The sequence below is a fragment of the Eubalaena glacialis genome, chromosome 17 (genome assembly GCF_028564815.1).
Source record: "Eubalaena glacialis isolate mEubGla1 chromosome 17, mEubGla1.1.hap2.+ XY, whole genome shotgun sequence".
Taxonomy (NCBI): domain Eukaryota; kingdom Metazoa; phylum Chordata; class Mammalia; order Artiodactyla; family Balaenidae; genus Eubalaena; species Eubalaena glacialis.
The window spans coordinates 18,207,320-18,278,768 of record NC_083732.1 but is presented as its reverse complement, the minus strand read 5'-3'; the positions used below and the strand labels follow the sequence as shown (position 1 = coordinate 18,278,768).

Genomic DNA, 71,449 nt, shown 5'->3' with positions numbered 1-71,449 from the left:
AGAAAAGGGTTCAGTTTTCCCCAAAAGGGTCCTGGGAACAAGCTCAGTTACAAGCCCACTTGTCCTCTCATATTGTCAAAAGTCTCTCTTCCGGGACTTCCCTGGTGGTCCAGGGGGTAAGACTCCGTGCTCCCAATGCAGGAGGCCCGGATTTGATCCCTGGTCAGGGAACTAGATCCCGCAGGCATGCCGCAACTAAGAGTCCACGTGCCGCAACTAAAAGATCCCACACGCTGCAATGAAGAACCCGCAACTGAGACCCGGCGCAGCCAAAATAAATAAATATATATATATATTTTAAAAGATACCTATTAAAAAAAAGTCTGTCTTCCTCTCATAGAACAGCTAATCATGAAAGGAGAGGCAGCATCCAGCATCATGGGACCCAATTCTCACCCCCTCCCCAAGTTCATCAAGGAGCTCTGCCCACCCCATCTTCAAGCAAATTTTCTCCCCCATGCACGGAGATTGGATCACCCTCTACTACTGGTTCTGTGGCTTATCTTTTCCATTTAAACATATTGGACGTCTTTCACTGTCAATTCACATAGATCTGCTCTCATCTTTCAAAAATAGTTTCACTGTATTTCATCACACGACATACCAGACATACCACAATATACTAAATCAGTCTCCCACTCATGGACACAGTTGCTTCCAACTTTTTGCTGTTGCCCGTAGTGCTATGATGAACATTTCTGCATACAGAACAGCCTCGTTTTTGAAAGAGATTCCGTGAACGACTGTGCTTTCTTACCATGGCTTTTACTGAGTCTTAGAAACCCAGCTTGGAGCTGTCCTCCAAGCCATGCCAGGCAGCGGATGAATCATTTCAACAGTGTTGCTGACGAACGTCAATGAGAATCTGGACTCCACAGAATGTCTCCCCTGGCCCGCCTCACGCCTCTCCTTCTGGGCAATGGAGGCACCCCTGAATCATTTTCTGTAATGCCAAACGAAATCCCCAGATAAGACGGACACCCTCATGCCTCACAGAGGCGCTCCCCGACTCCCACGGAGATAAAGGGATGAGTGCTTTCTTAATCAGAGTTCACGGTTGTCCAAGGCCCTTGAGTGCTGCTAAAACACCTCTCTGGGCTCATTGCTGCTGCTTCCGCAGCCAGACTCAGCACTTCCTAGAAAATCGTCATTCCATTTACTCTTTATTCTTGGGATGGATTATTATGTCCCATAAACTCTCGCAGCATTAAAGGTAGTTTTTCAGTAAATCTCATGAGATGTCTACGTGAAGCGGAAAAGATGTTCTTTATTTTATGTTTTCTATTTCTGTGCGGAGACTAAGAATCCATAGCTCCATTTTCAGATAGTGATAAAAGCCAGCAATAGACAATTCCAGCGAACCCCATGCTGCTTTACAATCCTTAGCATTAACTTGCTAAAAAGTCAGTGTCGTGGTGGGGATCCCCAGAGACAGGAGAGCCGTTTGCTCATCACACATTGAAGTGTACACGTTTCTCATACTTGTCATTTACAGTCTTGATTTTTGCCACTTCCGTGAACCCGTTGCAACATTAGTTTCTACTATTTTTTTTTTTTAATTTTTAATTTTTTTGCCTTACTGCATGGCTTACGGGATCTTAGTTCCCCGACCAGGGATCGAATCCGGGACCCCTGCAGTGTAAGCGTGGAGTCCTAACCACTGGCCCGCCAGGGAATTCCCCTTACCTTACTATTTTTAATGACTTTTTAAAACATAGCTTCAACCTAATTAACATCTTAAATAATAGGTTTGGTGTGCTGGTTGTATTTTTTCTAAAGCATATTAAAATTAAAAATATTGGGGGCTTCCCTGGTGGCGCAGTGGTTGAGAGTCTGCCTGCTAATGCAGGGCACACGGGTTCGAGCCCTGGTCTGGGAAGATCCCACATGCCGCGGAGCAACTAAGCCCGTGAGCCACAACTACTGAGCCTGCGCGTCTGGAGCCTGTGCTCCGCAGCAAGAGAGGCCGCGATAGTGAGAGGCCCGCGCACCGCGATGAAGAGTGGCCCCCGCTTGCCGCAACTAGAGAAAGCCCTCGCACAGAAACGAAGACCCAACATAGCAATCAATCAATCAATCAATAAATCTTAAAGTGTACAGTGGTTTTAAAAAAAAAAAAAATTAAAAATATTGAATATCAGCTAAAATGCTCTGGAGTCCTAAACAGTGGCATACTTTGATGAACACTGGGCTGGATGGGGTCCCAAATTCCAGTGTCTTCTAAGGTTAACAAAAGCTTGGGAATTCCCTGGCGGTCCAGTGGTTAGGACTCTGCGCTTTCATTGCTGGGGCCCTGGTTCAATCCCTGGTTGGGGAACTAAGATCTTGCAAGCCAGGGGGCCAAAAAAATAATAATAATAAGGTTAACAGAGGCTGAATACCATTCAGACATCGAAGCACTGCAGTGTCTATTTGCATTTTTATGCATTTTATGTGCCACAGACCTAGAAATTGAGGGTTGGGAAAGATGGAGAGATGACCTACTTTTGACAGGCAAGGCAGCTAATTGGAAAAGGTGTGCTCTTTAGAGTCATGCCTAGTTACAAATCTTGGTGGCATTAGACAAAGTTCTTCATATGTAAAGAGGGCATATTAAAAGCCACTTTATAAAGTGGGGCAAAGATGAAATGAGATAATAAACACAAAGTGCCTGGTTGAGGGAAGGTAGGCATGCCCAATGGTGGCCAGTGTGACCTGCAGTGCAAGTTCAGATGTGGTAATCACCCAGGTGCAGACATATCCAGCCAGTGGTGAGATGTGTCTATCCCAGCAGGACCTTCTCAAGATTAAATGTAAAATCAGCAGGCTTCGAAAGAGGTTTCAAGTAATGGGAGGGGTCAAGCTCCCAAGGCTTAAGATAAGAAAATGGGACACAACCATAAACCCATTAGGAGGTGCTTGGAAGGTATCCCACCATCGAGAGCTTCCTTTGATTACTGGAAAGCAGCAGAAATAGTTCTCTCTAATACCCAGGGTTTTGAGCCTCCTGTGAGAACCCACAGGTGATTCAGGGGCTAGAAAATGAGGTGATATCATTTGACATTACTGGGCATTGCTCCTGCAAAAGGGAAAGATGGGGTCCAACGTGAAAATCTTTAAATGGGAAAATGCAACAGAGCTTCATGGTAAATGATGTGGGCCCTAGACCCGATGCCTGGGTTTGAATCCTGCCTCTACCAGCTACTAGCACTAGAACAGCAAGTGCAAAGGTCCGGTGGCAGATGTGTGGCTGCGTGTCAGGGGAGAGCAAAGAGGCTGACGTGGCTGGAGGGAACTGAGCAAAGGGCGGGGAGCTGCAGGATCTGGAGCCCTGCACACCCCCAGGAGGCGGCGCTTACAGAGACCACGACGGGAAAGGTGTCCCCCACATGTGGCAGGAGCTGGGTGAGGGACATGAGGGCTGGGAGGAGTTCCTGTAGGACCTCGAAATCCATTGTAAGGACCTTGACTAGTGCTCTGAGATGAGAACATATTGAAGATCTGTGAGCAGAGGAGGATCTGACGTACTCTATTTTGCCAGGTTTATCTTAGCCATATCACAGAGCTAGGGTCTATTTCTCCAGGTCTAAAATAGAAGTCAGGGTATGGTGGTTTTAATACTGTAATAGCAATAATTATACAACTTCTTGTTCCTAAAAGGGAAAATATTACAGGTTTTCTAGTCCCAAGTAAAAGAGTTCAGTGCCGAGTTTGGAAAGCAGAAACAGAGGGGAGAAGATGGCCTCAGGACATTGAGGCCTGACCTGAGCCAACCGTGGGATCTTGGGCCAATGACTTAACCTCTAGGGATCCCCAACTTCTCCAGCTGTACAATGGGGATAACAGTATCTGTCCACAGACCTGCTGGAAGGAGCAAACACAACACATGGGCAAGTGCCCCAGGCACGCGGTAGGTCCTTTGAGCTGTGTGCCAGGACTAGCCAGCATCTGAGTGTTATTAAGCTGGGACTTCTTCTTTCCTTGACTTCAGGGATTAGGGGCACAGTGAGGAAGTTGTGACGATAAACAACATTTTTTTTAGAATTAAAAAATATATATTTATTCATTTATTTTGGCTGCGCCAGATCTTTGCGTCACGTGGGATCTTTGTTGCAGCAGGCGGATTCTTAGTTGCGGCATGCATGCAGGATCTAGTTCCCTGCCCAGGGATCGAACCCAGGCCCCCTGCATGGGGAGTTTGGAGTCTTACCCACTAGACCAACAGGGAAGTCCCGATAGACAACATTTCTAGCTGGCAGTAGCAGGGGACCGTGGTAACCATATGAGATGGCCATTCTAGATTCATGAACACTGGTGGAGTGTGGCAGACCTTCAGACTCTTTTTTTTTGTTTGTTTTGTTTTTAATTAATTTATTTATTTATGGCTGTGTTGGGTCTTCGTTTCTGTGCGAGGGCTTTCTCTAGTTGTGGCAAGCGGGGCCCACTCTTCATCGCAGTGCGCGGGCCTCTATCGCGGCCTCTCTTGTTGCGGAGCACAGGCTCCAGACACGCAGGCTCAGTAATTGTGGCTCATGGGCCCAGTTGCTCCGCGGCATGTGGGATCTTCCCAGACCAGGGCTCGAACCCGTGTCCCCTGCATTGGCAGGCGGATTCTCAACCACTGCGCCACCAGGGAAGCCCGCTTCAGACTCTTTCAAGCTGATGTAAGTTTAGGTACAGTGATATTTGTTGTCTCTTTGAGCAGGGGGTGGAAGAAACAAAGAACATTCAGGAAAACCAGGAAGGGTATCAGGCATCCCCGTTGCCCGCCTCTGTTATATTTTGCTCCTCTGTGCTGGTCCTCTGTCATCCTTAACACCTTCCCCGTGGTGTGAGGTCTGCCTTCCCTGACCCACGTGGGCGTGGTGGTACCGGGTGAGGGGATGCGAGGGCTCCACACCAGCTGAGCAACCACAGCTCTCACAGAAGATGCGCTCAGAGGTGGTGCTGAGAAAACAACTCTGCTTCCTGCAGAGACTTCAAAAGCCCACACCCTGTCTACCGCTGCACATTTTTGCAGCTGAAGGAGAAACTGTTGGAAACAGGAGTTTCCCTGATGTCATTGGGATGAAGCCGACTGTTCTCCCAGAGACATCAGGGAGTTGGCTCAGGAAGGGCAGGGTGGGAAGTGATGCAACACTGGACAGAGGCTCTGGGCTCTTTGAAAACGGAGGTCAGGTGGGGCCCCGGGTTCTGAGATGACTGCCTTTCACCTGCACTTAATGGCAATGGAAAGTTCTAGTCCTAAGAATAGAGGGTATGGGGAGCAGAGATTCAGAGAAAGGGATGAGCAGGGCAGGGAGAACTGTGCGAGGGCCTCTGAAATCTTCCTCTCTCCCCTCATCCTACCCTTCTCCATCCCAAAAGAAGAAAACCTTTGTCCTATTTACTCCACTTGGTGCTTTCAATTCCCAATTTTATTCAGTTCTTCTAGGGTATGTTATCATCCCAAGGGGAATCCTTTAAAGATGCTTGGAACACTGAAAGGCACCAGAGCTCCTTGGAAAAATAGCTGATTTCTGATTAGGGCAGGAAATGTCCAAGATGAGCCTCCACAATTGTGCCAGAAAGCAGGGAGGCTATCAAAAGCTGGCCCGGGAGCCAGATGGAGAGTTCTACTGGCCAAAGATGGGAAATTTTTAGCATCAAAAAGAATAATGACTACAAGGTATGGAAAGCTGGAAAATACAGAAAACTCAAAGTTCATAATGATTAAAAAAAAAAAAAAGACTCCTTATTGGTCACTATTAGAGGTTGTTTGGGTACCAACTCAACTCTCTGAAAACTGATAGAAATAAGAATATCCCACCTTTCCTGCATGAACTGTATCTCAGAGTAGCCAAAGAGCTGGTACGGTAAAGTTCATCTTTATGACAAAATTCTCCCTAATAATAAGGAATAATAGAATTAGAAAATCATGACTTTTGCAACCCCTAATAAGATAATGGATTTAGAAATGATTATCAATGGATGCTAAAACTATCTAGTGAAAGGTTGACAGGGAATTTAAAAATAGGAAATCTATGACAACACCTACAAAGTAAACAAGGTTCATACGCTGAATTTGGTTGTTATATCTGTCTTCAGAGAAGTATGAATAACTAGTTATAATAAGACATTTTTGAAACAATCTGGGAAATTTGAATAGTGGGACTGAGTATTAGATCATATTAAGGGTTTATTGTTTATTTTGTTAAAGGTGATAATGACATTATGGTTATGTTTTTTAAAATATGCTTATCTGTTAAGGGCACATACCCAGGTTTTTGTGGGTAAAATCATATGTCCTCTGGTATTTCCTTTAAAAATGCTCAGAGCAAAAACGTGTGGGGGCTGGATGAGACCAGATTGACAAAAATGTTGATTATTGTGGAACTAGATCATGAGGAGGTAGGAGTTCATCATATTCTTCTCTCTGCTTTTTGTATGTTGAAAAGTTCTAGAATTTAATTATAACTAAATAATATTTATTTATAAAATATTTATAAATAATATACAATATTATATTTAATAATACATTTGAAATATATGATATATTTTCTATAATAAAAATGATAATGATTTTTTAATGTTTCAGAAGCTATTTTTATTTTCAATGCCTGGGAAAGGTAACATGTGGATTGGTTTATCAGGTGAAGGTGCATGAAATCTTAGAAGGCAGAGTCCAAAGAAAATGGGAAAGAAGTCTGGCAAGATGCACACCCACCCCTGTGGGTACCAGGTTGTCCCTGGGTTTCCCGTGAAGAGTGCAGCTGGACCAGGGCCAGCTCAAAGGCACCAGATTCCTAAGGTGGGAAGGAGGGCTGGTAGGACCTGTAACCATCTAAGAAGGCCTGAGGCCAGCTAGGGGGTCTGCCTGGGGCCCGCCAGCTCAGCATCCAGACAGACCTCACTGGTGGGCCCCAGGGTCTGGAGTCTGGGCTGTTATTGGTATATCTGGAGGTACTAGGCCCTAAGTTCATGAAATAGAATGAATAATCACAATTTCAGTTTGTTCATTTACAACGAGCTGAACCATCAAGGATCAGATATCTGTGGCCACCGAACAGCATGTTATGGGGAACCAGCACCCAGTGGGAGAAGATGGCGGTGGCTGGTTTCATCGGGCTGGGATACTTTCCGATACATCTGTCTCCACCAGAGGGAAAACTGCCCCAACAGCTGCCCATGACTTCCTTTCTGGTATTAAGAGAACAGGGCCAGAAACATAGACATGTGTGCCCCTGATTTCACCTGTTGTAGGAGTCCCCTCCTGGCCACCTAACCCTCTTCCTTCTTCCGTATCTTTAATCAGGTCATGGTTGAGCCATTCCATCTCCTTAGAGGAACTTTCCCTTGTTATTTTATTTTATATCAGGTCTGAGAGGGCAAACCCATTTCCCCTTCCTGAGTTCTGTTAGGATTACTCATGTTGCCCCTTCCGGGTCTAGACAAGGATGGTACTAAAAATTAACTTTACCCATGATTTCTGTAGCCTAACAGTAAAGAAAATGGGTTCTGGAGCCGCACAGAGACTGCGTTGGCACCCCTACCTCAGATGTCGACCAATTGTGTGACCTTGAGCAAACAGCCCCTCTAAGACTTGGTTTCTTAAAAATGCAGCACCCTCGACATTACTGTGAAAAATGGATTAAATAGAGCATCTGGTAAAGTGCCTGCCACCTAGTAGGTGCTTGATAAATGATAGCTGTAGTTGTTGTACTATAATTATGACTGCAGTTTAGAGTCAACCCTGACATTACTTTTGTTCACAGAGGCTAAATTGAATGCCAAAACTAGGAAGCTTAGACATGCTTCCATACTCCAAATGCAAACCTGGGTTGTTTCTCGATGGAATTAAAAGTGGGACCGAGCTGTGGAATACAGGCTAATCCCATAAACAAGGTATATTTGACATGTCCACTCTGCTTGTTTCTCTGATCTAGCAACTCCAGAGTGCTGCAGGTGAGGTGGAGGGGACACGGAGAGGGCTAACCTTGACCACGGTGGTCACTCGCTACGCTTGGAGTTAGCTTGTAGGCTCCCACCTCTTCTGGTTCCCCAGCAACTTGCATCCCTACCTGTCCTAAGACCCCACCATGCAGCTGTCTCCTGCCCCAGCAGCCTCCTTGGCAGGATGGTATTAATGACTGATAACGCTTAGTAGATCACCCTCGAAGGGACATGTGCTTTTGAGCTCAGCATAAAGCCCTCACTTAGCTCAAAATAGCAAACGTGTAACGATTCGTGTCCGAATCCCCAAGTGCCTGGCACCTAGTAGGTGCTCAGTAAATATTTGTTAAGTGATTAACGGAGGGAATTTCAGGCACTGTAGTGAATGGCTGAGGGACATGCTTTAGGCCTGGGGACTTTCCTGGGACCATTCCAATCACTCTACAGAGGGTGGTTTCCTGTTCCAGATACTCAGAAGGCCAGCCCTTAGGAAGGGCACCAGACCAGTATTTCTTTAAGGGTTGAGGCAGATTCCAGCCTGAGCTGTAGGAGATTTCCTGCTTCACAGTGCTTTAGATCCATTAAAGCTGCTTTGGTGGATGGGTTCCCAGTGGGAGTGATAGAAAGCTCACCATTTAAGTCATTTAGGCTTTGGCTGCCCAGGCCTGAAAAAAATGCCCTTGGGACTGATCCTGAAATGCCTGAGGGTAAGTTAAATGGCTTAATAGATCCTGGCAGCTTCAGAAAGGACTAATGGTCCCGCATTAATTGGGTACATACAGTGAAGATGAATCTCTGAAAAGGTATTTCAGATTTGCCTGTTCAGCTCTCACTGGCTTCAGAGCATCACATCAGTCAACCCGCAAACTGATGCTGATTATTAATGAAGTATGAATGCTTGATATTCGCATCGACCTCCATACTCCTCATCCTCTTGCTCGTCCCCTCTGCAAACATGGAGTGAATGCCTACACGTGCCAGGCATTGGGCCAGGGCCTAGAGACAGATGACGTCACTATCCCTGTCCCCATGAACCTCGATTCTAGAAGGCAGAGGGTGAGGATGAGAAACAAGGAGACGAGTGCCTTGTTAGGGGCAGATCCGAGAAAGGCGCAAAGGAAGGAGGCGTGGTCCTGCCTGGGGTGGCAGGTGGCAGCGACGTTACCGGTTGCTTGGGGCCTGGAGGAACGTTTCGGGCCTCTGAGGTGGGCAGGCAGGAGAGGGGTCCTGGGTGGGGGAGCAGCGCGCCCACAGAGCCTGAGCGCATGACTCACTAGGGCTTGGGAGTTGCAGGGGGCACACACGAGCTGAGGGAGGGAGTGCGGGCTGGCAAGGAGGACAGGCGGGCTGCGGAGGAGTCTCTGCTGGGACTGAGTCCCTGGAGAACTGGGAGCCAGACGTGCCAAGCGCAGCTTTGCGCGGTGAAAAAGACGCAGACCAGAGTGCGCAGGACGCACGCGGGAGGGGGCGAGATCAGAAGCAGGGAAACCCCTTTTAAGGGTCAAGGATGCGAAGCACGGTTTAAATTCTTGCTGCTCTCTCTGGGTCTACTCACTTAACCTCTCTGGGCTCCTTCCTCAAGTTGGAGAACAAATGATAAGATATCTAAAAACGCGTATCTCAGACGCTTTGGTTGTAAGTGACCGAACGCCAACTTGAACTGGCTCAGGCAAAAGAAGGATCGATAGGAAATCTCATGTTTCGGGGGAATCCTCAGGACGGTGGGAATGCTTGCTGCTGGGAGGCTGCCTCCCCATCTCACTCATTTCTGCTCCCATTCCTCCACGTGGCACGGAAGCATGGCCATCTGCTACTGCCACATCGGATCTCAGCGCTTCCCCACCGGAAATGCCTGCAGCTCTGCTTTTAGTTCCACTTGGACAAACCCTGGAACTTTTGGCCAGGCTGGTGCAGGGTACTATTCCACTGAGGAACAAGGGATGAGATACTGGAAAACAGTGGTACCTCCCATTCAAAACTCAGAGTTGTAGCTTGAGGAGCATTTCGTAAAAGTATGTGTGCAAGGGGGTACAATTCCTAGAAAAAGAGGAGAGATGCTGGGCAGAAAATCCATTAGGGCAGCATTACAAAAATACTTGGTAGATAGAAGACACCATGCAAATATAAGACATTGTTCACACTCTGAGAGTGGGACTTCTTTGGGTTCATCTCTAGATTCAGTGTTTAGAGTAGGTACTGACACATAATAAGGACTTCATAAAAAATGGTATGGAGTTATTAATAGATACCAGCTATTGAGTTAGGAGAATTAGCAGATAGCATAGATGCAGGGGAGTCAAACTTCATCAGGGATTAGGTCTAAAGTCTACATGTACTGTGGAAATGACATGTAATCAATATAACCCTTAAAACCCTCCCCCCCCCCCCCCCCCCCCGCCCAGGGAGACACCATATTGAAAAACCACAGACCATCTCTCAGTAAGTTTAACAGAATTGTTTGCCCTCCAAGTTGGAACAGATCACTGTTTCCTTTGGTTAAACACCAGATGGTTTTTATTTAAGAGTGAAGCTTTATGAAAAAACTACATGAACCTCAGAGTCCCATTCAGCATGGTGAGATGCTCAGGACAGGACAGCAGATTTCCTTCTTCCATCTCATGCTTTCTCTGGATGTGGACTCACTGAATGCAATGGCAGGTGGAATTGCTTGCCTTATGTCATTGTTATTTTTATTATTCTCAGTGTTACTGAGAATTGCTGAACACATGTAGTTAGAATTATGTAAATCAAATAAGTGTTTAAGTGTCCTATTCTCTCATTTATTTATTTGTATACGGTCTGGTGTTCATCTACTAGAATGTGTATTCAATGAGTTTGAAAGCCTGTCTGCCCTGTTCACTACAGACTCTCCAGCAGCGTTTGGCACAGACTAGGACCTCAGTAAGTACGTGTTGAAGGAATGCTCCTATTGCACGAGGCGCCATGCTTGGTACTGAAGAGGTAGGGGGCGGGGAGATAAAAAGACCAGTGAAACTAGCCCTTCCTTCGGGGCATAGTCAATCTAATAAAGGAGATAAGCTATGAAGTGCCTGAAAAGACAATAGTACCAAGCAGGAAGTGTTCAATGTCAATGAATAATAGAAGGAAAAGTTCTGGGGGACTCTTAGAGGAAGTAGGACCTATCTCTAGGGACCATCTTCCTGCTTTTCTTCTCAACTCCATCCTGTTTGCTTCTCTATTCACCCAGAGAGGTCTCAGCTTCCTGCAGCCTGGAGCAAGTTCAAGCCCAGGGATTTACTTCAAACATATTCTGGTGCCTGGAGCCAGCTTCCTGGGGACCCCTCTGCTCAGAGATGTGTCTAGAGTGGGGAGAAATTCTCACACTGCCTGGCAATCAGTTAATATCAAATATCAGATTTCTCTTATCTGAGCTTGGAGAAACCTGACATTGTAATGACTGGCTATGACAATGAGGTCTTGATTTGGTGACCTCCTGGGGAAGAGGGTCTTACTTTCCTTCCCCACGATGGCACACCCCTGCTTTGTAGGGTAGGACCTTGGGCTGTCCGACTGCCCATGTGAGTTTGCAACCCCTAATTCCAGAGCACAGTTGCTGGGGGCAGCCCCACATCTGTCCTCACAAATCTGTTCATCTGCCAAAAGACTCCCCCTTCTGCTTTCATGGGCAAGACAGTCTGACCTGCTCTGGTCTGGGAAGAGTTTCTCTGCTGGTGGCTTAAACTCATGTCCTGATGGGGACCAAGTACCTGGGATCTCGGGTGCAGTGAACACCAAGGTGGCCAGGTGTTCACCGTACAGGAGGAGGCTACCTGCTTTACCTGAGGGCCAGGTCACTTATAGCCCACATAGAATGCAAAATTTATTTTATTTAATTGCAGAAAAATTAGAAAGTATGTGTATGTGACCACTGTACACAGGAGAGTTTTTAAATTCTCTCTCTCTCTCTCTCTCTATGTATATAAATATACAAATACAAAAATAGGATATTATCATTTTGTAACCTGCTTTTTAAACTTTTACCGTATCATGAAATCTTTCAATGTTAAGAAATACAGATTTGCCACATTATTTTTAACAGCTACATAATATTGTGCCATAATTTATTTAATAGCATCCTATTGTTGGGTATTTCATTGTTTGCCGTTTTTTTGCTGTTATTATAGGCAATGCTGTAGTAAAACCTTTTTGTATTGAATATGTACTATCACACTCTTTTTTTCTGACATTGCTCCTTTTTAAAAAAAATATTTATTTATTTATTTGGCTGCAATGGGTCTTAGTTGTGGCACGCAGGATCTTCCTTCCAGCACGTAGTCTCTCTAGTTGTGGCACGTGGGCTCTAGAGCACGTGGGCTTAGTTGCCCCGCGGTGTGTGGGATCTTAGTTCCCCCACCAGGGATCAAACCCACGTCCCCTGCATTGGAAGGCGGATTCTTAACCACTCGACCATGAGGGAAGTCCATCACACTCTTTTTTGATAATTTCCTTAAGAGAAGTTCGCAGAAGTAAGATTATAGAACTAAAGGGTATGCACACTTTAATGCTGGATCAGTTTACATCCTGCCGGGGATGGATGAGAGGGTCACTAGTGGGACACATAGTTTCTGTCTCTACCGCTCTGAGCTCTTGTGTCTTGTATTAATTTTCATTTTTTTACTTCTAGTGAGTTTGGCCATTTTTTCATATGATGAATGTAAATCTCTTCTTTTGGGGATTGCCTATTTGTGGAAACTTTTTTAATGTGAAGCTTTTTAATGTCCATTTTATAAGGTCAGACAATTCAAAGTATTCTAGTTTTATTAATGTCCACTTTCTCTTTCCTGTATTTTCCACCATTTCTGGATCTGACCTATGTTGTTCCCACCCCCTTCCCCCCTCATTGCACATTCAACATTGGGTCCCTGTCCTCTGGCCTGTCCCTGCTGTGGCCCATGGTCAGAATGACACCCCCAATTGCCCCAGACATCCCTCAGGACAGGATCTGGTCCATATTTCAATCTTATAAACACTGGTGATAAGACTGGGCTGAGCTGAGCACTGAGGGGTTAAAAATGAATGAAACACAACTGTTATTCTCAGAGCTGAGCATCTATTAGGAGAGTCAGACACGCCCTACGTCACTAATGCAAGGCAGACTCTGAGATGTGCGCTAAGAGCAGTGAAATGGGTCTGGAAGAGGAAATAACTAATTTTAACTCTTGGATCTCAGATGATTTCTTAAAGAAATTGAGGTTTGAGGGGAAAGGTATTTCAGGCAGAACAAACAGTCTACTATCAGGCGCAACCACTTATTAAATAACTGCCATGTGCCAGGTGGGGACATATGTTATTGTTAATTCTTCCAATAGCTACACACAGTAGGTATTATTCTATTTCACAGCTGAGGAAAGGAAGGCTTAGCAAGATTAAACAACCCACTTAAGGCTGTTGGGTTGTGTCAGAATGGGGATTTGAACACAGGTCTGTTAACATTTCTTTGTACTCTTCCAATGACTGTTTGAGCAAGGCTCAATTCAGGTATCACCTCCTCCAGGAAGCCTTCCCTGACTTCCTCAGGTTACCTAGATGTCCACCCTTATCCCCCGCTCCCCTACACTTGTAGGCATGACCCTGTGCCTTCCTTTCCCATGGACTTATTCACCGTATATGAATTGTCTACTCATCGGTTTCTCCCTGCTTGACAGTAAGCTCCTTGAGGGTGGGGCTATGTCTGGTCATCTTTGCATTCCCAATTTGTGAGTGACAGAGTGACAGAGTCACAGGCACTGGGTGTGGAGAAGAGGGAATGAGCAGGTTCAAGGCAGCCTGGTAAGATTTGATGATAGGCAGGGAGGGAAGAAAGCTCTGAGGATGTAGGGTGACTGGGAAGAGGGGTGTGGGAGGAGAAGTAGGGTGGCTGGATGGCCCTCAGCCCTCCCTCAGGGGTAGGAGTCCAGGAGGGGGGAGGCAATGCCATTTGAAGTTCATGGATCTAATGCCATCAGGGACCCATGATAAAAGTAACATCGGTCTGTGGGTAAACTCCTTGCCTCTGGTCTGAAACTGTCTGGGTCCAAGTTCCAGCTCTGCCGCCTGACCCCCTTAGCACACGTGGCAATGTAAAGACCTGTCTGTGTCTCATTTTTCCTCACTGCTAAACTCAGGCTTTACTCCTACCAAGCTCCAAGGCTGGGGGTGGATGGAGCTGAGATAGTGTGGGCTCAGGGCTAACGTCACCATCTTACTTTCTCTCTGGTCATCTCCTAGCCTCTCAAGTTCTGCCTCAAATGCAGTGTGTAGGCAGAGCGTGTGCAATTCTACCGGGGGCTTGAACTAGCTCAGCCTGAGGCTGAGCTTGTGTTATTAAAAGATCTGTAGGTGAGGTTTTCGTTTATTTAAGGTTTTGGGCTCTGGGATCACGGGACCTGAGTCAAATCCCAGCTCCAGACTTAGTGGCTGTGGAATCTTGAATTTGTTACCTAACCACTCTGAGCTTCAGATTCTTTCCCTAAAAAACAGGGATGATGATTATTATTATAATAATAGTACGTGCCTCGTAGGGTTGTTTGTGAGAGTTCATTGAGACAGTATATGACTTCTCATTAGACACAATAACTTTCACGTTTCTCTTTGAGTCCCCTTGTGCTCTGACTTCTGTGCAGGAATCTGATGACTACTCTCCTCCTCCCCACTACTGCCCATCCCTCCATCCCAGACACACAGGCCTCCCTGCTGCCCCTCAAGCTGGCTTTCATCTTGGGGTCTGTGCACTTGCTGTTTCCTTGGCCGAGCTTTTCTTCCCTGAGGTCTTTGCCAATCTTTCTCCCTCACTTCATCACATCTGCTCAATGTCACCTCCTCAGAGCAGTCTCCCCGGATCTCCCCACTGAACTTGTTTCCCTCCAGCCCACATGTCACTCCCTATCCCCTACCTTCTTTTTCTTGATTAGCCCTCACCTGGTGTAAGATTCACATTTATTCTTGTGTTGTCTCTCCCTCCTAAAACGTAAGCTGCCCGACCACAGGGACTTGGTCTGTCACCTAGAAAAGCAACCGGCCCAGAGTAGGTGCTCGATAAATATTGGTGGAATGAACATGTGAACAAACAAACTTCTTAGCACCTACTAAGAGCACATCCTATTAAGTGTTGGCTATTGTGCCTCTCACCATTGTCACTATTACTACAGAAAAGCAGAGTGATTTGGGTTAGGCCATGAACTCTAGAGTGCCTGGGTTCAAATCCCAGCTCTGCCTTTTTCTACCTGTACAGCCAACTGTATGTTCCCTGGACCTCGCCTTCAGGGTGTTGTGACGGAGGAGATGGGTCAATGGTGTGAGGCCCTAGGGCAGCGCGTGGGCAGAGGAGGTACGTCATCATTATCATGAAGTCCATGTTTCACACTCAGCCACACTCACCAAAACACTCAGGTTTTCAGAAAAATGGGTGCCAAACTACATTGCTCCCCTCTTCTACACTTTATGTTTTATTTTTGCTTTTTTTAAAAAATGGAGGTAAATTCAAACAACCTAAAGTTAACCATTTTGACGTGAACGTTTCAGTGGCATTTGGTACATTCACAATGTTGTGCGGCCATCAACTCTATAGTTTCAAAACATTTTCATCATTCTAAAAGGAAACCTTGTATCTATTAAGTAATCACTCCCCAGACCTCTCTCCTTCCAGACCTTGGAAGGAGACAACTAATCTATTTTCTGTTCCTATGGGCTTACCTCTTCTGGATAAGATTTCATATAAATGGAATCATAGAATAGATGACCTTTTGTATCTGGCTTCTTTCACTTAGCATAATGTTTCTGAGGTTCATCCACATTGTAGCATGTACTGATATACTTTATTCCTTTTTATGGCTGAATAATATTCCATTGAAAGGATATACCACATTTTGTTTTTGCCCTTCATCCGTTGATGGACATTTGGGTTGTTTCTACCTTTTGGCTATCTATGAACATTTGTGTACAACAGTCTGTTTGAATCCCTGTTTTCAATTCTTTGAGGACTATATCTAGGAGTGGAATTGCTAGGTCATATGGTAACTCTATATTTAACTTTTTGAGAGACTGCAAGACCATTTTCCAATGCGGCTGTACCATTTTACGTTCCCACCGGCAATGTATGAGGGTTCCAATTTCTCTACATCCTCACCAACTCTTATTTTCTGACTTTTTGATGATAGCCATCCTACTGGGTATGAAGTGGTATCCCTCTGTGGTTTTGATTTGCATCTTCCTAATGATTAATGATATTGAGCATCTTTTCCTTTACTGTGTGTTGTTGAACCAGAGGCAGGACTTGGCTCAGTTGCCGTGCGTGAGGTTGTGCTTCACAGGCAAATGCATCTGGAGAATGCGATTCTTCCCCTTGGTTTTCCCTTCATCATCAGGGTGTGGGATTGGCTTTCTGGGTCCTGTTTCACTTCCATGTGTGGTGGAGGAATTGGAGCCCAACCTCCTTTGTTAAGCAGGGACGTCAGCCGCTGACTTAAAGTGAGGGCAAGTGAGAAAGAGGAGTAGCTGGGTGCAGACTCCGAAACCAGATTACGGGTTTTCTAAGCCTGGCTCTGCATCATCTATATGACCTTGGGCTGAATGAGTCAATGTCTGTCTCTGTGCCTCTGTTTTTTCTGTAACTGAGCTTAATAATAGTAACTGCCTCACGGGGTTGTTGTGAAGATTAGATGAGTTACTATATGAAAGCCAGCACTCAGTCAGAGTCTGCTATTATTATCCCCGGCATTCTGTATTTCGGCTTCAGCTGGACACGGCCCATCAAGTTCATGTTTGTTCTGCTCTGTTCCCCAGCCAGGTCCTCCGAGTTCTTTATGGACCGTTTTCCATTTGAACTACATAAAGACTCTCTTATCTGTTGTTTGTCTGTCTTCAAAGCGAAAAGAGTGTGGTTTCAGTTAATAGCTCCTCTTGTGTCTAAGCAAGACTTTGATGAAACTCTTTTAAGAAATGTGCATCTCTGATCATCAGACACGGGGCCAGGAACACAGAATGGAAGAATTAGAATGTGAAAGGCCAGTTTAGTCCAGACCACAGCTGCATGGGCACTACAGACAGAAAGGAAAACCTGCTTCTCCTTCCGACTTGGGCCTCCCGACACCGTCTCTGGATCCTGCCTTGTCCTGCGCTAGACTTCAGTCCCCTTGGCATGAGACTTGGCCAACCTAAACCCAACGTTGTAGAAAATCCTTCTGGGGAACTCCACCTGGAACCTTTCCTGAGAATGGCTTCCTCTGCCTCATCTGCGTTTCCTTCAGCTACCCTGATTCTCTCACGCCCTCACTTCAAGTCTTGAAAATCTTAGGCAGGAAATCTCTTACTTTGGGGATGAGAAGAAAGTCACTTTGAATGTTTCCTTTAACTATTCATTGCACAGCCTGTTTTCCAGCCCCAGTGAGCAGAAACCGTTTTAGATGGTGGGAAACATTCTGGCCAGGGCGGGGGAGCTGGGTACTGAATAGAGTGTGAGCATGAGGGCAGAAGTGCTGCCCATGGCAGCATCACCAGTTCTGGGCTAAAGGGTGCATCTGGGGTGCTTGGTTGGAGCAACCACTTCGGGATAATCCTTTCATCCAGCGGCAGGAACTCTAGGGCTCTGGTCCAAATCCCGGCTGCATACGTGTAGCCATGTCTTCATCTGCATAGTGGGTGAATGAATGCATTCTGTGATCAGCACGGTACCACGCCGGTTCTGATCAGCTTCAAGAGCTCTTCGAGCTCAGACTTTTCCAACAACTGACCCAAGAGAGTGCAGCCCGGGCTCTTAACTCGATGGGTACCCGTGAAGATCCATCTTGGCCTTCCCAGGGCAGGCCCAAGACTGACACGTGGTTCCCTACCCTACTCTCTGCGGTACTCCAGAACTTCTTCCCGGGATGCGCAGCTGTGTCCACCCGTCTCGTTTGGTAAATCAGGGGTGGGGCTGCAGAAATCTGGAAACCCAAGTTTTCCACAGCTTCAAATTCAAGTTCCTCTACTAGGCCTCACCTCAAATTACATATTGATTTAGATTCATGGATTGTTTGTCCCGTCAGTCACCGCTCTTCTCGCGTTGTCTGCAATAGTGACCTATAAGAGGCTGAGGGCTAATGCGGGTGAAAGCCTCAGATAGAGGCCATTGGCCCCAAAGCTATGACCTTTCAACCTCCAAAGCTGTGCCCATCTCCTTTGCCCTGCTGTCACATGGTGTGAGCTTCCTTCCTTTCCTCTTTGATCATCCTGTGGGAGAATCACACGGTGATTGGGCCTGGTGGTAGAGGGTAGGGGTGAGCAGGTTGGCAAGAGGGACACAGAAATGCATCTGCAGGTACTTGAGGGGGGACTCAGACACCGACTATTACAGAAGCAAAGGAATATGTCCACATGTCTACATATCTGTGCACTGAACAGCTGTAATGGGACACCTATGCTGGATAGGCTCAGGGTTGGGTACAGGAGGGTCTATTCTCCATATTCCTCAAATATACCTGCCCTCCCTGCTTCTGCCTCAGCGCCTTCTCCTGGCCGTTTCCTTTGCTTAGAGCTCTCTCCTCCAAGATTTCTACATGGCTCACCCTCTGACCTCCTGTAAGTCTTTGCTCAAAATTCGCCTTCTCAGTGAGACCCACCCCATTCCCCTGAGGCTCCTTTATTTTCCTCCAAATCATGTAACATCTTCTATAATTTTACTTATTGTTTATGTTTACTGCCCATCTCACACCACTACAATGTAAGCTCCCTGTGGACTTGTTTTATCACTGATGTATCCCCTGTGCCTGAGACAGGGCCTGCACATCTCATAGTAAGCTTGCACCACTTATTTGCCGAATGATCTAATAAGTGACTGAATGACTTGTAAGGTACCTTTTAGCTCTAAGAAGCTGGGAATTGCATCATGAAGGGAGAGAAGACTGCATTTGGAATCAGAGGGCCTGGGATTGAGTACTAGCTTTGTCACTCATAAGCTAGGTTACCTGAAGAAAGTTCGCTGAAAACATAGGAGTCTCAGTTTCCTCATCTATAAAATGGGGTTAATAATGGACAATATTTGTTTTGTGTTTGCCGTGTTCCAGTACTTACCAAGCACACTGCCATCTTAACCAAGTTATAGTGGGACAATCTAATATTATGAGTCTCCTGATATGATACAATATTCAGTACACAGTATCATCTATGAAGCATTCTTGCCAAAAATATTTAACTTGAACCTAAACGAGCCTTTTGGCCTAACTTCCAGTTTACAGGAAAACCAGAGATAGAGAAACAGATTAAATACTGTCATGAAAAAAAAAAAAGACAAATTCAGAATTTGGGACATTTTTCAAGACAACTGACTCTGGAAGAACATTCCTTCATGAAATTAATGATAAAGATGAAGGATTGTTCCAGATTAAAATAATATAAAGAGACATGCAATGCATGATTCTTGCTTGGAGTGTAGTTTAAGAAAGCATCATTTGGATAGGCAAAAACTGGAAAAGATAACACTTATAACCGGTTGAATGGATATATAAACATATATATATATTATAATGGTATATGTTGTAACAGTACAATACATCGTACAATATTCTGTTTAAGTATATATTAATGTACTACTGCATCACACTACATAAATGTATCTCAAAAACATAATGTGAATTAATAAATCAGACCCAAAAGAAAAAAAAATCAGTTGGACATACGTTTGAGAACATTTGAATATGGCCTGAGAATTTAAATGACATTAGGAAATCCTTGGGGTTTTTTTGTGGTTTTCTGTTTTGTTTTGTTTTTTAAATTTGGCTGTGCTAACTGGCTTGAGCCCCGACCAGGGACTGAACCTGCACCCTCGGCAGTGAAATCTTGGAGTCCTAACCACTGTTCACATTGTCAGGTGTCATATGGTATTATGGTTCTGTAAAAGAATAGCCTCACTTTTAGGAGATTTCTACTGAAGCATTTTGAGATAAAGTGTCATGATATCAGCAAATTGCTTTATAATGGTTCTGTAAGATAGCTAGCTAGCTAAATGATAGATGTAAATAAAATCAGTATGACAAAGTTTACAACTGTTGAATCTAGGGGGTAGGTGTATGGGTGTCCATTGTACTGTATGTTTTTCAATTTTTTGTATGTTTGAAAATTTTCATAATAAAAAGGTGGAAAAAAGATTCCATGGAGCTTCTTTGTTTACGCAGTGGCAGGGATCAGGGAGAGGAACATCTGGCCCCAGACATCAGCCTGTAGTGGTTCCCCTGCCTGTCCTCCCTTCCCACACGTGGGTCCCTGGGCAGCCCCTCTGCCGCTTCTGTAAAGTGCGATGGCCAGTGACTTGTGTAATGTCCTGGAGGGGAGCTCTGTGTGTAGAAGAGACACTATTTGTGGTTACTTAAAAAAAAAAATTCTACTCAATTTATTTAAATAATACTTTGAGGAAAAACCCCTAATTTTCCTTAAGTTTTTTAAGTTCAACTGACAACTCTCATTATTTTATTTATAAATCCAGTAAATTTTAATAATCATTCTTAAAGGGGCTTTTTACATTTTGTTAATTAAATCCCCTTATATATTTTAAATCAGATTTATAAATGTAGCCTATTTGGTTTTATTTATAAACACTTCAAATACCTAAAAATCAGAACATTCCCCAATACTAAAACAATCCTATTAAGTATAATAAATTAAACTTAAAAATCCAGTGCATCTCAAGTTCTCATAAACATTCCAATATTGTTTATAAACCTAGTAAAATCACAAATCTAAACAATTACTCAGTTATACATTTTAAATTGGAATCATGAAGATAATATACTAGATTCCTTAATGCCAACTCCTCTTAAACATTACAAACACTCAAAATGCCCAATATACACAAATCATTGCAAAATCTAATCGAAAAGTATTAATACTTAATTTGAACCCTTTCCAAGGTCAAAAGACACTTACTCATGGAGGAAACAGTAAAGTTGAACCAAGCAAGTTGTAGTTTCCATCACAGCGGACTGAGGTGTTACAGCAAACAGAGATTTTGCTGTGGACACAGGATCCAGTTTTCCTCATGACTCACAGATGCGTTGAGTTGAACTCTTGCCTTATAGAGGGGTTTGGAATCTCTGGGGTTGAAGGTACACATCGCCCAAGTCTCCCATCTGGTCTGAGTCTGCAACTCTCTGCACCAAGGTTGCTTTATCTTATTTATTTATTGCCCGATTCTCTTCAGAATCCCCCCACTCCCATATATTCTTCCTGTCTAGTAGGACCACAACTCTCCTGGCTATTTAATGATACACATTTGGATTCTGTTTCCCTAGTGGCTTTGTGTAGCTCCACACGCGGGATCACAAAAGTCATATTGGGGCTCTGAACCTACTTACCGTACCGTCTCTGTGACACACTAAGGTAGCAGCTTGCCCAACAATGTCCCTGGGATAGGGCACAGGTCTTTTCTAACTCAAATCCCCCAAAACTGTCTTGGGTCTTGTCACCTCCTCACGGCTCTGTATGAGGGAGGGGCGGAAGGCTCTTTATCCGTGGACCACCGAATCTATATTCTCTTTCATGGCCTCTTGACCATTTTTCCCCTGTGAGTCCCTCAGCCCCAGGAGTATTTCCATGGTGTAAGGGTGAGTGGGGGACTTCCCTGGCCATCCAGTGGTTAAGACTCCACAGCTTCCACTGCAGGGGGCATGGGTTCGACCCCTGGTTGGGGAACTAAAATCCTGCCTGCCCCATGGCACGGCCAAAAAAAAGGTGAGTGGGATCACTTAACTCTTCTTAAACCCCCTGATCCCAAATACCTTGTGTACATCTCTTCTTTCCTCTAGGGAATGTTTTAAATTCCTAAATTTTTAGAAGACCAATGCAGAAAGAGATTCCCGGATTTCTTTTCTTTATCTTTTGACTTTTAGGTAACTATGAAGTATTTCAAGCATGCAAAAAAAGAATAAAAGTTAATATAAAGAATACTAGCATAGGGCTTCCCTGGTGGCGCAGTGGTTAAGAATCCGCCTGCCAATGCAGGGGACAGGGGTTCGAGCCCTGGTCCGGGAAGATCCCACATGCCGCAGAGCAACTAAGCCCGTGCGCCACGACTACTGAGCCTGCGCTCTGGAGCCCACGAGCCACAACTACTGAGCCCGCGCGCCTAGAGCCCGTGCTCCGCAACAAGAGAAGCCACCACAATGAGAAGCCCGCGCACGGCAACGAAGAGTAGCCCCCGCTCGCCACAACTAGAGAAAGCCCGTGTGCAGCAACGAAGACCCAACGTAGCCAAAAAAAAAAAAAGAAGAATACCAGCATACGCATTTACTACCCAGTATGTTAGAGTTTAGCGTTTTCCCATATTTCCTTCAGAGATACATATATATGTATGTATATATATAGGAAAAATATGAAAAACATTGTACAGTTGAAGCCCTTGCATACTCAGCCCTCATCTCATCCTCTTCTTTTCTCTCCCCTGAGGATAACACTATCTGGAATTTGGTGCTTAGCATTTTGTGTATACTTTTATACTTATATTTAATATATGCATTCATAACTAAGCATAAAATAGTTTTGCCAGGTGCCACAGCTGCAGAGCCTGTGTGCTCTGGAGCCCGCGTGCCACAATGAGAGATCTCGTGTGCCGCAACTAAGACCCGATGCAGCCAAATAAATAAATAAATAAAATATTTTAAAAATTGGTAGGATGTGAAAAATCCTGCTATTTAAAAAAAATAAAATAGTTTTACATATTTTTGAACTGTAAATAAATAACATAGTGCATCTTTCTGTAATGTACTTCTTGTATTCAACAACACATTTTGAGACTTATGCATGTTGATGCATATAGCAATAGTTCATTCCTTTTTTCACTGCTTTACAATAATCCATTGAATGAACATATCACAATGTATCCGTTCTTCTCCTGGTGGACCTTTTGGTCATTTTCAGTCTGTTTATACAAACGTAATACATTGGTCATCCTTACTCACATCCTCTTGTGCGTGTGTGTGTGTGTGAGGATTTCTCTAGACTTTTTATCTAGGGTGGGGTTGTAGGGTCCTGCTGTCTGTGCCACTTGAATTTTGCTGGAGATGTCAAAGCTTGTACACTCTCTCCAGCAATTATGAGTTCCTGTTGCTCCACACCCTGGACAACGTATTTTAGACTTGTTTCTCTTTTGCCAATAGTGATAGGCACGAAATGATATCTCTTTGTGGTTTAAAATCCCATTTCCCTGATTAACAGTGAGATCTGATTACAGATCCTTTACTGTGAGGTTTTCTTCTCCTGTGGCCAAGAGCAGGGAATAGCCCAGCTGTTTTAAGGTGGGGGACAGACACAAGGGTGGGAAGGAACTAATAGCTTCAACAACCATACAAAGGATGAATTTTGTTTTGTTATTCTGTAAATATACAGTGGTTACCTCGGCTGGAGGAGGATCCAGCCGCCACGGCCACCCTGTTGCCTGCCTATCTTTTTTTTATCGCCCCTGCACTTCCCCCTCCAGCAAAGCTTCTCTCTCCTAATTGTCCATAACTGACCCGGAGTCGTAGATGAGGTTCACTGGGGTATCCTTGGCTCTGAAGGCATGGTACCTGTATGCAAAGGTCTTCATCTCTAGCCAGTGAGTTTTGTTTGGTTATCAATTCCAGGTTGGAGCCACCTGTGTGGAATAAGCACTGCAAATCTGGACACACTGCCTCCAGATTTGTGGTAGCTTCCTCCCCTCTCTAAAATCCAGGATTCTAAACACACTAGACGCTCAATGTTTCCTGGGGAAATGCAAAGACTTTCATGGAATTCTGATCAGCGAACAACATCACTTTTTTAAAAATTTTATTTATTTATTTATTTATGGCTCTGTTGGGTCTTCGTTTCTGTGCGACGGCTTTCTCTAGTTGGCGGCAAGTGGGGGCCACTCTTCATCGTGATGCGCGGGCCTCTCACTATCGCGGCCTCTCTTGTTGCGGAGCACAGGCTCCAGACGCGCAGGCTCAGTAATTGTGGCTCACGGGCCTAGTTGCTCCGCGGCATGTGGGATCTTCCCAGACCAGGGCTCGAACCCGTGTCCCCTGCATTGGCAGGCAGATTCTCAACCACTGCGCCACCAGGGAAGCCCTACAACATCACTTTTTTATACCTATTGGTTTTATGACTCCCCTCCTCACTGACTGGGGCCATTTTTTTTTTTTTTTCCACAAAGAAACAAAGTGGTATTAGAATTTCAATCACTTCTCTTCTATCTTAATGTACAAAAGCCATTAACGCTGGCATCTGGTCTCCTCCCTTGGCCCAAGAACTCCCTCAAGAATGTTAGCTTCTCGACTTGTGGAATTCAAATTGGGCCCCGGCAAATTTTAAATGATGGCATGTCGTCTTCAGTATATGGCATGAGTATTCAAAGACACGAATGCGGAAACTTGAATGGTAAAATTTTATTAAATACATTCATTTATTCTTTTTAAAAAAAGAGCTTCATTGAAATATAATTTAAGTACCATACAATTCACTCACTTAAAGTGTACAATTCAGGGAATTCCCTGGCAGTGCAGTGGTTAGGACTTGGCACCTTCGCTGCCATGGCCCTGGTTCAATCCCTGGTTGAGGAATTAAGAGCGCGCAAAGCTGCGAGGCAGGGCCAAAATAAATAAATAAAGTGTACAATTCAATGGTTTTGGGTCTATACACAGAGTTGTGCAACCATCATCACAGTCTCTTTTAGAGTATTTTGATCGCCCCAAAGAAAAACCCCATACATTTCAGCCATCCCTCCCCAACCCCCATCTCCATTCCAGTTGTAAGCAACCACCGATCTACTTCCTGCCCCTACAGATTTGCCTGTTCTGGACATTTCATACAATGGAGTGACACAGTAATGTGTCATCTTTTGTGACCGGTTTCTTTCACTTAGCGTAATGTTTTCAAGGCTCATTCATGTCGTAACACGTATAGCACATTCATCTGTTGATCGAAATTTATATTGTTTCCGCCTTGTGACTGTTGTGAACAGTGCTGCGATGAACATTCATGTGTAAGCTTTTGTTTAAATACCTATTTCGAATTCTTGGTGTTATATACCTAGGAGTGGAATTGCTGGGTCATATGGTAGTTCTGTGTTTAACTTTTTGAGGATCTACCAAACTGTTTTCCACAGCAGCTGCACGATTTTACATTCCCACCAGCAATGTACGTGTGTACCAGTTTTCCCACATCCTCGCCAACATTCATTTTCTGTTGTTGTTGTTGTTTTTTAATTATTATGATAGTCATTCTAGGGGATGTGGAGTGGTATCTTCTTACAGTTTTGATTGGCGTTTCTCTAATGACTAATGACATTGAACATCTTCTCATGTGCTTGTTTGGCCATTTGTAGATCTTTGGAGAAATGTCTATTCAAGTTCTTTGCTCATGTTTTAATTGGGCTGTTTGGTTTTTTACTATTGAGTTGCATGTATTCTTTCCAAAATTTTTTTTTTGGCTGTGCCGTGTGGCATGCGGGATTTCTTTCCCCGATCAGGGATCGAACCCATTCCGCCTGCAGTAGAAGCGTGGAGTCTTAACCACTGGACTGCCAGGGAAGCCCTTCCATAAACATTTTCTGAGCACAAACTGTGTACGACGCATGGGTAATGGCACTTGGGAAGAGAAATGCAAAGATGAACATGGTAAGATCCCTGCCTTTTAATTGCTTTCAGCAGAGATGCGAACAGTGAGTTCCCCTAGCACAGACCTGGCACTCTGAGAGTTCAGCAGAGGGAGGGAGACTGTACTTCTGGTGGAGCAATTTTGGGGCCCCGTGGAAGGAGTAAGCCTGGGACCCCATGTTGGAAGTGGGAAAATAGTAGGAATGGCCTGGCCAAAGCTTAAAGAGCCCCAGGGAGATGGTAAATCCAGGAGAATGTTGGGAATGGAGGCGGGGGGAAAACAGGTGTGGGGCGGATGCATGAATGAGATGATACACAATTAAAAATTGATGAGATAAAGCTGCAGAATAACAACAGCAACGACGTGAATGGGAAGTTTCATCTGAGGATTTTAAGGGCCCAGAACCTCAGTAGCGACCTGCCAGGAACTGTCCCCTAGATGCAGCAACAGAGCAGTTGTACCAGTTTGTGGTGTGGCCTCTATCACTCAGGTGTGTGAGTGTGGCTGAGAAAAGTTGGCCTGAAGACCTTGGAGCCCAGAGGTGTCCTGTTTCCTACTAGGTGACATCTACGTTAGCACCTGGACCACTCTGCAGAGCCTGGGACAACTGGTGGCCTGCCCCCTGCCCTTGGGGTCCTCACTCGGTTTGTCTGAGCCCACGGCTGGCTCTGCAGGCTGCCTGCGGGCTGTCGGTTCCCCGCCAGGGCCTTAGCCTCGTGGTTTCTGGTCACGCCTCAGGTCATTTCCAACTGAGGTGAACTCTTGGGAAAAGTCATTGTGGCTCCCATTACTTTCCACCCCAGGCCAGTCAAAGAGCTGGCTCCCAACTGGGTAAACTCTTTCCTCAGTTTGGGAAGGAAAACAAGTGTGCAAAGCAGTAGCTCATGTGCCCTGAAGGCCTACTGGGTGCCAAACACTCGGAGGAAACCAAGATTCAACCCTGATTCACAGAGAGCACTGGTCCAGCCACGATCAAACACACAGAGGTGTAAACAGCAGCCGAATTCCCAGGGTTGCTCGGAAGCGGCTACCCCTCAGGACTGAGGGGTGTTCATGGTGAGCTGGGAACAGTCTCCGGCAGCGGAGCGCTTTTCTAGGAGCATCTCAGGAGACTTGTGGGGAAATGGTGCTGTATTTCCCGTGGGCATGCTTGACGTTATGAGTGGGGTGCAGCCTGGGAGCTGGAGAGTCCGCAGAAAGCCAGAGCCAGCAGCAGTGCTGGTCACTTAGAAAGTACACGTGGCAATAGTTTTTGCAGTGCTCCTAGGGAAATCACCCCACCTGAGTGTCCGGCCTTCGATCCCCTGAGGATGTGTGTCCTGGTCACCTCTGCATCCTAAGTGCCCAACATGTGGCATCAGCTTATAGCATTTGCCCTGTGATTTGAAATTCTGAGAGAGTGTTTGCCCTCTCTTGTCACAGGCAAGGAGGACATCAGGTAAGGAGACCATCTTCTATGGCTACTTGTGGATGGAATGTTGCCTTCTCAATAGTGGCCCCAAAGGCCAGGCCATTCAAGTGGTTTTTTTGTTTGTTGGTTTGTTTGTTTTGTTTTTATTCGTAGTAAAATACACATAATGTACAATTTACCATTTTGACCATTTGAAGTTTACATTTCAATAGGGTTGAGTATATTCACATTGTTGTGCAATCAATCTCTAGAACTTTTCCGTCTTGCAAAACTGAAACTCTGTACCCATTAAACAATAATTCCCCATTTCCCGTCCCCCCTCCTGGCCCTCAACCAGCCCCTGACAACCACCATTATACTTTCCTGTTGCTATGAATTTGACTACCCTAGGTACCTCATATGAGTGGAATCATACAGTATTTGTCCTTTTGTGACTGGTTGATTTCACTTAGCACCATGATCTCAAGGTTCATCCCTTTTGTAGTATGTCTCGGAATTTCTTTTCTTTCCAAGGCTGACTACTATTCCATTGTATGTCTATACCACATTTTGTTTATCCATTCATCTGTCAATGGACGTGTGAGTGTCTTCCACCTTTTGGCTATCGTGAATAGTGATGCTACAAACATGGGTTACAAATACCTCTTCAAGACCCTGCTTTTAATTGTTTTGGATATATACCCAGAAGTAGAATTGCTGGATTACATGAAAATTCTATTTTTAATTTTTTGAGGTACCACCATACTTCTTCCACAGTGGCTGCACCATTTTACATTCCTACCAACAGCACACAAGGGTTCCAGTCTTTGAAATAGCTGTTCGTCTAAGACTGAAGTGTGTTCTTTAAATAGCTCTCTGTTGAAGTTGAACACAGAAACTTTTTCTTCTCCTTTCCTTTTACATCTTCCTGCCTCCCAAATTGTAACTGGTTCGACTGCAGATGAATCTGATTTTAGGGGTCTGATACAATGAGAAAATACTAGAAACCCTAAGGCTGATTAAGGAATCTATCTCAGCCTATGAGCCTCCACTGCCAGGGGAGCCAAGTAGACTGGCCTGGGGGATCCTGCAGTTGTGTGCATTTTTCTCTAGTCCATCATAACCTCACTGTTCCCTCTTTAGCTGACATTTAACTGATCTTTGAAGTTACTCGATTTTTTTCTTCCATCCATAAAATACTACTTCTTCCCTTCTAAGATAAATCATTTCAAATGGACATTTATTCACTGAGAATAGGCCAGAAGTACCCAAATTGCACACACTTTTTATTCTGTGGCTCACTGAGCTAAAACCTAGAGGTGCGAATGAAACTCGTTCCCCAAAGCTCCGTCCCAGAGAGGGGAATTGGGCCAGTCTGTCTTCTCCAGAATGTGCTGTGTTGCATCTGGAGCAGGTAAGGAGGAATGGTTCCTGGGCTTTCAGCTGGCTGTGGGAAGGTCTTCAGGGACAGCCTCCAGGTGGTGGTGGAGCAGGAAGTCGGAACAGCTGGAGGAACTGTGGTGAGGGAATCTCCCCCAAGGCCGCAGGTTTTGCTCCATCTAGTTCTTTCCGTGACAGCCGGATTCATTTCTTCACTCCCTGGCCAGGTTCCGAGTTTCCCGGATTGCAGTCCTGGAGGGCCTCCCCCCGCTTCAGGAATGCTGAGGGCAGCGGGTTGGGCTCCAGAGGCTGTCATGAGAAAAGCATCTTTAGGTCCCCTCCTGGGGATGTTGCAAAGACCCTTTAGCATCCATCCTGCTGTAAAGCCCGGAAAATCTGACAATGCCATTGCCGAAGTCACAGCAAAGCAAGTAGAAAATGAAAGGCAGCATCTGGACGATAGAAGCTTCTAGTTATTCTTTTTTTTTTTTCTTTCTTCTTTTCCTTCTTTTCCTCAAAGGATAAGCTTTCCATTGTCACTTCAAGCCAGAAGAAATGGTGTATTAGGATTCCGATTCAACTTCTTTGTGTCTGTGTCAATGCTTGTCTTTTTCAAAACGTGGCTAACTTTTGTTTTTCTCTCTTGACTTTCCAAGACTGGCGAGATGCTCAGAGGGGTTGGAAGGGCCAGCATCTGTGGAGCAGCATCTGTAGGTGCCTCACAGACTTTTCTGGTCTTCAGAAACTTGCATACCGGTGAGGTTGATTGGAATAAAGTCAACAAGGGCACGTGAGTAGAAAATTCCTTTGTCCTCATAGTGCCTTTAGAAGCTACAGAGCAGAAAAAAAATTCCTTTAGTGCACAGAAGACTTGGGAAAGTTCCTTTTTATTTCACAGATGAGACGGCCACCAGGTAATATGTGAAAAGCACAAAGGTCATTCAGGTCAACATTAATTGAGCATCTAACTGTATGCTTGGCTCTATTTGAGGTGCGAGGACTAGGATGGTTGAGAAGAATAAACAGGACTCTTGTCCTCAGATGTACAAATAGTTGCAAAACAATTTGTGGTATAATAAAAGGATAATATGTATATTTGTTCTTTGCCCCCAGTTCCTGGCATAGAGTTCCTAAAACCCTTGGAATTTCAAGAGTGAAGGAAGTGTCTTTTGTTATTCATAACAAGCCCCTTTCAACCAAACCTGAGTTTATGCTAATGAGGTGACAAGTGGTTGGCAGTTAGATAGTTTCAAGGAGGGGGCTGGCCTTGCTTAGAGGGTTGGAATTTTCAGCTACCATCTGTCGCCTCCCACTTCCAACCTCTAGGGTAGGAAGAGGGGATGGAGATTGGGTTCATTCATCAGTGGCCCATGGTTTAGTCAATCTTGCCTACGTAATAAAACCATCATTAAAAAAAATTTTTTTTTCCTTTGGCCACGCCTCGCATCTTGAAGGATCTTATAGTTCCCTGACCAGGATAGAACCCGTGCCCCATGCAGTGGAAGCACAGAGTCCTAACCACTGGACTGCCAAGGAATTCTTCAAACCACCATAAAAATTCTCGATTTGGAGATTTGGAGAGCCTTCAGGTGGGCGCACACATTGAGGCGCTGGGAGGGTAATGTGTCTGGAGAGGGCGTGGAAGCCCTGTGCCACCTTCCCCGTCCCCTCCTTGATCTGTGTACCTCTTCATTTGGCTGTTGATTCGTACCCTTTGTAATAAACTGTAATCTTAAGTACAGGGTTTACCCACGTTCTGAGTTGTTCTAGAGAATTAGCAAACCTGAGGCGGCGTTGTGGGAACCCCCAAATTTGGAGTCAGCTGGACAGATGTGTGGGTAGTCTGGGGCCCCCATTTGCAGCTGGCATCTGAAGTGGGTGCAGTCCTGTGAGACTGAGACCTTAACCTGTGGCGTCTGTGCTAATGCTGAATGGTGTCAGCACTGAAATTGAACTGTAGGACACCCGGTTGGGGTCAGAGAGTGAGAACTGTTGTTGGAAAAACCAAACGGTATTATAAACAAGGTCTCTGTTCTCACCACCACCACCATCACTATCATTACTGTTAGGCTGGACCCTATGAAATTGCCTTTTGCTGTATGTAGGTCAAAACTAATTGAGTCACAGCGAGTTCATATAATTCAACCTAATGCCTTTTCTTCAGCATTTATAATTGACAGTGGGCACAGTACCGAGTGCTTTATGTGTGTCCTCTTGAATATTCCTCACAACACTCTTGAGATAGGTACTGCCATTATTCCCAGTTTATACATGAGGAGACTGAGACTTCCGGAAGTTAAGAAAAAGGTTGAGGATAAATGGCTAGGGAGGGGCAGAGCTGGGTTTGAGCTGAGGCCGTGTGTCAGCCGACTCTGTGTTCCTCTCCTACGGCTGCCTTAACAGAGTATCACAAATTGGATTTTTTTTTTTTTTTTTTTTAAATCTTAGGAGCCAGAGTAAATTTGAATATAGTTCACATGTTAAAAGAATAAACCTGTGATGAGTACATTTCTTTGTGTACCAAATGAAAAAATATACAATGCAGTGAAACTCTAATACATATACAAAGCGATTTTTTGTGCATTTTTGACCAAGAGGTTTATATTCTATATTAAATCATAAGATAAAAGAAGCTATATATAGTTTTTGATAAATGTATTCTCTCACAGTTCCAGAGGCTGAAAATCAGAAATCAAGGTGTCGACAGGGTTGATTCCTTTTTGGAGGCTCTGAGGGAGAATCTGTTCCTTGCCTCTTGCTAGCTGCTGTCCTTGCTGGCAATCCTTGACACTCCCTGGCTTGTAGCTGCATCCCTCCCCTCTTTGCCTCTGTCATCACATGGTTTTCTCCCTGCGTGTTTCCATCTTTCTTTTAAGGACTCCAGTGATTGGGCTTAGGGTCCCCCACCCCCCATGCAATATGACCTTATCATGACTACATCTGTGAAGTCCCTATTTCCAAATACTATCACATTTACAGGATCTGGGGGTTAGGACTTCAGGACATTATCTTTTCGGGAGGGGGGGGACACATTTTGACCCAAAATGTTGAGCTCAGATGGGAAATCTATGGCTTCAGGATGCTGTGTGCCTGTGATGGGGCCAGGATCCCAACATGCCCATTGGCCTCCTGGACCTCGCATGCCCTACACACAGAGCCAGGCTAGCTGGGGTGACAGCAGAGGGCCGGGATGGAGGAGCCAGGCTCCTCCTCTGCGTGGGAGGAGAGACCTCCCAAGTGCAGTCCAGGTGGACCACCCAGGACGTGTGGGCAAGGCAAGGGGGCATTTTTCATGGCTGCTATGACCACACATCTCTCCCTGCAGCATGGTTTAAATCACCTGGACAGGAAAACCTCAAACTTAGAATCTGGGCTGAAGATGCTTTGTTTTTCTTGCTAATCCATTCTCTTGCTTTTGGCTAGTGGTTAGAAAGGTTTCAACACTTGACAGCTGAAAAGCTTGTTAGAAGCTCCTGGAAGACATCTTGGAAATACTCTACAGAAATGGAGCAAGTTAAATGAGAAATAATTACCTAGCGAGTGGGATTCATGACTGCACATTCTCAATGCTTGCCCAAAGAGAGCATAGGGAAAATGTGTTAAGTGCTATTGTATTGTAGGAACTGTGAGGCCCAGGAAGAGTCATAATAAATAGTACCTAGGACTGTGGTCCCACGCGGCTCTGCCTTGCCATTTCCTGGGAGGGCTGGGGAGTGCTCAGATGTCCATCTTGACCTGGGGATCTGCCCGGAGCAGTTCTTGGCTGAGAGTTTAGTACTTGAGGGAACCAGATAGGAGCCTGTCTCGTTGAGCAGACTGATAGAAGCTGGTTCTGTCCCATCTTTCTGGCACGTCATCTGAACTAACATGTATCCATTTGGTGATACTTGAAAAGCATTTGGTTTTCCCCAGGGTTCTCATGAAACATGGCCTCCAACATTTAAGCAAATCATGCTTCTGAGGCCAAGCAAAAAACCTTGTCAAATGTTGAAGTCTCCAGGCTTCACTTAGGAAGAAATTCTACTTTGGTTATTTTAACAATGGCTTCAGTTACTAGGAACCCGGGTGCCCGGGTAGATAGACCCCTTGGGCTATCTGCTGACACTGCCCTTCACCTTTTGGGCCTCTGGCCCAGGGCTGGCCACACAGACTCTTTTTCTTGGGCCAGACTGAGATTTCTTAAATGTGACTCAGACTGGAGATTAGGCCCAGGCAGAGGAGATAATTGTTTCTAGTCTGGTTTTTCCTCGGGAGGAGGAAGTTCCCCTGCGAACTTCCCTCAGACGTCACCCGTTAAGACTTTTCCTTCCGTTGCTCCCTCCTGCTCCCCAGGTTTTCAGCACCGGACTTTCTCATTCTGCATGGCCCCGCTCCCAGCTTCCTTGAGTGCAGAATTTGCGCGCGACTTGAGTCCCTGGGCCCAGTAGATGCCTGGTGTATCATACTGAGTGTGGGCAAATGCTGACTCCATGCTCCCTGGCCCCGTGTCCCAGCCACTTCTGGCCCATTACAACCTTGTTTTCTCTCCTCCTTTTTTAAAATTTTTATTTATTTATTTTTTGGCTGGGTTGGGTCTTCGTTGCTGTGCGCGGGCTTTCTCTAGTTGCGGCGAGCAGGGGCTACTCTTTGTTGCGGTGAACGGGCTCCTCATTGCGGTGGCTTCTCTTGTTGCGGAGCACGGGCTCTAGGCTCGTGGGCTTCAGTAGCTGCGGCACATGGGCTCAGTAGTTGTGGCGCACGGGCTCAGTTGCTCTGCGGCGTGTGGGATCTTCCTGGACCAGGGATCGAACCCGTGTCCCCTGCATTGGCAGGCGGATTCTTAACCACTGCGTCACCAGGGAAGTCCTCTCCTCTTTTTAATCAGACACAGGCAATAAATTTGACACGGAAGGAACTACCCTCCTCCCCCAACCCTCACTAATTTTATGTTTTGTTGGAGGCAAAAGCAAATTTCCAAGATTCAAGTCAATACCAATTTCGAATTATTTCTGCCAGTTGAAAAGAAAACTTTGAAAACTACATGTGACTTTTTTTTTTTCAACTTGGGAAAAAATTTGAAAGCTATAGCCTTTCAAGGAAACAGGATACTTTAAAAAAAAAAAACAAAAAGACACCAGCCTGGCTTTATGTAGTTCAATCCTGTCAAGCTAATCTAATCTTTTGTGACAAAGCAACAGACCTGGTAGATCAAGGGGGAAAACAATAGTTGGAATTTATCTTTGCTGCCTTCAAAACTTTTGATTCCTGGGCCCCACTCAATATGATTATCATTAAACTGCTTGAAAGATTAGAGCGAGCCAGTTCTAGCTGGGGAACAGAAGTGGCCTCTTTAGGAGGTCAGCCTTGAGCCCAGTGGTCCTGAACATCGCCTAAAAGGGCCAACTGACAGAAAAAGGGAACATATTCAAAGTCGGCATTAATCTCAAGGTGGGCTCGGGGGTGTCGATGAATAATCAGCAAGAAAAGTAACACTGGCAATTACTTAAATGATCACCACAAGTGTGCAGGCTTGACTAGAAGAGAGTTCACATTTGGGGAAATCCACATCATCAATACTGCTTTAGGCTAAGAATAGGAGACCGGCATGAAGCTACATAACATGTAGGAATCCTGCAGTCCTAAATTTGCATTAACTGTGTCCCCTTCCAAACTCCACGGCTAAAGATGGGAAAGAGAATTTGGACAACATTCAAGGGAGAGCCACAGAGGTAATTCAACTAAGGCTGGGACATGGGAATTGCAGACTTCTACCAAAAAGTTAAATGAATTTGGTTTATTGAATTTAGAGATGGACAACCTTATAAGGGCAGTAACAAACAAGAATAGAAATAGGTTTAAGTTATAACACATGAGAATAAAATTAAATGTAAAGAAGACTTTCCTTAGTCTTAAGATTGTTAAGTGGGTTGTTAAAGTAGAACAGATCTCTGTAGGATGGTTGGAGGGTGCTAGGGGTTTACTGACGGGCAGACCCAGAGAACCCCTGAAAATAAGTCTCCACCCCATCGTTATGAGGTTACTTCAAAGTACAGTTGACCCTTGAACAACACAGGTTTGAAATGCACAGGTCCATGTATACATGAATTTTTTTCAGTAGTAAATACTACAGTACTACACAATCCAAGGTTGGTTGAATCAGCAGATGGGGAATTGCGGTTAAGGAGGAACCACGGATACGGAGAGCTGACTATAAGTTACACATGGATTTTTGACTACACGGAAGTCGGGGCTCTAACCCCCGTGTTGTTCAAGGGTCAACTGTTCTTTAAGGTCATTTTTCCAAGTCTATAATTCCTTCTTTTTTTTTTTTTTAATTTAATTAATTAATTTATTTATTTATGGCTGTGTTGGGTCTTCGTTTCTGTGCGAGGGCTTTCTCTAGTTGTGGCAAGTGGGGGCCACTCTTCATCGCGGTGCACGGGCCTCTCACTATCGCGGCCTCTCCTGTTGCGGAGCACAGGCTCCAGTCGCACAGGCTCAGCAATTGTGGCTCACGGGCCCAGCTGCTCCGCGGCACGTGGGATCTTCCCAGACCAGGGCTCGAACCCGTGTCCCCTGCATTGGCAGGCAGATTCCCAACCACTGCGCCACCAGGGAAGCCCAAGGGTCAACTGTTCTTAAAATCCAAAATGGAAAATAAGAGGCGGCCAGTGCCTCAAGTGTTATAATGGCTTCAGGTTTAGTTGTCATTTATAAAAAGAAATTCAAACACAGAATGAAGCTGTTCCTTAAGACCAGTGTTGGGGACCCTAGCAGTGAGCCAGCACTATCCTTCCTGTACGTGGATACAGTGCAGATTTGAGCTGGGGTGCAGCCAGACAACACACAGGTAATGGGATTCTTTCCATCCTCCCACTTTCACTATCAACAAGCTCCTGATAAAGTCTCTAATCTAAGAAGATGGTAACATTGGAAATTTGAGTGTAGGGCACCCAAAGCTATCAACGTCTGTTCCTGAACACTATCCCGTTCAAACATTTCTCTTTAAGGTGTGATATGGCATGGAGAGAAAAAAGAACACAATGTCCCTGCAACATTGCTTATAACTAATAATCACACAGTCATTTGTATGTAAGTTTTCTTTAAATTTAATCAGTCCTTTATAAAATTTCCCAATTAATTAGTAAAAGATGGCTTATTTTAATAGCCTAAAACATTGGTCACTATTTAAACAGGACATTCTAAAAAAAAAAAGCAATCACATAATAGTTTATAGTAATTTACAAGTGGATGGTATACATTTAGATACAGAGGTAGAAGTTCACTTTTACAACGTTTCACTAATACACATTTACCAAATTCAAGGCACAAAATAGTTTGCTTTACAAAAAAATACTGTAAAAATGTCATTTGCTGTTCTACAATGTGAATAAAACTTTCAAAAGAATCTTTACACCCTTCCATATGTACTCCATAGTATAAGATTTTTTCCCCCTTGCTAATCATAGTTGGCACAAAAATGGGGACATTTTTAAATGCAGAAGTTCCCAGTTTTAGAAACTGTTTCTTTGCAGAGCTGCTATGTATTCTAGATCAAAGTCCATCCAAAGAAATGAAACACAGCAACTTCCTGAGGAAAGGGCACTTTCTGTATGCAGCAAAATTCATAGGTAGAAAATGTATGATCTTTTTTTGGATAAATAGGTCTCCAGGGGAATAGATACTCAAGGAAAGATATCAGAGACTCATTTTAAAATTCGACCAACACTGTAGTCGTTATGACTTTAACAAAGAGACCTGATCACCTTTACTGTAACAATCAGACATCATCATCTACTTCCAATTGATAGAGATTTCAAAATGCCATTTTAAAAGAGCTGTGCATACAAACACAATGAAAGAGCCACACAGGCTTTGCAAAACTGAAACTTCGAAAACATGAGAAAATATAGCACTATCAGTCCTTGAAGTTGCAAGGGTGTCAATTGGCTAGAGATTAATTACAAGAATTAATAAACTCTATGGGAATTAAGAAAAACCACACACATGAAACACACTGTCGTTATCATCTCGAGACTTCCTGCTCATTCAGAAAAAATAATGGTAGCCTGGAGACATCACACAGCGCTTGTCTAAAAGATAAGACTGGTTTTAGGGTTCTGCCTGAAAAGGACCCCATCGGCAACAACTTAAGCTCACTTACGCTGATCACATTTTCCAAGCACTCTAGTCGGTTAATTTACACTTTATTTTTTTAAAAAGTTGATTTGAAAAAAAAAAAAAGTCAATGCGGATTTAGAATCCAGAGAGTATCAGTCATGCTGATGTGGGTTGGACTGAGATATCTTGATCGTCTTCTGGTAGAAATGATATTCCATACAAAAAAGATCCTTAGATTCCGTTTTTTGCTTCGTTATTGTTTGTGGCTTGTTTTCTCTGAGCGATAAAGGGGTACATACACTTGTCCGCTCCTAGGAACCGATACATACACACAACTGCTTCGAAAGGGAGGATGCTGAAAAGGAAAAGTCACAGTTAGCCACCGTGAGGTGTGGCGTGTTCCTTACGTTACGGGGCGGACAGGGGAAGACCTGCCGAGGAGGGAGCCCCCTCACACTTACCTCTTCATGAAAGTCACGATGTACATGAGGCGGGGGGTGCAGATCATGGGCTGGTCGGTGAGGATGGCCTTCATAGCCTGCTTCACGCAGTAATCGGGCTTCAGAGGGGGCAGGAAAGGCTCAATTTCTTTCCTGAGAGTTACACATTCAAAAGACGAAATTAAGAATTAACACAAAATAGGGAAGACTGGAAATACACATCAAAACATGCGGGATGACGTTATCTGAGCAACAGGATGTGGAATTCGTTTTGTTTACTTCGTTGTGCTTTTTCTGTATTTTCTAAATTTTCCTACTATGAACACATTTTATTTGCACAGTCTGGAAAACAAGTTAAAAAAAAAGCAGAATTGGTCTGCTTTTCTGTATAGTGAGAAAGTCATGTTTTCAAAATGCCTTGAAATGTATTTCAAATTACTTTATTTTTTTTCTTTCAATTGAAAAAGGAGAGGGTGTCTGGCATAACAGACACTAAACCCAAACAAGATGCCAAACTTTTAAGTATTAAGTGTAGTTCAAATGATGGTGTGTAAACACCAACATAACCTTTCTGAGTGAAATGTAAGTCAGCTGTGTGCTTTCCCGGGTGCCTGGAGAGGGAAAGCCGTGGCATTTTCTCCGGGGGGGTCTCTGAAATGAAGTGCACAGAGACATCCTACCTTCAGCTGAATTCATCCAGGCACCCACTGAAATAACTTAATATAATTTATTCTTTTTACTTTTCATCGTTCCCCCCACAGCTCTGGACACCTGCTGTGATGCTAAACAGGAAACAGCGCTCCTCAGACCGGCAGCAACCCGTTCCTAAGTTTGTAAGAGGCAAAAAGCAAACCAACACACACCCCGCCCACACACGGGAAAAGAGGCAGGGCTGAGTCCGCTCCTGGTCCAGACTTGGAGTCAGCCTGAGATGGAAATGACTCAAGTCACCTCCACCTATTCACAGTGTGGCCAGGTTCAGGATGTGTCAAGATCGGCACTGACCCATGGGGAACTCGTTTGGTTCTCTAGCTTTGCCTGTCAAATTCGTCCAGGCAAAGATCTCACAGTCAGCATGTCTTAACAAGTGTCCTCTTGATGAGTCACGGCTTTGTTTACTCTGCTTAGCTCAAGTCAGATGTGACTTGACATGGCTATTCCCACGTGCCTCCTCCTTCCAAAGTGTGGTGGTATTTCATTTCATTTTTAGAAAATCTCAACGTTTCTTCTCATTCTGTCAGAGTGAATCTAGCTACATACACTCTCTGCGAAAAGGAAGTTCCCAAACCTGGGGTGTCTCATTCAAGGGTCTTTTTGGAAGAAAGACCACCCTCTTCTATGGCAGTGACATTGTTTCATATCCAAACCAAAGTCGCACTTATGTATTAACATTAATATTAAAGAAAGGAAATCACTCCTAAAGAAGTAGCTTCTAAGGAAAATCCTGAGTATTTGCTCCTTGAAGGTGCAGAGAAGCCGTTTCCTACTGATGTGCGCAGGCCACCTTCCGCGAGCTAATACCAGTCCTTGCTCGTCAATCGCACATGCCTCAACTTTACAGACCTTGACCAACGAAAGCTACAAGTGAACTGCCAAATGACAGATAGTGAAGTGCAAGGTGGATTATGGCTGGAGATCTGATTGATTCCACATATTCTCCCAAGATGGAAAGATGATTTGTTAGAACCGCTTCTTGTCAGTATGAAGGCGGGTCCTTACTGACCTGATTCGGCAGCCCCTGAACATGCCAGTGTCTACAAGGTAAGGGCAAACCAGCGTGGTTTTAATTCCATCCTTCTCCGCAGCCTTTAACTCATGGCTCAGGGATTCATGAAAACCCACGACTCCAAATTTACTGGCGCAGTAATCCTGAGGCAGAGGGGAAAGAGGAGAAATACTCAGTACATGTTCACATCCCTGACCAATCCCAAGCTGCCCTGGTCCCGTTACTCCGGTTACATGTTTGATATAAAAGGTTACAGGTGACTAAGCAAAGAAAAGGGGAGCATTTTAAAAGACAGATATCTGATGTGGTTCGGTGCAGAAATAATATTTTCAAAGTAACAGCAGAAACAAATGAACACTTTTTGCCACATCAACGAAGTATCAGATTACTTTGGGGAAGTTACCACAAAGGACTCTATGAAAGCTAACAAGCTGGGGTTAAAAATGGAAAGAGGCTCACTTTGAAGTGTCTGGAAAATTTACAAATGGTCTCTTGTTCAGTAAAGGAGACTGAAAAACCAGTTTGTTTAAATTAATGCTTGGAGAACAAAGGCGAGTTTAGCTGGGGTTATAAGCTGTTATGATCCAATTTTCTTTTTAGGGCCAAGTGAAAATGGAAATGATAACTCTGCCTCGTAAAGTTAAACTAGAACTTAACCTAAGGACTCACGGTAGAGAAAGAAAGTTCTTCTCCATTACCCAACTTTAAAATTAGGAGTTGAAATGTAGAATGTAGAAGCCGTCTCTTCTGCATCCTTTTGCATATTTGCATGGGATGATGTTTTCAATTTTCCGCTACAGGCACCCATGGGACAAACAGCACAGAGCAACATACATATACACGCTTTGTAACTGGAATTTGGTGAAGGACAGGGTCTGATTAAGCCCAGTTCTACAGACTTACGATGCAGACACCTCACATCAGCCCTAACCCTCTCATCTGATGAGCTAACACAAGATAGCTCGCTTTTGGCAAGTTGACCAAAACAGAATGTCAACCTTTGGCCTCATTTATCTGTTCCCTGTGGCACTGCCACTGCCCTCCGGTTTCATCCTGACCCTGTGCCTTCCCACTATTGTCAAGCAAAACTGCTAATGAAAATGGGGCCATACTGAGGACGGGCCCACCTACTTCTGCTGCTGCTGCTGCTTTGTCAAACTAGTATAAGTGACTTTATGGCAGAAGACGTAGAGCCACGTGGGTTGCTGGGTTCCACAAGCAGCACACAGGTAGCGTGCTTTCATGGCCTTTCAGGAATATGCGGGCAGCAGGTGCCCTTCCTAGGACTTTGGTGTATTCCTCACGAGATAAACCGACTGAAAGAAGGAAATGCTTTATAATGACATACCTCAACTCCAGCAGTACTGAACAATCCCAAGGAACTTGCAACTGTCACAATATGACCATGATTAATCTCCAGCATGGTAGGAAGAAAAGCCTTAGTGGTCTGAAAGAAAAGGAAGATTCAAGCTTTAGAACTGACATTATGGGTTTCATCTAAAAAACAACAACAACAAAAAACAAACAAAAACCCCACAAACCCAAGATCATGAAACAAAGTTTTACCCACATAATGTTACATTTCCCCAATCTGTTTGAAAATATTTTACATTTATCAAAAAGAGAAGATCCTTTAGGCATCTGGTTCACTTAGCACCGTATCATTGGCATGGCAGGCCTGTTATAAGCCGTGACCAACAAGACTGTAACACAAGAGCTTTCGGGGACAATGTCCAGAGATGAAAAGAAAGCCATTAGGAGAAGGCTCTTTATCACCTTTCAAGTGATAGTTATCTGCTAATCTAAACTACTCCCAGGTCAGAGATCTTTTCATGCTCCTGACACTTCAGTGCAGCATCTCATGGTCTGTGAGGGACCTCCCGCTTACCCACGAATAGAAGCCTCGTGTAACGTTTACCTCACGGCTGTGTCTACACAGCAACAGACCCATGAATGAAGAGATATTCCAGCAGCATCTTCCAGCATCCAAGCTGTATTATCAAAGTATGCTCACAGGAGGTAGAGTATTTTAGGTGTAAAAAAAGGAGGGTAAAGTACAGAATCATTTTAATGAAAAATGTGTCCTAACGCTAACTCTGCTGTGACAATTTATAGCATTTGAATGACCACACTCCACTGTGGGGTTTACTGGGGGGGTGACTTCCCCACGGAGGCAGGTGACTGGCCACTCAGGGGGCAGAGCACGTGGCAGAAGCTCCAGGGCAGTGGACCCAAAAGGCGGCATCGATTTCTCATTCACTGAACTTCTCTTTTCTCTCTAGTTTTCTTGCCTTCCAGACGCAAGGCTGTATTTTTTTTTTTTTAATTACTTCAAATTGCTTAAGATGATCTATTAACTACTCCACCAGGCTCCCAACAGTTTTATAACCTGCTTCTTAAAAGAAAGCAGCAAAGAGCAATCTGTCCACTGCTGAGTTATATCCCACTGCCAACACAGCTTCCCGTGATTTATGAAGTTAAAAAAACCCAAACACTAACCAGTGGACTTAAAGGAGAGTTGCATTCCCTTCTCAGAGTATTTCCCAGCTAAGAGATCACTGAATTTTTGCATACAGATCTTATTTGTTTTGATAGCTTCTGCACATTCAAGATCAAACAGTCATTCCATTAATTTTGAAATTTTTCCATCTCCCAATCCATGATGCATTCAGTTGCCAGATGAATCTTTGTGAAATACCCCAAGGTCTTCCCCAGTCTGACTCCTGATCATCACATAACCCCCTGGTCCCCACTTATATCCATGTGTCTGGGCCTCCTCACTGCTGTTACCTGTGTCACGCTTATTCTCACCTGTAAGGTTTTACCCATGAACTCAACTCTTCTCTGACAATCTACCCCAATGCCCTCCTATATAATTCAAAGTGTAATATTCATCACATATTTACATAGCCTCTCATGCTTTTCAAAGTGCTTTAAGTTAATTATGGCACCAGAGTCTCTCAATAATTCTCTATCACAGGTAGTTACCGTATTAAGCCTTTATCTAATATTATTCTATTCACCTTGACTTTGTCCATATTTCTTTAAGACATATAATCAGTATCATTCACTGTAACACAGAATTATGTTCTGTGGTGCTTTGTTTTGTTTTGTCCTTTCAGTCTACAGCACCTGGAAACTTCAGGCTTTATAGTTTATATATAGGGACAGAATTACAATAAAGTAACATCACAAGGAAGCTTATCTATTCCAATCTAAACTACAAAACACATCCTTAAGTAATCATGCCTATAAGTCTTCTTTTACATATCTGATTATAATTAATTGTCCCTCAATTAGCTAAAAAGTATAAAATTTAGTCTTGACATTATCCAGAGACCACTTCTAAGTTTTAAAAGTTTGCCTAGTCTAGAAAGAGAGGGATAGATTTAGTATGAAGGTCTTATTTTTAAGTTAAGTAAGTAGAAGGACTCAAGAGTACATCCTAAGAAATTACACAGTACAGAATACCAGTAGGAATTTTCTACTTGGTTACCTGACAAATCCGAATCGCTGACCGTGCTCGTTCCCAGCCTGTTTCCACACTAACTCTACCCGGTGGCCAGCCCTGACTAGAAACCCAGACACCCAGTGGGCTGGCTCTAATGACTTCTCCATGTTCGTGTTCCATGTTGGTGCCTGCAGGTGTTAAATGACTAATCCAGATCCCCAGCACATATGAAGGTAGGTGATAGGAGATTACCAAATTCCTCACTGTTTTGATTTTATTTTTTTAAGCCTTTATTGAATTTGTTACAATATTGCTTCTGTTTTATGTTTTGGTCTTTTGGCTGCAAGGCACGTGGGATCTTAGCTCCCGGAACAGGGATCGAACCCACACCCCCTGCATTGGAAGGCAAAGTCTCAACCACAGGACCGCCAGGGAAATCCCTCCTCACTGTTTTTAAGTTTAATTTCTTGCAAAGTTCTGAAATGGATTCATGTCCCCTCCTGACCTGGCAGAATTAGCTTATTCATTCAACAAGTATTTCCTGAACACCTACTACATGCAGGTCTTGTATTATGATCTGGCCAAGCGATGACAGGTAACATGGGAGCAGGTCTCATTCCCGTCTCTAAGCAGAATTTATCCTCACCAGCATCTAACTGTGTTACATCAGTACATGAAATATACAACAGTTTTAGTTTATCCTTTACAAAAGCAGGGTACTATAGCTACATATTCTAAAAACTGTGATTTGGGCCCTCTTCCCTCCCCTCACCCCCCCACCAAAGTAGTTTGGAGGGACATTTAAGTTACTGGTTTTGCACTTAAAGGAAATAAGAAAAAAGAAAGAAACAAAAGAATCCAAATATAGCTATGTGGCTAAAGTCTTTTCCAACTGTGGGTTGTAAACATATTTTTTAGGGAAATAGGCTTCACTTTAAGCTGCTAGTAAAGTGTGGCACAGGTTTGTCTCTTTTAGTATGAAGCTTTCTTTTAAGAGGGAGGGGTTGATTTTTTTTAAGAAGGGCTGTGGCAGGTCAACCTTTTTAATAAAATCTGTGCCTCCCCTGCCTCATCCGGGACAAATTTGGCCTTCTGTAGAAACAAAATCCAGCGTGCCACTGTGCTTTCTACATTCCAAGACAAAGGTCTATACTCTTTATTTAGAAAGGCTCACCACTTAACACGTCTAATACTACAGTTATTACAACTACTAGCAATGTCGGAAACACCAAACAAGGTGCTGAGGAAACTGGGCGGGGAGGTAAGCCATCCAAGGGCCGGGTGGCCTTGGGACCCAGACTGGTTGTCTTCCAAAGCTGGTGGCCACCGCTCAGCTCCTACTGGATGCCGGGCGAAGGCAAGCCTGGGGGAAGAGCGTTCATACCAGGGACGCTCAGGTTTCCTTTTAAACCCGAGTTTGCAGGGCTCAGGCTGGAGCCTGATCCACGTGACTGAGCACTGAGGCTGTTAATCATTTCCTTTGCTGCCTGAATGGAGGCGAGCAATTACCGCCCCGGCCTTCTTTCCACAACCAAACCCCTGCCTTGTGTCTGGGGCACATTACCAAATAAACTTTGATCAACACGAAGTCTAGTCCTTACGTTGTGAGAAAAAGTGCTGTAAATGGGTGGTGAGAAAGCATCACGCTCTCGGGAACTTTCCCGAGTAACCCGACGAGTTTTCTTTTCTAATTACTCTTGCCCTCAACAGTCTGGTGGGTGACATCTGAGATAGCACAGCACAATCTGTCCTTGACGCAGTTTGACAGCACAAAGAAATCTGGCACTTTGTGATGAATTATTAATGTGCACAAATATTGTAGCACGCATGAAATGGGGACCAGCAAGAGGTGAAGTGCTAGTTGCCATGACACCAGTCAGTTCAAGCTCAGGTTCGTGATCTTTGTCTCAGACTCGTTAGAAGAACATAACGAGCAAATCTGCGGCACACGCCCAAACGGCTTGAGTGTAAATTCACGCACGTGTTGCCGGCAGTGGATCTGAGAGGGGCAACTCCGCCGAACACCGGGACCACTGTGTTCTCTTACTGTAAGGACGAATTATCCAGATCGGGAGTTACCAGCTAGTGAAGGGGTCGCTAAAGGAAGTACATTTGATCAGTCACCAGAGTTAGCTGGTCCCAACAGTGGGTGGCAAGGTTAGCTAGATGTTTAGTCTAAGTCAAGAGAACCGTACTCTGAGCTGTCCTCTTATTCAAATGTCTGAGACACAGGGGAGGACATCTAGATCGTCATCAGGAAAATGTGGTTGACTCCTGACCTGGGGCGGGGGGCGGGTCTCAGAGTCAGCAACCGATTTGTATGTTCAGTGAGACAATTTAGAACTGGAAGGGACCCAGGGATTATTTTATCTGCAAAAGAGAAAACTCTTTCAGTAATGGATCCTGGCTAAAAAGTGTGATGATAGACCTTTGATTATCTGTGATTAATTTTATCACAAGACTCCAATACCATAAGCTGCCAAGCTGACAGAGTTGCTAAGTGACTAAAAATTAAGAAAAAGGAAGGAAGGAAGGAAGGAAGGAAGGGAGGAAGGAAGAGGATATTCAAACAGACACTGACATTCCTATGAAACATGCTTCACAAGTTTAATATCTCCATAGCTCCTTGGGGTTCCTCTTCAAAGCACTGGGCACTTTGAAAGATAACTGTAAAGGTCATATTTATAATATAAACAAGAACTTCTTAAACAGAAGTGTGACTGGACATAGACATGACATGCCGTATCTTGAGGAATCTTTGCATGTTAGGTTTACGCCAAATTAACTCCCAACGGTTCCAACCCTCCAGATCATTCCTGGTGCTCTTAATGACAGACGGCAACGCAGAGCCTGCAGCTGCACCGTCAGGACAAATTAACCTGAAGTTAAACAAAAGAGAATGTGAAGAAATGTGGTATCCGGCAAAGGCCGACTTTTGAAATTTCAAGATTGATGACATTTTAAAGGTATAGGTAAAACCCTCAGAATGTTTTCCATATTTGCAAGTTATTCAAGGTTAATGGATACTAAGGGAAAAGCAAAGCTGATTTCTCACCGTTAGGAAAAGGCCTCAAACTCTATTTTTGTGCATTTGCATGACTGTCCTGTGGTCAGTTCAAGAAAAGGCATCTTTTTAAAAGAATCATTTTGAAGTGTTTCTCTCATTTGAATGTCCAAGAAACAGAAAACTTTCATTTCTAAAGGGGACCAAAAATCATATTACAATGGGAAAAGGCTTAACACCATGAGCACATATACAGTACAGTTTTCTGATGTATTTATGTTTAAGGATTTTCAGAATCTCCAAATAGCAGCAATATATATGATCTGGAAAAAATACAATCAAGACTCCATTGAACAAAGAACGTTTAACTGGACATCCCTATGGTACCCCTCCAAATGGTTCAGCGACTCTCCTTGGTGTTTTGCTGTTTCCACCTGCCGCTGTGAGAGTTAACTTATCTTTATCGGAATCACAGAGGAACATACTGCTTATTTACAAGGCTAAAATGACATCTGGTGGCACTCTTCTATGAAAATTCAGTCACTTCTCCTGGAAAACGATGATTCAAGAGTACAAACTATTGAAGGTGCTGAAAATACAGGGAACTGGGTTTAAAAGGCTATTTAATAGGGTAAATCATTAGTGTGCTCAAAGATTAAAAAAAGGGTGACATACTCCCAAGTTAATCTGGGAAAGACACCCATGGCTAAGTATTCTTAATCCAGTAGATTTACAGGTAGCTGCTTAATCAACGTACTGAGCACCAAACTCTAGAAACTTCACTTTGACCACAGAAAGTGTAACTTGAAATTTTTCATTACAAAACTGTCTTCAACTAGGAAGTAAAACCCAAATCTGTATTTGCTAGCAATATACTGACTTTAAATACTTTAGTTGCAGTTGACAGCACAAATTCCGAAATTTATGTAATTCGATGATGGCTTTTTTTTGTTTGTTTGTTTCCTATTTGGGTGTGTTTGTAGAGACAAGAAAGGTCTCCAGACAAATTGTGCAATAGAGCCCCAAGATACTGAAACCTGGAACGACTCTCAGACTTAACAAAATGTTCATCAAAATCTCTACCTGCTTGACACAAAATGTCCTCTCTTTAGTTACAGAGAAGAATACGTCATAAACATCAAATTCATATCAATGTTACATCTACTGTCCTTTTTGTTATTATTTTGAGGCCACAGGGATTGGTTTAACATTTAGAGGCATCAGCAGTTAATACTTAACACACATGCACGAGTATACAGTTGCCTTGCAACCAAGAAGCTAATAAAAGAGTGAGGCTTTTCAAATGAACACCTAGATGATGACACCATTCGTTATTTAGCAAAAATAAATGCTTCATTAACTTGCCTTCCCACTGTTAAAACATGGGATGAATCTACCCCAAGGCAGCAACTCAGATATCAACGTTCCCTGACACTTCGGAGTTCCCTGTGCAGAAATACCAGAAAGGAGGGGACTTAAAACTCAATCTGTCTGGAAAGTACACTGGCCTTTAGAGTCCAGAAACCACATGGTCCTGACTGTCAATCACTTAACCTTCCTTGTTACTTGATCTCTCTTGGCTTAACTCATTTGTGAGACAAAAAGGAGATCTCCAAGGTTTCTTAGCTCAAAAATGTTACCACGGCTTATATCCAATAATTCGTTCTTTGATTCTTACCACACGTTCAATACACAAGTCGTAACACAGAGGTATTAGTTGCCTAAGACTTTCGTAAATGACTCAATAAGGTATCAACTCCATTAGTGCAGTTGCCAGCATCTGGTGAGCAGTAAAAATATCTATTCATTAAACATTTATATGTTGTCATGGCTGTGCCTTTTAAAATAATGTAATGCGAATCCATGCCTCTTACATATTAAAAAAAACTACAATCATCGTTTTTCTGTCTTTTACTTGAGTCCATGGAAGCTCAATGTTTCAAAAGGAACGATGAATGCTGCACACTGGTTCTGAAAGGCTGCTTTCCCTGACCCTCCCCCTGGCTGAGTCCTAGATGATCAAAGGAGTGTTCCCCAAGCCCCTGACCCGATTTAGTAACTCTTTACAGAATAGTGAAAATAGCCCACAAAATTGCAGCCAAATAGTCTGCTAAACAACAGGTTGTCATTAATCCCTCTGCTTTGCCCCAAACTCAAATCGCATCGCCGAAACTGTAATAAAAACAGACCTTCCACAGGGCAGAGGCTTCGGTTCTGCTCTAGTGACTGGCGACTACTTCCATGAGGCATAACCACGTGCATGTGAGCTCAGCCACTGCTTAGGCCATCTGAGGTGGCAGGACCCAGCCCGCCCCAACCCAAATGCCACAGCCCAGCAAGGCTCCCGTGATCCCTTTCCATCACCCTTCGTATTTCATATGTGCAAAGAGTTCAAATTCTTCTCTGCTTTCCAGTGTGCTTACTGTGGAGGCTTTATAGAAAATTAAATCTTTACCTCAACTCCAGATACATAAAATCAAGAGGTTACTCCCGAAAACTCACTTTATTCTTAGGCATGCACTATAACAACTTAGAACTCACTGTGTAAGGGGGTCTATGAGATACCTGTATTGTGCTAGGCATTGTTAAAAAAACAAAACAAACAAACAAACAAAAACTTCGCAAACCTCTTAAAGACACTTAAGGATTGTAAAAAGCCACCTTTTCTAGAAATCAGTTCTCAAACTATGCTACACATTGGAATTATCCGGGGGAGGTGTTCCTTCTGAGGCCCAGGCACGACCCCTCTGAGGCCCAATTATACCCGGGAGGGGATCTGGCCCCGGAAGGCAACACTCCCCAGGTGACTCTACTATGCAGCCACGTTTGAGAGCTAGTGTTCTAGAAGACAGCATCTCAGCCTCAGCCCCATGGACATTTTGTGCTGGGTTATTTTACATTGTGGGGACTGTCCTGTGCGTTGTACGGTGTTTAGCAGCATACCCGGCCTCTACCCACTAGATGCCAGTAATAACCCCACCAGTTCTGACAAGGGGAAGTGTCTTCAGATGTGGCCAAATGCCCCTGAGGGGAAAAGAGCCCCATGAGAACCACTCTTTAGAAGGAACGTGAACATTAGCAAATCAAGTTCCGTACAGTCCCGTCATGATTTTTTCTAAGCTCTAAGTCTCATATTGTAATGACATTTTCTAGCTTTGCAAGACATTCTAGGCTTAAAAAAATTTCACAACTTAAATATGGGCTCAAAAGCCCATTGTAGTTTACATGCCAATACCTTCAAACCACCACTCTACCACTAAATTCAGAAATACCACTGAAGGGAGATAATGCTGACAATCTGCAGGGGCTAGGAGCAGAGAAGCAGGGTGCACAAGAGGCAAGGTCTCTGCCCTCCTGCAACTTATTTCCAGACAGTTGTTTGGTCCTGGGCAGGAAGAACATATCTCTTCAATGCACAGCCTTGACTCTGTACCACGATGTTTATGGCTTCGGAAACTCCATCCTGGGCACAGCAACCAAGGGGAATAGTGAGCAAGGGAGCACCTGGGCTCTTCCTTTAACAATGGCCTGGAGCCCAAATACAAAAACAAAAACAACACCTAGACAAGGCGGACCCTAGAGTGCATGGTCTAGTATTTTCCTAGTCTACAAAATTCCTAAAGGGCTAATTAGCTCAGGGAATTAAAAAAAAAAAAAAAAAAAGCAGAGAATATTGAGAAAGTGGGAAGGGAAATATGTGCTCAAGAGCCATTCCTCCTCAAACTTTGATGTGCACAAGAATTACCTGGGATCTGAATCAAATGCAGACTCTGATCCAGTAGATCTGGGAGAGGAGAGGGCCCGAGTTTGCTTTTCTAACATGCAGCCTGATGGGGTGATGCTATTGCTGCCATTCTGGACCACAGGCTGAGCATAAGGTTGTAGCCTGAGCCAGGTAATGTCTACTCTAAACCTCAAGTGGCTTCAGATCAATTTCTCCTAGAAATTCAGCAAATAAAGGCAGACTAATTTCTCTGCCCTCTATCCTACCTGTGTTCTCTGAACCAGAGTATTTATTAGGGGTTGAGAGGCCCCATTCTCCACTCCCCACATCCTTTCCCCAGTAATGTTTATCAGACAAATGCCAGTTCAAATTGATGTCAAGATCCCTGGGAGCTTTGTATGGACAACTATGGGAGTTTACAGACTGACTGTATGTATATTTGCCTTGGATCCATTTTTAGCACTAGCAAGCCCCTCTGCTGTGGTTTGAATGTTTGTGTCCCTCCAAAATTCATGTTGAAACCTAACGCCCAATGTGATGTTGTTAGGTCAGGAGGGTGGAGCCCTCATGAATGGGATAAGTGCCCTTATAAAAGAGACCCCAGAGAGATCCCTCACCCCCTTCCACCGTGTGAGGTTACAGCAAAGACGGCTGTCTACGAACCAGGGAGTGGGTCCTCACCAGACACCACATCTCCCAGAGCCTTGACCTTCGACTTTCAGCCTCCAGAATTGTGAGCAATAAATGCCTGTAGTTTATAAGCCACTCGGTCCATGGTATTCTGCTAGAGCTGCCCAAATGACTAAGACACCCCTGACCCCATTAGAACAAGCTCTCAAAAGAGACCTAGAAGATTTCAAAATCCTTCCCCCTTACCCACAGAGGATTTGAGGGCTTAGCTATCAAGACACGGAATTTAGACCCTTTTAGCCTCAGCATTTACCTTTTTAATTTTCCACATTTACCTTTCTGAAGTTTTCACGCTTTGGTAAGCCTGTGAGAAAACCTTACCTAGGAAAAAGTTACCCCTTTAAAAGTCAGATACTTGGGCCACAAGTTTGGACACCATCAGCTGGCCCAAACTGCACAATTTTGAGAATCCATGATTAGCATTTCCAAAGCAAAGCTCTTGGAGTTACCTAGAATTCTGCTCTCAAAAGAATATTATGTAACAGAATAAAGGTTTTATATTTTCCAGGAGATAAGCTTAAAACAAACAAAAGCCTAAACTAAAACCACACTGTTATTGCCATTTCAGTTCCAAGTATTTACAGAACTTTGTTCAGCCAGTCTTTGTAGAAGAGCCCTTTTTATTTATTACTTTTTATGTCTGTCCTGTCAATGTTGACATGCAAACTAGGAAGAGAAGGAAGCTGAGTGACCAAGGATACACCACACTCTTGTCAATGAAGTAACCAACTACCTCAGACACAGACCATGGAAAATTACAGAAAAGGGACAGAAAAACACATGAATTGGGCTTTGGTAATAAAATTCTAGTGTGGTATTGGGTCTTTAGAATTTTACATGTTTGTCTAATTTATGGAGCAAACTTTCTGGGGACATTAAGCTAGGGTTAATTAGTCATTGCTAAACTAACCGTGCTAATTAAAAAAAAAAAATCAACATTTGAAAGTGGATTCTTACATTATACCACAGGGCACAAGCATAAGTGACTCCTAGGAGAATCTACCAGGAGCTTTGAACATGTAGCCCAGGTAAGTATTTGTAGAGCTTCTAAACTAAGCCCTAGGCTGAGGGTCTGGATCCTAGCTTCTTCCTTCCCCAGTGGTGACCTTAGGCAAGTCCCATAACCTCTCTCGGTTTGTTTCCTCATCCATAAAAATGGGGATAATGGCTCTACTTAATTCAGAGTTGCTATGAGGAGCAAATGAGAGAAGAGTGTTTATGAAAGGGCTTTGTAAAATTTAAGTGCTATGTAAAAGTAGAGTAAATGTACCCAAGGCTAATTAAGCATATATTTATAGGCTATTTGGGTTAGAAGTGCTATCTATTTTTGGTTATGTCGTTTCTTCAAGTTCCTGCAATTCCTGGTTCTTACTATGTACGGCTCGCAAGCCTCCCTGCCCTCCACATAGTGTCAGACCACACTTCCGGCAAAAACCCAGGACCTGACCACTAGAAGCAGCCTCACAAACACAGGGCTAACAGCTGCCTGCCCCCTTCCTCCGGAATCCTGGGAGATGCTGGGAAACAACTGACACTTTCCAGTAACACCACTTCTCGAATCCTTTTCTTTAATTCTGTTCTACTGGGGTCAGAAAATCAACGCTTAAAAATACAAATTACACTGCTTGACGGAGAAGAGTCCAGCAAATGCAAAAATACTAAAAGTTAGTACAGAACTATTTAAAAATAATTTATTACACCTGATGTTTCTCTTTCCCAAGAGATTGTAGAACTATCCCCATTTTAAAAAATCCTTGAGAAATCAGTAGGGGGCAGTATGTTAATTACAATTTGCAGGTGGGAAAAAAATTCAGGCTTTGAATTTTAAGTTGCACTTGTCCTCAAAATACCCATGTGCTTACATAAGTTACACCACAAATATTTTCCCAGTTACACTGATTTGGAAGTGTTATTTTGAGCCCCATTGTTTAGAATAACACTAAGAAGCTGAACCGTGTTAATATTCAGAAATTCCAGTACTAACCCATTTGAAGGAAAGGGAAGAAATTCACATTTTTATGCAAGCAGCAAATGAGAGAGAAACACTGTGGTTTCCCCAAACCCCCAAAACGCCAATGTTCATGATGTTAACACCGTTGTCACCTTTCACACATCTTTGCGCGATCTTTGAAAGTTTCACAGACCAAGTCACGTTGTGTTTCCGAATGTGAATTCACTGTAAGTGGCTTGTCAGTTGGGCTCATTTGACAGCACTCACGGTTGCAGCAGTAATTGCCCTTCCTTGTTAAATATTCTAGCAGCACTTGCTGCGGTGTTGAAAGTTTTATCATCATTATGAGAGGATATTCTTTTTTTTTTCCCTGTGGTTCACTTAATTTTAGCTTCAGAGCATTTAGGAAAATGGTCCCTGACAGGTGTGAACTTGAGTTTTGAGGGAATTGACAAATAAAGTAAAAAAGAAAAAGAAACTCAAGAACGGGCCATGCTGGGTAAGAGCAAGTAAGAGATGTTGGCATCCTTCTGTTGGAAGGCATGCCTGCCAGTACTGTGATGGTATAAGCCTGCGTAAACCCAGAGGTCCAGGTGACGGGAAGTGGCTGGCCAAGTGTGTCAGGGTAAACGAGATTAGGTCCTAAGGCTGTGCTCTGACAACCTTTACTCTAAACAATGGTGTCTGAACAGGGTTAGGTCACAATACAGGGAGGTTCTCTAAGGCGGCCCTATTACAGGGCCCAGCTGTATGCTTTACCTGTCTACCATATATTTTCAAAGAATGAATTAAAAGACTCCATCCTCCAAGTTATTTTCTGGTTATGCTTACAAGGGGTCTCCGCCTAAAAGGAGTTCTTAGCTTAGTTAATAGAACTATAAGAAGGGGTTAGTTCTTTGAATAGCTAACCACGATAGTAACTTCTGAGATAAGAAATCAACTAATTAAACCAAGAGAGATTCACACGTTTTAATCTGATTCCTAGAGTTACAGGCTCAAAACATTGGATTTAACCCATTCAGTTGAGGCAGGGAATAGGTCCCTATTTCTTAAGGACTATCAGTTCGTCATACTCCAAAGATTAACGACAAAAGGCCCTTTATCTTGGGACAATTACTGGCTGTGTTCAGAAGGAAATAAGATACAAATCCACCCTGCCAGCACACCCCCTAGTGGAATTTCAGCGTAGTACAACTTGGGGGTCCAAAACCATCCCGGGGATTTAGGACTTAACACAGGCTCGAGTGCACTTTTCCAAGTGCAGTGTCTGTAGCTGCGCCTCCTTCCCTGAGCGCTCCAACACAAGCTAGCAAACCGCACACGTCCTCTCTGCATCCAGCCACGCAGGCAGACAGCGGGGTTAGACAGAGGCAAGTTGCCTACTTATCTTAATTGAAATAGGCTTTAATTTTAGTTTCTGAAAGAACCAGAACAGAAATTTTAGATGAATCTGCTATTAATATTCCTCAACTCAAGAAAAAAAACTTAAATAAAAAGGGGTTTCCTACTTTAAAAAAATTATTCCACCTCCCCAGTGAGGTTATTAAACTGCTTGGAAAGTGTTTTCTGATTGTCACATCTCAGGTATGTTCAAGTTACTCAAGTCAATTCACTAGAATTTGCCATAGATCTTGAAAAATCTGAAAAATGGTCAGGGTAAAAACAAACGTAAAGAAAGAGAATAAGTTGAGAATGTGAGCAGTTAAGCATTTAACCATAGGGTCTGTAGCCCTACTCTGGGCCGCAGTGACCCGATCATGCATCGGATCCAGTGGCTGAGGGCTCTGCCAGGCATTCTCCACTCAGTCTTTCTGAAAAAGCTGTTCCAGCAGTGTTAGCCTTAGCGCAGGTTAACGGATGCTTCCACTTTGACATGCCGTATAGATTAATTTCTACCTGGGCAGATACTGGATAAAGCCCTGGATGTAGAAATAATGAGGGAGAAAAGAACAAATACCAAGTTTGCTTCCAGGAATCAAGATAAACAGCACATAATCAAACAAGAGAGGGCCATTCCCTGAACCAGGAACTTGACACTATTCTACAAGGACTGCCCCCTTAATATATAAAGACACTATGAAGTCAACATGAAAAGATTTTGAATGTATTCGTTTTTCTTTCTCAGGAGTAGTGATACATTTTGTCTGAACTATTCAACTTTTGTCTCCCAGTAAGACAGGACCCAAATGGCAGAAGAGCTGAGTGTGCCGGGCCCCTTCAGGCCCAGCGTGGTGTCCAGCCCGTCTGGTGTTTACAGTCTACCAGGGGGTGTAATAGGTGATGAGCTTGGAAGGCAGGTGGAAAGCAGCGCTGGAAGGCCTAAGCTGCCATGCGCACAAGCCTGGACTTCACGCTGTGAACAATATGGTCACACAGGGCTTGGGGTAGGTTCTAGTCAGCATCATCTTTAAGCAGGCATATAACAAACTCAAGTCTGCTTAGATAACCCTGGGTTGGAGAGCAAAGGCTGGAAACGGGAGAGAAGTTCAGAGATTCTCTGTAGAGACCAGGCAAGAGGTGAAAGAAGCACAAAGGAGGATGCAGGAATGGAAAGGAAGGGATCAAAGTACATGATAGCAACAGATCAGTCAGGATTTGGTGACCCATGAATGCGTGCGGGGTAGAGAATTAAAGACACCACTGATGTTTCCAAGCCTGGTACTGGCCACACCAGGGAGTTCAAGAAGGGGCGAAGAGGAATTCGTTCAGTTTTGAGGTTTGCTGGTTTCAGGGAATGTGTGGAAGAGCCAAGACAGTTGTATGAACTTGGGAACTCTTAGAAATCACAGTTGAAGCCACCGAAGTCAACAGATTACTCAACTAGAAGTGCGCAATGAGAAGAGGTCTGCGCATGCCATACTAAACACCCATCGTATCTCGGAGGTAGGGAGTCTCAGAGGATTGGGAAGACAGGAAGAGAAGCAGGAGAAAGGGGGCTTATCATGGAAGCTAGAGCACCAGCGTTTCAAAGAGATGGTCAACAGGCTCACATTCTGTAGAAAGGTCACGTCACACATTGGATTTGGCCATTAAGCAAGCCCCTGCTATTTTTTCATATGACATTGGTTACTTAGCAATATTTTCTAAACAACTCAGATAACCAGACACAGATTACAACATATATCAAAGGTGTTGGGAAGATTTTTATAGGATGGTTCCCTGCTCACACCAGTTATGTAAAGTGACAGTTTATCATGTCATAGATGTTTATTTCTAGTAGCACTAGATTTGGGTCCAGCATGTAATATATCAAATATAGAAACTTAAAGCTCAGTGAGCATGTGATCTTATTTTACATTAGGAAAGAAGGCTGTGAAATGACCCTGACAGGTATAGAGTTCCAAGTATCCAAGCAGTTGCTATCTAAAGAGATGTTTTACTCGGTTTTTAACTGCGACCATGAGAATTAATAAGATAAGGTATGCCGACCCTATGTCAATTTACAGTTTGGTTCAAGGCACAAAAAGTTTATTTCTGAAGCTCAAACATTTGATTTTTATGCATGCGAATTCATTTAATAACAAAAGCCAGCTCTAGTACAGACTTGAAAATACACCATGAATTTCAAGTTTTTAGTAGGGAAAACAATACTCTATAGAATTCTTAATATTATGCTTTGGAGGAGGAAGTATCAGCCAAATAATTTTATAAGGATAGAAATTTTTTTTTTTTTTAAATTCTAAGTCTAAGAAGCCTTGACCACAACTAGATTTCTCTAACCAGAGAACAGAGGAATATAGTATTTGAGATTAAAAACCAGTAAATCACATAAGAACTTAAACATTAATGATTAGGGACCATTCATGAGATATTAGGTACAACCATAGCACTAATGTCTTTAAGTGCTACATTACTCAGATCTAGCTGGTGGGCTTTTACTTTTCCTGGATGGATTTTAACTAAATAGACTTTAGACACTTGGATATAGATAAATGCCTAATTCAGTAATTAGTATTTTAAAACTGTGAAACCTTTTAAGTTAAGTGGTCTATTAATTAACTACCAATTATCTTGTCTGACTATCATATCAATAGAAGTAAATTACCGACTAGCGATTTGACAGATTTAGTCCTTTACCATGCAAAACTTCTTCAGAACATAAAAGGCCTGGAGTTAAATGCTTTTGCTTCCCCCTTTTGGTTAATCGGGGATCAATTTGCTGCTCACGTATAAATGCCAAATGCAGCTCTTTGGTCAAAAAGGATCTACAGATAAACTTTGTCTTTTAGAAATGGCAAGCAAAGATTTCTTTTTCTTTTTCTTTTTTTTTAAGATTCCTCTTAAAAAATAACAGATGAAGCAATATTTAATGTTTTGGGGGAAACATGGGTTTGCAGTTCCTATACGGAGGCCAACTCTCCATATTTCGAAGGATACTAGAGAGGTATTCTCAAGCTTTTGCATCTCACAACTGTGAATGTTGCACAACAGATTATGCTGATTAGAACCTACCTCAAATCTATCACTTCTTGACTGGTGACCAAGAAAAGGTTCCTAGGAGAGCTGCTGGTGATAGGAGAACACTGGATGACAAAGTATCACAGCAGACTGGGGGGCTGTGCAGAATAATGCCAAGGTACTGCAAAAGCTTCTAATGTGTATGCAAATAGGTTCGAGGTTAAGAAGCAAGGAAGGAACTGCAGCAGGAATCCTCTCCTTGAGGCTCGGCCACTGGCAAACATGAATGACTGCCATATATTCAAATTGAGCTGATTCAAATTGGTCTATCAACACCAGTCTTCTCAAAGTCGCTAGCCTCGCACCAATGAGCAGAGTCAATATACTATAGTAAAAAACAAGCTTACAGGTAGGGCAGGGAGAATGGAAAAGTTGTGGAGGAAAACAAAAGTAGACAGACACAATAACGAACGTGAGACAGCCTCACTTTGAGATCCCATCAATCTTAGGCAGCTTGAATTAGTCCAACATAAGGCTTACCTTTTGAAACTTCAGAAGCCAGACCCATGTGAGCATTCTCTGAATAGGTTATCTTCTAAATATTTAAGCAGAAGCTTAGCCTATACTATCAAACATTTACTGAGTGACTAGGAGTAAGAGTTCTGTTCCTGGCAGGGGAAAACAAACAGACGTCCATAACAAACTGCCTACAGACAGCTTGCCATCTACTTGGGGATCTCAGGGCACAATGAATCAAAAGTTACACCAAAGAGCACATACTATGCACAAAGGATGGGGGTGACAACAAACACTGCGTGAGATCAAGGGAAAGAAGAGGCAAGTCATTTAACGGCGGCTTCATCAGAAAACAAGGGGCTGCACAAGACGGTCTCTAAGGATCCCTGCGGCTCTGATACGCAAAAATGCCAGAAAAGGGCTGGAGTGGGGATGGAGGTTATATGAAGAACTTGAGCCAGGCCTCAAAAGATATGTGGAGCAGAGAAGAGGGCCTTCCAGGCCGGGGGAGTGGTACGAGGGATGGTTCGAAGTAGGAGCCCCCATAGCTCTTCAGTGAATGTCCGCATGGTTTCTAGTTCACTGCCTATGACTTTAATTCTGGGTCAGGATCAACACGCTGTTTATTCTGTTATGAAAACAGACACCAACTGCTACTTAAAAGGCTGGTTAAAGATGATCTGTTCAAATGATGAACAAGTCTTTGCTCAGCTGATCCACTCTTTAAAATGTATGGGGCAACTTCTTTTCCCCACCCAGATGCAGTAAAAAGACGTGCTGGTTATTTTTTCTGGAAGGAAAAGAGCACATGCCAATACATCTTGGAACAGTTACCATGAACATTTTCACCTAAGTGGACTACTGGAAGGGAAGTTGAATTCAGGTGGTAACTTGTACCACTTAAACCTCGCCCCTCAAAACACACAAAATAAATCACTATAAAATTATAGTAAGTCTTCTTTTAAATTTTGGTTGCTAGAGGTCTTCTTAAAAGGTCTGTAAGTCTTGGCAAGAAGCCAGAAATTCCAACTCTAAAATGAATTTTTTGACTCAATTTAGAAAATAAATTCTTAAGTTTAGATGCTTAGGGGAAAAACAGCTGGAGAATTCAGGAGCCTCCCATATTTTAATATGAAGTGACGTCATTACTGTCAAAGCTTCCAAGAACTCCCTAAATTGATGTTAAGAGACGTTAAGCACATCTCTAAGCAAAGTAAGGACTCTGAGAAGGTGGTATGTTCCTCCTTGGTATAGAGATTCAGTTCCACAGTAATTTTTTTCGTTGGAAATTTGATTTAATTTTCTACTTAGAAGTATATCAACTGATGTGCATTTTCAAAGCTAAAGCAATGGATTTTCTATGCTTAATACACTCTAATTAGCTCTCTTTTTATAGGATGTCTAGCAAAAAGAAGCTTCTTTTCTCTTACAAGTACCTAATTGCAGATTGTATGGAGTTTCTTTAAAAATTTCGTTATGTTTGGGACTTCCCTGGTGGCACAGTGGTTAAGAATCCACCTGCCAATGCAGGGGACACAGGTTTGATCCCTGGTCTGGGAAGATCCCACATGCCGAGGAGCAACTAAGCCCGTGCGCCACAACTACTGAGCCTGCGCTCTAGAGCCCGCGAGCCACAACTACTGAGCCCACATGCCACAACTACTGAAGCCCACGCACCTAGAGCCCGCGCTCCGCAACAAGAGAAGCAACCACAATAAGAAGCCCACGCACTGCAACAAAGAGAGTAGCCCCCCCGCTCGCCGCAACTAGAGAAAGCCCACTCGCAGCAACGAAGACCTAACACAGCCAAAAATAAATTTAAAAAAAAAAATCTTGTTATGCTTGAAATTGTACAATTCAGCAAAATGTTCATGCAGAGAAGGTAGGCAAGATGGTTAAACTTCAGAGTATTTTGTGTAGGTAAAAGTTCATATTTTGGAAACCATACATCATCTCAGTCAAAGGTTACTGGAAAAAAACAATCCTGGTGTCTGTGGTTCATAACTAGCTGACCGATGGCTGGATATCTGTTTAAGGATGACAACCTGACTGAAATCAGCTGGAGTTTCTCTGGCAGCCTCATCCTTACCAGGCTTTAAATATGAAAACTACAGTCTACTTGCAATTTATGTGCATCTTTTATTTCAAGTGGTGGCTGTTTGTTTTACTCAGAATTATAAACACACAAGATTCTTGATACACTGCATTGCCAAGTTTATTCTGTTGTGTTGGCTTTTACTCACCTGATGCACCCCTTTGTCACTTGCCGCCTGTTCCTGTGGACCCCACGGCAGCAAGGACTTATATTCAGTTCCCCACCCCCGGTGCACACACACACAAGCACACTCAAAGCCCTCCAGACTGTATTTGGTAACCTCCTTATGCATTTAAAACATAGATATGAGTTAGCTCATGTCATTTAAATGTTCATTTCTAGAGCTTTGGAAATGAATTAAATAAAGCTCACGTTTAAAAATACAACATTAAAATAAGCTTCTTCCAGGGGCAGAGAAATGGTTTAATGTTCAAGGAGCAACATTTGAATAAGTACTTCTATAGCTAGATTGTTTTTAAAACAGTTGCTAAAAAATTAATGAGGTTTAATGTGACCTATTTAGGAGAAACAGTTCTTTGTTGTGTTCTGTTAGAAGGCTAAGCCGCCTATGGAAGAGAAAAAAAAAGAAAAACAACAAACCTATTTCCTTACCCTTTCTTTATTGGATCCTACCTGCCTACAAAAGAAAAGGGGAAATACTATGGGGGAAGAAAAGCCAAAAGTGGGTCAAGAGTGTACAGTTATAGGGGAGAACTTCACACCTACCATCACTGAAGATAAATTCAGTTGCAAAACTGGGGTTAGTTTTGCCCCCAGAGCAGAAGGCCCTCCCCTCTCATCTATTTAGATGATGTAATAGCCCTGATGATTAGAAGCTGATACGGTGCACGTCCCTGGTTTGCCAGGTCTCACAACACCCCTGCCCTCTACACAGGGACTCTGTGGTCCTATCAGGGTGACTTCTGTTCTCCGAAGAGACGCATCCTCTAAGCTGAGAAAGTTCTGAGATAGACCCCAACAGGACAATGTCACAGACCCTGGGGACAGTCAATGGATGGTAAGCAACTGCCAGGGTGGCCAGACCACTCCCACGGGACCACAAATGCTGATCTCAGAATCTCTGGCACTTTCTAAAATGTGGCTGAGCAGTAATTTGGAAGCCTAAACTCTGACTTTAGGAATTCATAAGAACAACCAAAGTTTTACAAACTCAACAGAAAGTAAAATAAACAAACCCAGGGTTTTATGCTCCCTCTTGTTATTTTTATGGCAATCTTCCAAACTAGTTCAAAATGTTCAGTCCTCTACTCTCTCCAGAAATACTGAATTGGAGGGGAAAAAAAAAGAAAACAACGATTTAATAGTAACCGGCATATGTTGTAATTCACCGGGGGGAAGAGTGAATTGGAAGTAAGCTTTGTGGTGAAAGAGTGCAGGTGGCTTTCAGGCTGGTCCTGAAGTCTCGCTCCTTCCCAACCTTCTTGCTGAGTAGGGCCCAGTAATAAAAACAAGGATGTTTATATTTACCCAGAAGTGTGCGTGGCAATTGACCATCATGGTTCTCTCAATGAGCTCATCAGGACATTCCAGAAGGTGATGCCCAGAGACCACACCAGCATTATTGACCAGGACTGAGACCTCGCCAACCTCCTTGCGGACCCTCTCCGCTGTCAGGTAGACATTCTCCCTCTTTCCCACATCACAGGTGTAGGTAAAAACCTGCAGGTTACAGTGGGGCAGAATTTCTTCCTCACCATTCCCAGCTGTCCTCAGAAGTCCAGATGAAGAAAAAAAACGGAACAGAGAAGGGACGGGGGGTGGGGTGCAAAACATGAGTCACGTGGCCATCAGTAGGACAAAGATCACACAAAACAAAAATCACTACAGTGAGCTTCAAATTTCTAACACCGTAAGCCTTGCCAATGACTGAACTTACAGCTGCCTTCCTCCCCCAAAAGTCTTTGGGAATTACAGCAATTTACTGGATAACTCTGCTTAGGGGAAAATCATGTAATTGTGACAAGCCCAATACAAGTCAGACCTCATGGGATGGGCTTCCCGGAGCTAAAGACACCTGGAACGAACTGATCTCAGCGCAGAGAGTAACACCCCCTCCCCCCAAACACAGGCACTGCACACTCCTCTTGTGGGGGGAACAGTGGCCAGAAACGGCTCTCACTCTTTAGTATGTGCACCCTCAAAACGGGAACTCACCTCAAGGTTCACAAATCAAAATTGTAATTAATGATCTGAATTCATCCAAAGCCAAGAAATCAACCAAGTTTCTCATAAAAGAGTGGGACTCACACTGGTTTGGTCTAACTGGAGTAGCTAAACTCCCCAAAGAAGCACCCTTACAGAAACCAAGTTTACAGGTAAATATGCAATTTTACCATACAAGAACTCAATTTAAAAACCAAAAAAAACCTTCCCTGGAAAACAACGACTGCTCTCTTTTAGGTTTGGGCAGGGAGCACAAAAATCTGTATTTGCTATCCTCTTACCAATGGTGAAAACGTACTAGTTTTGATCTTTGATTTTCTGACCTAAAAGGCAAGTGCCAATAATTTTGGTGACAAATGATCAATATGGGGGAGGGGTGGTGCCCAAGTTAATCTTCCCGATATAGTTCAATGTTTTCCCTGGAAACGAAAAAATTGTCAAAAAGCAAGAGCCATTACCAAATCTCCCAGACCCAAACTTATGGTCAGTTACGGTCTCCGCGTTGGTTTTAAAAAAAAAAAAATCTCAGATTCAGGTTAGTTAATAAATATCCAGAAATGCAGATTTCCTAAGGTTATCAAAAACATGGAATGAATTTTACAATAGGGCTTGAATCCTTCAAGCGTTTTCCCTTAAGAGAGGGGGTTACCTTTCAATCAGGCTGAGTATGTAACTAAAGTACTGACTTATCTCTGGTGAAACAATGTTAATTATTTTCCTGTGGCTAAAGTTATAGTGAAATCATCAATGCTGCCCTAGTCTCAGCGGTTCAGACCGCAGTAACATATACACATGCATCAATAGAGTCTGCGAACAACTTCCCAAAGACACTAGTTCGCAAACGAGACTGAGACATTTCTTTAGGATTCAAACCGGTGGTAACAAGTTCCCTCGCCTTCCTTTGCCTCCGAGGGCTTGGGAAACCCCACAGTCGTGCTCCAAGGGACAGGACCTCCGTTAAGACAAGGCTTTGGCGCACTTTTCCCCCTTCTAATACAGAGGTGATCGTGTTCCTTTATTAGGGGACAAATTCCACTCGCAGAGGACCGGGCTGGGGTTGGGGGGGAGGGTTCTCTTCCTCGAGAGCAGGCTTGACCGTGACAGTGGGGTTTCGGGGCCCTCCGGGGTAGGGCGCGGGGGTGGGAAGAGGCTTGACCCAACAATGCTCGGGTGCAGGTCCCAGTTACCTTGCAGCGCCGCGGCGTCCGCCGCCTCCAGGTCGCGGTAGATGTGGCGCACCATGCCCGCCGTCTCCTCGTTGCTCTGAGTGTTGATGTCCCAGAGCACCAGCAGGGCCCGGCGCCGGGCGAACTCGAGCGCGAAGAGGCGGCCCAGGCCGCTGCCGGCGCCCGTAATGAGGCACACCTGGCCGGCCACGCTCTTTTCCTTGGGCCGCACCAGCCAGCGCGCCGCGGCCAGCACGAACGCCCAGAGCACTTTAAAAGTGACCACGAAGAACTCCACCACGATGTTCATCGCGACGTCCGGGGCCCCGCACGAGCCCAGCGCCCGCGTCCGCGCCCACCCCGCGCCCCGCAGCCCCCGAGATGCCCGGGGGCGCTTGTCAGAGCTGCTGGGACCAGAAGGCTGCGCCCCGCGCCCGCCCCCGAGGTGCCCGCCGGGCTGGAGTGCGCAGCGTCGCTCCCCGCTTGCGCGGGGCCACTCCCGCCCGGGCTCGGCACGGTGGCCCCGGGCTGTGCCCGCCGCGGCAGCCGCCCGGCTCGGCGCCTCCTGCCGGCTGCCGCCCGCCTGTCCCGGAGCGCCCGCCCCGGCGGCCGGTCCCGCTGCAGCGGCGGTGACAGCCGCGAGTTAGGCGGCGCGCGCTGCTCTCATGGCCAAGCCGCCGCCGCCACCCGAGTGTCCCCGGAGCCGGCGCGGCGGCTCCCTCTCACTCCGGGGGAGGGGCGCGCAGCGGAGACGGCACGGGCCGGCCGGCCGCCGCGGGAGTTGTCAACTTGACCCAAGTTGCGAGAGGGTGGAAGAGTGGGGTGCGGGGCAGCGGGAACGCCAGGAAGGGGCGACTCGCTCGGTGCAGGAGAGCGCTCCCCAACGTCTTGCAGCTGCCTCCGCGGTATCGTGTCCCCCTGCCCTGCACTCCCCGCGGCTGTCACTCGGGCACCGGGCTCCGAAGCGCAGCGCCGCTTGCAAGTCGGAGCGCTCCCAGCCGCCTCTGAGAGGGCTCCACACTCCGCGCTATATAACCCGCGACCGGGAAGAGCCGGCGGCGGCATCGGCCCTCCCTCGGCTCGGCCCTCCCCGCCCCCGGGCGCACCCCGCCCCCGGCCCAGCCCCCGCCCGCTCGCCGTCCGCCGAACCGCGGCGGGGCAGCCCCTCTCACATGGCCGTGGCCGCAGCCTCCAGCCCTCCTCGCACCTCCCTTCGCGGTTCACGCCCCCTGCCGTGGGGTGTCCCGGCCTCCGCCTGCCAGACCGGACGGTCGGCAGTGCCCCGGCCATCTTCCTTTGGCCGTCCGCTCCTCGCTTGTCCCCGTCTCGTCACTTTCGTTAGCCAGGGGGCTCTGGGTGGCCCCGCCTGCGATCAGGCGCTGCGGAAGACAGCCCTGCAGGCTGGAGGAACGAAGAGAAGGACCTCGGCAGCGCGGCAACGGGCGTGCCGGTCGGCTACTGGGGTTGGCAAAGAGCCGAGAAGGCGGTCAAAAGCCGGCAGCAACTTCGAATCGTAGCTAGCCCTTTGGAACGTAGGCCCAAAGGCTCTCAATTTCCCCGGCTGGAATCACCACCGCCGTGGTTCCCTACCGACCCGGTCAAGCGGTGCCCTCCTGCCAGGCGGGCCGTGAAAGTGATGCATGCCGGGATTTGTAGTTCGCACCCCGGCCGCGCGTCATTTGCATATATTACTGGGTAGAATTCGAGCCATATCCTGTCAACGCAGCCCAGGGATTAGGACCCCGAGTAGTCAAGGTATCGGCACTCTTTGCTCTCATCATATTGATTAAAGAGTCTAACCAATGCATTAATTTTTCCCATACAGATTTTACTTGAAACTTGATCGTAAGAGGCCGAATCAGGCAGTTCTTAATTCTGCGTCTGCAATACGAGTTCTCAGTTCTGAGTTCTTTTCTGGCTTATCCTGGGACACCTATAAGTCGTGGGGCTTCACGCTCGCCGTCTTTAAGTGGACAGCGCGCATGCGCCAACTTCCTCTTTCCCGGCTGGAACCATGGAGGGCGCTGAGTAAGTTTCTCCTCGTCCTCTCGAGAATCCTTCTCCATCCCCGAAACCAGAGGCTTTTGTCTCACTCTCTCTCGTTCTGTCTGTAACCTGTCTCTTTGTCGACTTACCTGTGTGTTTGTGACGTTGTGTGACACTCCTGGTGGTCTTAGGCTAAAATGGGCTTCAGGAGGCCTTGGGGCGGAGGTTTTGGAGTTACCGGGAACGAGGTGTGAAAGCGGAATGTGTGCGGAACCGACAGGTTGTCCAGTCCCTCGTCTTTTGAAGGAGGCCCAGAATCTCTGAATGGGGTTCTTTTTCCTTAGCTGGCATTTGTCCGAAGCGTCCCTGCCGTCAGGTCTCTGCTTACAGCATATGAAGCTTGAGGCTTGAACCAGGGTTGTCTTTGGGGGTTTGTTTGGGACTTTTTTTTTTTTCTTCTCCTTGAGACTCTTAAGTCCTCTTAGACTCACACTTACTAATAGTCTAGGGATCAGTGTCTTGCGGCAGCCTTTTACTCTGCACGGTTTGCTCTCGGCATTTTTGTTGTCGTGGGACCCTGGGAGTGATCGTAGATTAAATGTGAATTTGTTAATTTTGTGACTCGTTTAAAGCAAGTGGTCCGTGTTAAAGGTAAAGATAACTGGCATAGGAATTTCCTAAAGTCTGCATCTTACACCGTAGCACGCTACAGTAGTTAAAGGTACGTTTGAAGTCAGTGGCGATAGTAGTGTTAAGAGAGAGCGCTCAGTACAGAATGGGAGTGCTGCAGTGCTGTGAGCTTTCTGAATTAACGCTCTGTCTGCTAATGTTAGAGAGAAGAAAAAGAAGGTTCCTGCTGTGCCAGAAACCCTTAAGAAAAAGCGAAAGAATTTCGCAGAGCTTAAGATCAAGCGCCTGAGAAAGAAATTTGCCCAGAAGATGGTAAGTAAACTTTTTTGAGGCACCCAGTTAAGAAAAGGCCCTATGATTGAAAATAAGGTGGATGTTTTTAACAAGGCTTGTTTACTTCAGCTGCTGTAGCAGTGAGCATGGTTAACTTAGAACCGCCTTTCCAAATGAAGTTAGTTATGTTTCTCTTGTAATGTTAACGCATATTGTGGTGAGAAAGCTTCAAGGGAAGGGTTTTCTTGGAAAGAACTGATAATTGCTAATTGTGTTTGGGAGCTAAAAAGCAGATGAATAACTGATGTTGGTTTTCAGCTTCGAAAGGCAAGGAGGAAGCTTATCTATGAAAAAGCCAAGCACTATCACAAGGAATACCGGCAGATGTACAGAAGTGAAATTCGCATGGCTAGGATGGCAAGAAAAGCTGGCAACTTCTACGTACCCGCGGAACCCAAATTGGCATTTGTCATCAGGATCAGAGGGTAAATTCAGTTTTTACTGCATTCTGGTTTTAAAGGGAAAGCTACACAATCCCAGCAAAATTTCACGGTACTTGTGGGGACCTTGGTTGTAAAACATTGGAATGAAAATATTTGGGTGGTGAGGAGAGTGTTTTAGTGATTGTTAAGCCCTGTGCCCAAAGCATCTATCCATTCTCGAATTGAGCACTTGAGTTCAGTGTCCTGGAGATTCACTTCAAAAGCAGTTAAATTGGAGCCTCATAAGTGCTCTGACAAAGATATATGCAAAACTAGAAGTAATAAGAGCGTTGGGGAAAGTTTTAAGTATGAAAGGTATGTGTCAAAAGACAGTTTACTTGCAGCAGAGGCAAATTGGCAGAGGTAATAGAATACAGCTAACTAAAGGGAAAAGTGGTGTTTGTAACATGAGAGGATTCTTATTTAGGTGTGACACGTGTTGCCCAAAATTGTAATAGTTAGTTTCTCGTCTTTTACTAGTAAAAATTCTGATAAAAGCTAAATGAATTTTTTGTATTTTTTTCATTGCAGCATCAATGGTGTGAGCCCAAAGGTTCGAAAGGTGTTGCAGCTTCTTCGCCTCCGTCAGATTTTCAATGGCACCTTTGTGAAGCTCAACAAGGCTTCAATTAACATGCTGAGAATTGTGGAACCATACATTGCATGGGGGTAGGTGTCTTTGATTTCTGTTTGGTAAGCTGGCAGGTGTTTTGACAGTGATAGTCTTATTTGGTCATTTATATCTGTATTTTCATATTTAGGTACCCAAACCTGAAGTCAGTAAATGAATTGATCTACAAGCGTGGTTATGGCAAAATCAACAAGAAGCGAATTGCCCTGACGGATAACGTGTTGATTGCTCGATGTCTTGGTAGGTTTTGCCTATTTGGGGAATAGTTATTGTATTATTAATTATAAAAGTTATTGTATCAGACAAAATGATATTTTTTGGCATCTTGTTGCCTGATTTTTCTCACTATTATGAATCTTCCTTTATTCCCTACAACATTTATGAAAAATGGAAGGTATGATTTCGTTGGCTTGAGCTGTATCTTTGTAAATAAAGTCATGTATTTCCTTCTTTGTTACTTTACTCTTGATTTACTTCTAATTCTTTATGTCACAGCCTATCTTAATGCCTTAAAAATTTAATAGTCTCAAAATAAACAGTTTTAGTAACCTTAAATCATCTTGAACGTGTTCAGGCAAATACGGTATTATCTGCATGGAGGATCTGATTCATGAGATCTATACTGTTGGAAAACGTTTCAAAGAAGCAAACAACTTCCTGTGGCCCTTCAAATTGTCTTCTCCACGAGGTGGAATGAAGAAAAAGACTACCCATTTTGTAGAAGGTGGAGATGCTGGCAACAGGGAAGACCAGATCAACAGACTTATTAGAAGGATGAACTAAGGTGAGCAACTACATCCTGAAAGTTTACTTAATACTGGAGTAAAAACGACTTAAATGCTGATAAGGGTTTGGTTTGAGTTCTAAGCAGTATTTAGGGGGTGGGGGTGGGAAATCAACCATCATATATGATCGCAGTTGGTTTGGTTTCTCCTTTTGAGGACATTTATGGAGGGAAGAAAAAGCCTTTTTTTTTTCTTCCTACTTAATGGAAACTGAATTGGTATTTCTTACAACTTCCTGGTTTATGTTAATTCTTAGTTATTAAGGTGTTTAATGGGTTTTTTTCCCCTTCCTTTCAGGTATCTACCGTGATTATTTTTGTAATTTGGTCAGTTAATAAACAGTGACTGCTTTCAAATTGAAATGTATTGTTGTCTTGGTGACTTTTTGTTATCTTTCTTCTGCCGTCCCCTAACTATTGTGGCAAATCTTGGTGTGACACAGTTAAGTCAAATCAACAGCCTGTTGCGTGTAAAACTTAGGGTCCAGTTTGTATCTTGTGAAAAACATTCCTGGGGTTTATTGAAGATTTTCCTGTACGAAGTTCTTATTTTTCACTTTTGAGTTGGCCAAAATGGGTCTATTCTAAGAAAGCCCATTTCACAGGCCTTTGTGCACGAGTAAAGGTTCAGTTTACAAATAAAAATCCGTTGCTGAAATTCCATTTTCTCAGGCTTTGGCTTGCCTATAAAGTAGTGAGTAAATGTGTCATTTTTTTTTTGCATTTCACTTTTATGTTTTTGCTTTGCCTTTTCTACCCATACTTACGTGAGTTCCTAATAATTCCACTACGTATTGTGTATATCAAGAAGGAAGAAATGAAATGTGCCCATGGATGCAATTTATTTGGAGCACCTAAAGAACTCATGAGAATACTAGTGAGCAAAAGCTTGAATTTATAAATAACATTCCCTGTATATTTTTATGTATCATCTCACCTAGGCTAGCAAACCTGAAAGTTTTAAGTGTAGTGTAACGGGAAGTACGTATAATAAAAGTAAAAAGGTTTATGATTCTCACTGATTGTGCCAAGGGTATGATGCCATATGAAATAGATGCCCTATACTTTTGATTCTGTTGCACCAGAATCATCACTTTTTAGTATTTGAAAGTTGCTAGACATACATTTAAATTCTTGGGTGTTGGAAGTTATTTGGATTAGTGAGTTTAGGGTCAGTGAATCCTGGAGGGAAATCAAGGTTATTAGTTTATAAAACCAGTGTAACGTTACCTGTATACATGTGTATCTAGTGTTTCGCAAGAAATTTAATATCTTGGTAAACAGTTGGATCAATGTATAACAAAATCATACATTAATCTCTTGGTGGAGCCTAAAAGTCTTTAAGTTTTGAAATTACCTGTTTTGTTTTACTGCTTTAGTAGGTAACTACACAGTATAGTCCATGAGTCTTTGCACATCCAGTATTCTGAATGGTAGGAGTGGCTCAGAAGAAAACGTCTAATTACTGTAATAAAGTTGTTCAGGTGGCATATTGCTAAGTACCTAGGTGTGTAGGATTTGGAATAGTAATAGAAATGGCATTCTATATATGGGATGGTGGTATTTAATAATGCTTTTTTCAAAAAAATTAACTTTTTAAGAGCAGTTTTAGGTTCACAGCAAAGCGGAGTGGAAAGTACAGAGTTCCAGTATGCCCTCCTGCCCCTCCCTAAACAGCCAGCCTCCCCCACTCTCAACGTTGAGTGGCACATTTGTTGCAGTCCATGGATGTTGACACATCATTACCCAAAATAGCAAAGTTCTTGAAGCTGGTGAGGGGGATAGGAAGATCTGTAGGTATATGGAGGGGAAAGAAACAGTGTTGGGGCTGTACATGTCCTCTGCAGACACATTTGTTTGCAGTCCTGGAAATTCACTGTCCACATAGTTTCCGAATGCGGCTAGAGGACCAGAGGATAGGGAAATGTATGAGAGAGTTTGGAAGTGGGGAGGACATCTGGCAATATGGTAGAGAACTAAAGCAATGGGGATAAACATTAAAAAAACATGCTGTCAGGTGACAGTTAACAGCTGTCAGATTGCTAGGGAATGAATTGGGATAATCATTTGTCTTCACAGGATTGATTGTAAGGATTAAAACTGAGCATGAGAATATTTTGTGAGCTATTAGAATCTGTTGAAATGCACCTTAATATCTTATTTTACTTAAAAAACTCCCCTGAAAGTGGTGTCACTTTCTACAAGAGATCATCCACATCCACTAGAAGGCTAACCAACCTCTGATGAAAGTCTGGGCCCCCCAGGTTCTTCTTATACAAAGATTCACTTCACATAAGTACATTGCCTTTTTGTACCCTTCAGAGTTCCAGCTTTATTAGGTCTTCCCCTAGCTACCCTAGTTTAGTTGTCTGTTCCCGGTGTTTCCTGGTCTTGCTTATCTTTGAAGTTTCCTTTGTGGTAAACTGGATTAAGAATGCTGGCTCTGGAGCCAAACTGCATGAATTCATATCCAGCTTCCACTTAATAGTTTGAGCCATTAAATTACTTCATCTCTGGTTCCTTACCAGCAAAATGGGGGAAATAGTAGTACCTAATTTCATAGGATTTTAGTGAAGATTAAATATGTCAGGTCATGGAAAATGCTTAGGGCAGTGCCTGGCCCACGGTGCTAAGTAAATGCTGTCTGCTGTGTAACTTGAGCACTTAGCAGGGCTGTACAAAGGAAAATAGCCTCTGCTTTCATGTGTTAATGGGCAAGATAGACTTAACACAAATATCATAAGTGCTACACAAGGATGTCTAGGATGTGACAGATTCTTGAAGTGTCATTGGGGACCACCTGCAGGGGAAGATTGACAACTCTCTGTTCCCGCTGTTTTCCTTCACAGATTTGGTATCGAACTAGCCAAAACATACATGTGCCTCTCATTCAAGTGCTCCCTTCTCTTCAGCAGTTAACTTTTTAAGGTGGGCTTTTTTTATTCCTACCCAGTACCTGACATAACATATAGTAGGCACTGAGTATTTGTTTTCTATCACTGCTGTCACAAATTACCACAGACTTAAGTGACTTAAAACAAATTTATTGTCTTAACAGCTTTGAAGGTCAGAAGTTCAAAATCAGTTTCACTGCGCTAAACCAAGGTGTCAGCAGGCCTTCCTGCCTTCCGAAGCCTCTAGGGGAGAATCCGTTTCCTTGCCATTTCCAGTTTCTAGAAGCTGCTTACAGTTCTTGGCTTGTGGCCCCTTCTCCATCTTCAAAGTGTAATCTTGTTTCCATCCTTCCATCATCTCTGGCTCTGATCCTCCTGCCTCCCTCTTGTATGGACTTTTGTGATTATGTTGGGCCACCCAGATAATCCAGGATAATTCCCCATCTCAAATTCCTTAATACTGAATATAAGTACATCTGCAAAGTCTACATAAGGTAGCATATTCACAGGTTCTAGAAATTAGGGCAGGGAGATATTTGAGAGGGCCATCCTTTGATCTTTAATTTATGGCTCCCAGCTATATTTTTTCTTGTTCCTCAAAAATGACAAGCTTCTAATGTAGGGTCTTGGCACTTGAAATCTTTTGTCTGGAGCACTCAGCCCTGAGGAGGTCTGTGTACTTGGCTTTTTCATTCTGAAAAAAGATCTCTGACACCTCTTCATGTAACCTTGTTTTTTGTTTTGTTTTTATAGCATCTTTTACTATCAAATAATTTTTCCATTTACTTGTTATCTGTTACTTTTCCCAGCCACTCAAGATTTGAGTATGTATCAGGTTTGAGTCTTAGCCTTCTCTATTCCAGCAGTTAGAACAATGCCTGGTGCATTGCAGGTCCTTTGCTTTTTTGATTGAGTGAATCAAGCCTTTTATGGGCAATAGCCATTTAAAATTTTGCATCTCCAGTGTTAGCACATTTTAGTCCTTGGGTGTTTGGGTGGGGAATGGTGAGAGGAGGAGTGGAAGCTTATGGAGATTAGATAGATATTTTTTTACTCTGGAGGACTCGGGAAAATGAGTTTTATTGTGTAGGGGTAATAGTATGTGAAAATATGTTAGAGGAATATAGGAGATGGTTCCTGCCTGGAAGTTTCACAGAGGAGGTCGAATTTGGGCACCTGGTGGTAGAACAGCATGAGCCAAGGCAGAGAGTTGGGTAAGAGTGTCAGTGGGGGGTGTGATAGCCAAGAGGAGGGGATAGCAAACTCAAAACAGACCGATTTAATAATAAGCATTTGATCATGTATTGAGGGCTAGTGTACACTTACTCCACCTTATCCTGGGTGGGTGGTTCTCCACTGTGAGTGCAACTCCAGAACTGAATTCTTAATTGGTTTGGGGATGGGCCCAGGCTTTTTCCCTTTAAAGTCTCCATGTGATTTTTAATGTGCAGCCTATTCTATTAGGGAAGTATACCACTATCCCCATTTTTTAGACGAGGGGCTAACTTTCCCGACTTCCAGGATCACACAACTAAGTGGTTAGGTTCCAGGTCTAATTTGAGTTGGTTTTCTTAACCAGAGGAGCTAGGAAAGGTTAGTATCAAGCTTAATGAAAACAAAAGTGGTGTGCTGAGAGCAGTTTCAGGAGTTCTGTGGGATCCGAAACCATCTTACCAGGGCTAAGCTTGCAGCCCTAGTGGAGGGGTCAAGAAACGAAGACAGGGTTTGGAACAACTTGGCAGGAGTATACACAGGCTAAGCCACTACTGTCCGAGTCAGGCCGCTAGGCTTCCCAGCTAGGGAGGAGACGTGCGCCGAGCCTTTCACCAAAGAACCTCGACAGTGGAGGCGTAGAACGCGGAATCCGGGAGCGCACGATGAGGGAACTCGGGAAGGCTACGTCACTTGCCGAAGATTGCTCTAGTCAGGTACTGCTGGTCCACTCTCATCAGTACTCTGGAGAGCCTGGTTAGTTTGAATCTTAAAAATGCAACCCAGAGAACCGAACCTCACCAACCTTGTCCAACTGCCCACTACCCACCCTGTCTACAGTGGGTGGTGTC

At 44.1% G+C, this 71,449-nt stretch overlaps 2 protein-coding genes across 2 annotated transcripts; one reads left to right on the top strand and one right to left on the bottom strand.

Moving 5' to 3' along the window:
* Positions 1–35,362: 35,362 nt before the first annotated feature.
* RDH10 (retinol dehydrogenase 10) lies at positions 35,363–62,097 on the bottom strand. Its single transcript, XM_061171353.1, has 6 exons — positions 61,728–62,097; positions 59,845–60,080; positions 39,876–39,974; positions 38,525–38,670; positions 36,823–36,954; positions 35,363–36,716 (listed from the first exon to the last, which is right to left on the bottom strand). The coding sequence occupies exons 1-6, from the start codon at positions 62,014–62,016 to the stop codon at positions 36,593–36,595; spliced, it is 1,026 nt and encodes a 341-aa protein (XP_061027336.1). The 5' UTR covers positions 62,017–62,097; the 3' UTR covers positions 35,363–36,592.
* Positions 62,098–63,634: 1,537 nt separating this feature from the next.
* On the top strand, positions 63,635–66,849 carry RPL7 (ribosomal protein L7). Its single transcript, XM_061171280.1, has 7 exons — positions 63,635–63,734; positions 64,526–64,634; positions 64,914–65,080; positions 65,609–65,746; positions 65,839–65,948; positions 66,283–66,492; positions 66,791–66,849. The coding sequence occupies exons 1-6, from the start codon at positions 63,721–63,723 to the stop codon at positions 66,489–66,491; spliced, it is 747 nt and encodes a 248-aa protein (XP_061027263.1). The 5' UTR covers positions 63,635–63,720; the 3' UTR covers position 66,492; positions 66,791–66,849.
* Positions 66,850–71,449: the final 4,600 nt, after the last annotated feature.

What these genes read in the sequence shown, in the direction of transcription:
- RDH10 (XM_061171353.1), bottom strand. Translation starts at nt 62,016, where the DNA reads ATGAACATCGTGGTGGAGTTCTTCGTGGTCACTTTTAAAGTGCTCTGG. An exon ending in GGACGCCGCGGCGCTGCAAG is followed by an intron (nt 60,081 to 61,727) that starts GTAACTGGGACC and finishes TTCTGAGGACAG; the next exon opens with CTGGGAATGGTGAGGAAGAA. An exon ending in ATCGTGACTTTCATGAAGAG is followed by an intron (nt 36,717 to 36,822) that starts GTAAGTGTGAGG and finishes TTTCCTTTTCAG; the next exon opens with CATCCTCCCTTTCGAAGCAG.
- RPL7 (XM_061171280.1), top strand. An exon ending in AGAAATTTGCCCAGAAGATG is followed by an intron (nt 64,635 to 64,913) that starts GTAAGTAAACTT and finishes GTTGGTTTTCAG; the next exon opens with CTTCGAAAGGCAAGGAGGAA. An exon ending in GAACCATACATTGCATGGGG is followed by an intron (nt 65,747 to 65,838) that starts GTAGGTGTCTTT and finishes TTTCATATTTAG; the next exon opens with GTACCCAAACCTGAAGTCAG.